Genomic DNA, 62,841 nt, shown 5'->3' with positions numbered 1-62,841 from the left:
AAACTCAGGAATCATGGGGAGAATTTACGATCAGAGAAGTTGTGGGATCAACACAGTAGTTGTTGTATTGAAAAAACGCCAGGTAGAGTGCACACGTGGTGCATGCATGCCAGGTATGTTACCCAAAAGCTTTTTACTCTTTTATCTTTTTAATATTTTATTTCAATTATTAACATTTAATATTTTATTTTATTTCAATTATTAATATTTAATATTTTATTTAAATAAATAAGTAAATATATTAAAAGATGTAAATTTATATTAATTTATCTAAGTTTACTCTATATGCAAGGTATAAAAATTATGGCCGACTTCAAAAATGTATTCATGGGTCAATTTTCTTGCAACCCAAACTCTTTCTCTTTTCATTTAAAGTTGCTTGTTTCGGCCATAGGTTGGGCTAACTAGCTTCCTATTTGGAATTTTTAGGTTCGAATTCCATCTTTTCCTAGCTACTTGCATGGTTACTGCATCTTTGAATTCACTCTAGATACCATGTTCTTGTGTTTAATACTCTCTTTGCTTTATTTATTTCAGGTCACTGAAAGGTTGTGACCAAGATTTAGTGTAGGGCTTATGCGATATTTTTCATGTCTTTTGGAATTATAATTTTCACTGTATAGTTTGTATTAGGTTTATAACGTGTTTAACATCTTTCCATATCCAATGAAGATTCAGCCTTCCCAATCAAGTTTCCCGTAGGCGTCTCCAGTTCCAATTGCCATTCTGCAATCAAGATTTTTTTATTAAAAGCAGGGTCATGTTGTTGAAATATGCAGAAAAATATGATTATTGGAAGTTTCATCTCCAGTTTCAATTGACATTCTGCAATCAAGGATTTTTTTATTAAAAGTAGGGCCATGTTGTTGAAATATGGACAAATTATGATTATCGGATGCTTCGTAGGTTTCAATGAACTAAATTTATAAGTCAATATTAATCGAGTCTTGATGTAGAGAAATTCAGAATATCTAGAGGGAAGTCTTGGTTAATGCTTGTTTAAAATAATGGTGAATGGAATTGAACGAGTTTCTGTTTGACTGGTGTTATCGCATGAGGCATTTCGTGAGTGAGATTGGAATTTTTTAAAATTATGTACCTATATTTCATACTTTTGGTTGATTTATGGTAGTGTTAAAAATTTATTTTAAGGTAACTTAAGATATGCCTTATAGCAGAGACAATGCAGAAACATAATGGACTACCTCTACAAACAGTTGGCACACAGTTCTTGCCAGGTTCTTTAGGAGTTTTCGAAGCACTGTCTGAATTTTCTTCAAAGTCTTCTGGAAAACTGAGACATTTGATTCTGATATATTGATCACTTTTCCAGGGAGGACTTTGGCTTCTTCGCAGATCAACACCTTACAAATCTTTGATTCCTTATGGATACCGGATACAAGTGGCACACATGCATGATGGAAGTTGACCGGAAGCTCACATGCAAAATGGAACCACAACTACGTGGAATGCATGCATAGTCTCTTATAGGCATGGACTTCGCTACGCAGTTGCCCTTGTTATAGTTTAGTTTTTAAATTCATGTTTAAAAAGTATTGAGAGACGTTGATATAATTTTTGTTAAATATGATAGCCATAATAATTTGGGAAGGTGGGTAAGAATTTGTTGATAAAGCTAATAGTTTTGGAGGGTGGATAAGATTTTATGTAAATATGAAATGATGTTTTTATAATATTTTTAAATTTGTTTAAAAAGACTATTTTTATTTTTAAATGTTTAATAATTAATTTTAAATTTATTATTTTTATGTAATATTTTTAAATTATATATAATTTGTAGTTTATTAAGTAATTTTTATTTAAATTTGAAATAATTAAAAAATCTTTTATTTATATCATATATATATATATATATATATATATATATATATATATATATATATAAGCTTGGTAGGACTACATCTTCATCATGTCCAATTTCTCTTCTCATCTTAATCAGGGAATCTAAGACTTCCGGTATGGTGAGGCTTCATTTCCAAGACGATTGTCAATTGAGCTACCGCAAGAGGACCCTTCTTTTGATATATTAAATATCTAATCATAAATATAATAATATCTTCTATTGAAAAAATTTCATTTTGTTCTATACCATTAAACATTTAATATATTTCTGAATTTAGACTTCTGTGATCCATAATGTTTAAAAAAAAACTTCTTTCAGAGAGATCACACCGAGTAATTACTCGGAGCCAATGTTTTGAACCCTCTACTATGGTTCATCATCAAGGCAAAGGTGGAGTATCTAATCTAACATCAACTATATATATATATATAGGAAACATAAGAAATAAACTAATAAATTAAATAAATAATAAATAATAAATTAAATAAAATTGGAAACATAAGAAATATGCAATGTCTAAAAAAACTAGGAGTGGAGAGCAGGGATTTGCTGCTAATTTTCCAGCCTCCATCCCTATTCAGATTGTTACCATGCTTCTCAATTTCTAATGCCTCCCTAAACTTCCTATGATGAAAGTGATCAATTTTGACTAAAACACGGGAGTCTTCAATACATATGTGGTGTTTATTTTAGATGCATGCTCTGCTAAGGCAGACAAATGGGATCTATTATGCCGGCATGCTCTTGGATCCTTTACTTGATGGAAGGACCCGTTTCTCCAATATAGGGTGTTCCCCATTAGCAAGGGACTAAGTAAAAACCTTTCATATCTTTGGGGTCAACATGATCCTTCACTGACTTAAGGGAGCTAGGGATGGTGCTGAGGAGTTTAAAGGAAGCATGCACCTTATTCTTGCTCACAATGCTTGAGATCTTGTCAGTGGTTCCTTGTATGAGATAAAGTTGCACACAAAGGGGTTTAAAGGAAGCATGCACCTTATTCTTACTCAGAATGCGTGCGATCTTGTCAGTGGTTCGTTGTATGAAAGGAAGTTGCAAGTAGCGTGCTATCTTGTCAATGGTTCCTTGTATGAAAGGAAGTTGCACGTAGTTAGCAAAACCAAGGGGATCCTTTTTTGGTTTAAGACCGAGGATAGCTTTTCTAAAAGCTTTGAGATCGAGGCATCTATTATAGCCATTTTCTTCAAAAACTTCAAGCATATGAGATTTTTCACTCTTAAAGTGACTCTCATAAGAAATCCTCAGAGCTCTAGTGAAAAGTGTTGAAAACACCGAATTTGTTTATAAAATTCATTTATTTTTATATTTATAAATGTTATTACCTTATATTTCATTTGATATATTAAAAATCTTCTCACACATAATAAATATTTGAATAAATTCACATTAACATGATCAAATATATAATTTAAATGAAATTATATATGTTTTGAATGAGAAAATTTTGATTTGTTTTTTTATTTTTTCCTTTTATATGCTTTTATTATAAAAAATAATCCAAATATATAGTTTAAATTTTAAAATAAATGAATTAATTTAAATAAATTGATTTATCATACATATAATTTGATTTTTCTTTTGTCTGGAGGATGACCCACATTAAATGGTTAGAAAAGTCAAAATCAGTATGGATCACAAAAGTCTAAAATCAAGTATTAATTTTTATTTCTTTTATTTTAGAAAATATTTCTCAAAACTAATTATTTATTGGTGAAAAATATGGCCTTCATAGTTAGAAAATAGAATATGTTTAAATGATGCAAATAATACATATTTAGATAGCTACAAGCATGTTTAAACTAGACAATTAAATTTGAATTAATTAAAAAAAACTTTTATTCATATCATTTTTCTTCTTTTAATATATATATAAAGCTTGGTAGGACTACATCTTCATCTTGTCCAATTTCTCACCTTGATCAGAGGGATAGCACAAGATTGAAACCGAAGACTTTTGATTTTGTAAGACTTCATTTCTACTACCATTGCCAATTTAGCTACCCCAAATGGATTTTGATATATTAAATATCTAATCATAATTATAATACTATTTTCTATTGAAAAAATTCATTTTGTTCTATAAAATTAAACATTTCATATATTATTTGAAATTTTAAAATTGTAAAATATAAAATGATTCATTGATAAAATATTTAGAAATGTTATTATCTTATATTTCATTTTCTTACTTTAACTCCACATTAAAATAAGTTTAATGAGATAATTAAATTAGAAGTTGCTAATAATATTATATATTTGAATAAATTCACATTAGCATGATCAAATATATAACTTAAATCTTTGAAATTATATATGTGTGAGGGAGAAAAAATAGATTTGTTTTTTTTTTTATAAAAAAAATTCATAAACATGATGAAATATATAGTCTAAATCTTTAAATAAAATGAATGAATATATATATATATATATATATATATATATATATATATATATAGTTTGGAGAATGAATCGCATTAGATGGTTAGAAACGTATAGATTATAAAAATTTATAATGAAGCATTGATTTTTTTTAATATTTCTCAAAAATAATTATTGGTGAAAAAATATGACCTTCATAATTAGAAAAAAAAATTATTTAAATGGTGTAAATAATACATATTTAAATGGCTACAAACATGTTTAAACAAGACAATTACATCAATCATAACATATTAATATTCCTCAAAACTAATTATTGGTAAAGAGATATAATCTTCATAATTAGAAAATAAAATAGGTTTAAATAGTGCAAACAATACATATTTAGATGGCTATAAGCATGTTTAAACAAGACAGTTACATGAATCATAATATATTTTTTATAAAATGTATTTTGATTTGACTAAAATAATGATTATGATGATGATGATGATGATGGTTAACCTTCGCTGAGACCAAACAATGGTCTATTGGACCTAAAGAAACAAATTATTTATTTTGATTTAAGATTTTATTCATATGCACAAAAAGCTTGGAGAGAAGCCTCCCCAGCTCACTATAATTTTGACATTGTAAAAGGCTAGGAAGGTCAGTGTTGTTACAAAGATTGTGAAACTGAGATCTAATATGGTTGTACACGGGACACTCTAAGAGGAAGTGGTTTTCATCCTCAATGTTTATATTTTCACATATATGTTTATATAAATAATTATATAAATCTATTTTAAAATTTTATATAAATATAAATATTATGATTTTTTTTTCAAAATTTATAAAAAATTAAAATATAATATATAAATAAAATTATAATTTAAAAAAAAAATAAGTATTATATTTATTAAAAAATCTAAAATTAAAAACGTGTTAAATAATTAGAATTAAATAACATGTTAAATAATTAAAATTAAATATTCACATTGGATTGATGTGGATTAGTGTATTGTTTAAAAAGACATTTCATATGAAAACGTTGTGGGCGTTTATAAAAAAAATAAAATATAATTAAATATTAAATATTCAATGTGATTGATGTGGATTAGTGTATTGTTTAAAAAAAAATTTATATGAAAATGTTGTGGGTGTTTATAAAAAATAAATTAAAAATAATAATTAAATAATTAAAAATATATATATATATATATATAGCGAAAGCCATATTTTCAAAATAATTGATCAACTTGTCCTGATGATGAACCACACTAGTTGGTTCAAAATGCGTCGACAAATTATATTCCATGTGATTTTCGCCGAAAAATCTCTTACAAACAATTGATCAACTCAACACAGCATTATTGACGGTGTACTTTTCATTTGACCGTCTGACTATCTGCTTTTCATGGCGAGTCAATGACTTCTTATGGTGGGGTTCCACTCAACGAGAAAACCTCTCTGATCTTCATCACATTCATTTTAATAGAAAAAAACAATTATTGAAAATTATTTTTAGATGATTTCACTCTCGGCTTCACTTGTGACCAGAACAACATATCAATCCATTATCTAATTTATTTTAAAAGTCTCTGCACGCGACTTAATTGCCTTTTGCTTTGCTTCCAAACCAAGCTTACTAACATCCAAATTCAAAACCTACAAGGGAAAGCAAGTACGCCTAGTGAAAGTTCAACAATATACTAACCCATTCCTGTATATGAATGAAATATCCAGCTAGATTTCCGTTTTCTAGTTGTTTCAACCTGTATCAATCCTCTTGATAAAAGAAAATAGCCCTACCTGTAGCAATGAAAATACATAATCATGCTGCAGGAAATGCAAATATACTAAAACCTTTCCTGTAGTGAAAATCGGTACACCATAGTATTGAGTTGTCAAGATAATCCTAAATAATATATATTTGTAATAAAAAATTCTATGTTAAATCAGACGTTTTTGTTCATTCAAACACCAATTTATGTGTTTTTACGTAGTTCTTTATGTCCTTTAAAATTTTCAAACTAACTTTATCTTTAAGTTTGATAATTTCCGCATCAAAAGTATTTTCACTGTAAAACATTCTTTGAAGTGCTTAGATCCAATTAACTTGGCAGAATTCCCATTGAACCTACCTCAAATCCCCATTGATTTCATTCCACCTCAATATTTCATTTATAAGTTCCTAAATGTCCCCCTGGAGCCGGGTGACTAACTCCAATTAAGAAGTATTAATCCGGGTGACAAACCCTAATTAAGTTCCTAAAGGTCCCTGTGGAGCCGGGTTTTCTCTGTGACCAAATTCTATAAAGCGTAGTTTTGTGCATACTTCAGTTCAAGGATTAACTTCTTCTGTATCCCTCTGAGTTTTTCATGGTTTTACTAGTTTAAACCTTGGTTAGAGTTGTAGATGCAATATAATTCTGTGTTTATTTATTTCCTTCTCTCAGCTTTGAATTTCTACCAAATATGAAGCAGCCTATTGCAAGTTTCGAGTTATAGTTTTCATGTGCAGGAAACTACCCCCTAATAATATAGAACTAGGCATCTTGAAACTATGATGCAAACGATCTGGATAAGCAAGCACACTAAGCAACCTTTACCATGAGTAGAACAAGCATAGACATGCGAAAAATTGAGATTGAAACCATGACGCAAAGGATTTGGATAAGCAAGCCCACCAAGAAACCTTTACCAGGAACAAAACAGGCATAGACATGTAAAAAATTGACACAAAGACAAACACAAAGTAACGAAAAATTGAGGCAATCGTAATTATAAATGGGTTTCGATTTGCAGTACCCAACCAATAAATGTAAGAGCTTACAGAAACTACCATTGAGCATCGTATGAGTCTTTGCCTTAGATGCTGCTTCCACTATGGAATAAACTACTTACTCTGTTATCGAAGAAGTGTTTGTTCTCGTGGGTAAATCTTTGCGACTAGATTATGAGTGTTCTGCATAATGTTGTTGTAGCAGAACAGGTGATTGATTTTGTAAGCCATACCTTTCGAAGGAGAGTAGGCTGAACAAGATCCATGCAACCTTTGCAGTAGTGTTTAACTTTTCTATGTAACATGGAACCTTCTTTCATGTTTTCAGCCTCCTGGTCTTCCATTTCATGGCCGAAATTGTTCATTAGCCGACTTGAATTGTTCTCGGCATCCATTTCTATGATTCCAGCCTCTTGGTCTTCCATTTCATACCCGGAAGAGTAAATTATTTGACTTGAATTGTTCCTAGCATCCATTTCTCCGAGATTATGAAAGGATGTACAAGTGAAAAACAAATTATATCATATTAGGTCAATCTCTGCATATAACAGTAGTACGAAATCATATAAAGCGACCATGAGAAACATATCAGACTCAGGAAAGTCCCTGAACATAAAACTCAGGAATCATGGGGAGAATTTACGATCAGAGAAGTTGTGGGATCAACACAACAGTTATTGTATTCAAAAAACGCCAAGTAGAGTGCACACGTGGTGCATGCATGCCAGCCATGCTACCCAAAAGCTTTTTACTCTTTTACCTTTGTAATATTTTATTTCAGTTATTAACATTTAATATTTTATTTTATTTCAATTATTGAGATTTAATATTTTATTTAAATAAATAAGTAAATATATTAAAAGATGTAAATTTATATTAATTTATCTGAGTTTACTCTATATGCAAGGTACAAAAATTATGGCCGACTTCAAAAATGTATTCACGGGTCAGCTTTCTTGCAACCCAAACTCTTTCTCTTTTCATTTAAAGTTGCTTGTTTCGGCCATAGGCTGGGCTAACCAGCTTCCTATTTGGAATTTTTAGGTTCGAATTCCATCTTTTCCTAGCTACTCTAGATACCATGTTCTTGTGTTTAATACTCTCTTTGCTTTATTTATTTTAGGTCACTGAAATGTTGTGACCAAGATTTAGTGTAAGGCTTATGCGATATTTTTCATGTCTTTTGGAATTATAATTTTCATTGTACTGTTTGTATTAGGTTTATAACGTGTTTAACATCTTTCCATATCCAATGAAGATTCAGCCTTCCCAATCAAGTGAATTCATTTCATTTGCTGCAAGTATACAACCTTTCTTGTAGGTGTCTCCAGTTCCAATTGCCATTCTGCAATCAAGATTTTTTTATTAGAAGCAGGGTCATGTTGAAATATGCAGAAAAATATGATTATTGGAAATTTCATCTCCAGTTTCAATTGATATTCTGCAATCAGGATTTTTCTATTAAAAGTAGGGCCATGTTATTGAAATATGGACAAATTATGATTATCAGATGCTTTCGTAGGTTTCAATGAACTAAATTTATAAGTCAATATTAATCGAGTCTTGATGTAGAGAAATTCAGAATATCTAGAGTGAAGTCTTGGTGAATGCTTGTTTAAAATAATGGTGAATGGAATTGAACGAGTTTCTGTTTGACTGGTGTTATCGCATGAGGAATTTCGAGTGAGATTGGAATTTTTTAAAATTATGTACCTATATTTCATACTTTTGGTTGATTTATGGTAGTGTTAAAAAATTGTTTTAAGGTAACTTAAGATATGCCTTATAGCAGAGACAATGCTGAAACATAATGGACTACCTCTCCAAATAGTTGGCACACATTTCTTGCCAGGTTCTTTACGAGTTTTCGAAGCACTGTCTGAATTTTCTTCGAAGTCTTCTGGAAAACTAAGACATTTTATTCTGATATATTGATCACTTTTCCAGGGAGGAATTTGGCTTCTTTGTAGATCAACACCTTACAAATCTCTGATTCCTTAAAATACCAGATACAAGTGGCACACATGCATGATGGAAGTTGACCGGAAGCTCACATGCAAAATGGAACGACAACTACGTGGAATGCATGCATAGTCTCTTATAGACATGGATTGTCGCTACGCAGTTGCCCTTGTTATAGTTTAGTTTTTAAATTCATGTTTAAAAAGTATTGAGAGAATTTATATAATATTTGTTAAATATGTTAGCCATAATAATTTGGGAAGGTGGGTAAGAATTTTTTGATAAAGCTAATAGTTTTGGAGGGTGGATAAGATTTTATGTAAATATGAAATGATGTTTTTATAATATTTTTAAATTTGTTTAAAAAGATTATTTTTATTTTTAAATATTTAAAAGTTAATTTAAAATTTATTATTTTTATGTAATATTTTTAAATTATATATAATTTGTAGTTTATTAAGTAATTTTTATTTAAATTTGAAATAAGCAAAAAATATTTTATTTATATTAGTTTTCATCATTTATATATATACATAGCTTGGTAGGACTACATCTTCATCATGTCCAATTTCTCTTCTCATCTCGATCAGGGAACCTAAGACTTCCGGTTTGGTGAGGCTTCATTTCCAGGACGATTGTCAATTGAGCTACGCCAAGAGGACTCTTCTTTTGATATATTAAATATCTAATCATAAATATAATAATATCTTCTATTAAAAAAAATCATTTTGTTCTATACCATTAAACATTTAATATATTTCATAGTTTAGACTTCTGTGATCCATAATGTTTAAAAACAAACTTCCTTCAGAGAGATCACACCGAGTAATTACTCAGAGCCAACGTTTCGAACCCTCTACTGTGGTTCATCATCAAGGCAAAGGTGGAGTATCTAATCTAACATCAACAATATATATATATATATATATATATATATATATATAGGAAACATAAGAAATAAAATAATAAATTAAATAAAATTGGAAACATAAGAAATATGCAATGTCTAAAAAAAACTAGGAGTGGAGAGCAGGATTTGCTGCTAATTTTCCAACCTTCATCCCTATTCAGATTTTTACCATGCTTCTCAATTTCTAATGCCTCCCTAAACTTCCTATGATGAAAGTGATCAATTTTGACTAAAACACGGGAGTCTTCAATACATATGTGGTGTTTATTATTAGATGCATGCTCTGCTAAGGCAGACAAATGGGATCTATTATGTCAGCATGCTCTTGGATCCTTTACTTGATGGAAGAACCCCTTTCTCCAATATAGGGTGTTCCCCATTAGCAAGGGACTAAGTAAACACCTTTCATATCTTTGGGGTCAACATGATCCTTCACTGACTTAAGGGAGCTAGGGATGGTGCTGAGGAATTTAAAGGAAGCATGCACCTTATTCTTGCTCAGAATGCTTGCGATATTGTCAGTGGTTCCTTATATGAAAGGAAGTTGCACGCAAAGGGGTTTAAAGGAAGCATGCACCTTATTATTACTCAAAATGCATGCGATCTTGTCAGTGGTTCCTTGTATGAAAGGAAGTTACACGTAGCGTGCTATCTTGTCAGTGGTTCCTTGTATGAAAGGAAGTTGCACGTAGTTAGCAAAACCAAGGGGATCCTTTTTTGGTTTAAGACCAAGGATAGCTTTTCTAAAAGCTTTGAGACTGAGGCATCTATTATATCCATTTTCTTCAAAAACTTCAGCCAGATGAGGTTTTTCACTCTCAAAGTGACTCTCGTCAGAAACCCTCAAAGCTCTAGTGAAAAGTGTTGAAAACACCGAATTTTAAAATTGTAAAATATAAAATAATTCATTTATAAATATTCATTTCTTGTTATATTTAGAAATGTTATTACCTTATATTTCATTTGATATATTAAAAATCTTCTCACACATAATAAATATTTGAATAAATTCACATTAACATGATCAAATATATAATTTAAATCTTGAAATTATATATGTTTTGAATGGGAAATTTTTGATTTTTTTTTTTTTCCTTTTATATGTTTTTATTATAAAAAATAATCCAAATATATAGTTTAAATTTTAAAATAAATGAATTAATTTAAATAAATTGATTTATCATACATATAATTTGATTTTTCTTCTGTGGAGGATGACCCACATTAAATGGTTAGAAAAGTCAAAATCAGTATGGATCACAAAAGTCTAAAATCAAGTATTGATTTTTATTTCTTTTATTTTAGAAAATATTTCTCAAAACTAATTATTTATTGGTGAAAAATATGGCTTTCATAGTTAGAAAATAGAATATGTTTAAATGATGCAAATAATACATATCTAGATAGCTACAAGCATGTTTAAACTAGACAATTCAATTTGAATTAATTAAAAAAAAAAATTATTCATATCATTTTTCTTCTTTTAATATATATATATATAAAGCTTGGTAGGACTACATCTTCATCTTGTCCAATTTCTCACCTTGATTACAGAGATAGCACATGATTTAAACCCAAGACTTGTAATTTTGTAAGACTTCATTTCACAACCATTGCCAATTTAGCTACCCCAAATGAATTTTGATATATTAAATATCTAATCATAATTATAATACTATTTTCTATTGAAAAAAATTCATTTTGTTCTATAAAATTAAACATTTAGTATTTGAAATTTTAAAATTATAAAATATAAAATGATTCATTGATAAAATATTTGGAAATGTTATTATCTTATATTTCATTTTCTTACTTTAACTCCTCATTAAAATAAGTTTAATGAGATAATTCAATTACAAGTTGTTAATAATATTACATATTTGAATAAATTCACGTTAACATAATCAAATATATAATTTAAATCTTTGAATCTATATTTGTGTGAGGGAGAAAAAATTGTTTTTTTTTTTTATAAATTCATAAACATGATGAAATATATAGTCTAAATCTTTAAATAAAATGAATATATATATATATATATATATATATAGCTTGGAGAGTGAATCATATTAGATGGTTAGAAACGTATAGATTACAAAAATTTATAATCAAGCATTTTTTTTTTAAATATTTCTCAAAAATAATTATTGGTGAAAAAATATGACCTTCATAATTAAAAAATAAAATATATTTAAACGGTGTAAATAATACATATTTAAATGACTACAAACATGTTTAAACAAGACAATTACATCAATCATAACATATTAATATTCCTCAAAACTAATTATTGGTAAATAGATATAATCTTCATAATTAAAAAATAAAATAGATTTAAATAGTGCAAACAATACATATTTAGATGGCTATAAGCATGTCTAAACAAGACAATTACATGAATCAAAATATATTTTTTATAAAATGTATTTTAATTTGAGTAAAATAATGATTATAAATAATTATATAAATCTCTTATAAATTTTTATATAAATATTAATATTTTGTTTTCCAAATTTATAAATTTTCAAAATTAAAATATAATATATAAATAAAATTATAATTTAAAAAATAAAAAATAAAAAATTAATATTATATTTATTAAAAAAACCAAAATTAAAAACGTGTTAAATAATTAGAATTAAATAACATGTTAAATAATTAAAACTAAATATTCGCATTGGATTGATGTGGATTAGTGTATTGTTTAAAAAGACATTTCATATGAAAACGTTGTCGGTGTTTATAAAAAAATAAAATCAGAATTAAATATTAAATATTCACTGTGGATTGATGTGGATTAGTGTATCGTTTAAAAAAACATTTTATAGGAAAATGTGGTGGGTGTTTATAAAAAATAAAATAAAAATAAGAATTAAATAATTAATATATATATATATATATATTTTTAGCGAAAGCCATATTTTCAAAACAATTGATCAACTCAACACAAAATTATAATATAAAAACGTTAAGCTAAGTAATAATAATAGTCGTGAGTCATGACCGTGTACTTTTCATTTGACGTCTAACTATTCGCTTTTCATGGCGAGTCGATGACTTCTTATGGTGGGGTCCCACTCAACGCGAAAACCTCTCTGATCTTCATCACATTCATTTTTATAGGAAAACAATAATTGAGAATTATTTTTAGATGATTTCACTCTCGGCTTCACTTGTGACCAGAACAGCATATCAATCCATTATCTAATTTATTTTAAAAGTCTCTGCACTTGACTTAATTGCTTTTGCTTTGCTTCCAAACCAAGCTTACTAACATCTAAATTCAAAATCTACATGTTGATAACGCTCAATTTCTCTAGAATTCAATGCACATATTATTTTATTCAAAATTATTTTTCGGTGTTTAATATGTTGTTATCAACATATTAAACACCTGATAATGCATCACCACAGTTGGTTCGCAAATTTTTTAGGTCTTATAAGCCTTCACAAAGGTATCCTCCTTCAAACTATATTTTGTTGATTGATGAAGGTGAACCTAATTGTTTTCAAGAAGCTTGTAAAGTTGAGCACAGTAAAGAATGGAAGAAAGCAATGGAAGAAGAAATGAACTCTTCGCATGAAAATAAAACTTGGGAGTTGGTAAACCTCCCAAAAGGTAGAAAGGCTCTACAAAACAAATGGGTTTACAAGATTAAGCATGAAGGTGACGAAAGGAAGGAGAGGTATAAAGAAAGACTAGAGGTGAAAGGTTTTGCCCAAAAAGAAGGTATTGACTTCACCAAAAAAATTTCGCATGTTGTTAAAATGTCATCCATTAGAGTCATTCTTAGTCTAGTTGCTGCTTTAGGTCTAGAATGTGAACAGTCATTCTTAGTCTAGTTGCTGCTTTAGGCTTAGAATGTGAGTAGCCAAAAGGCTTCATAGAAAAAGGCAAAGAAGGCGTTGTTTGTAGGTTAAAGAAGAGTCTCTATGGGTTGAAACAGGCACATCGACAATGGTACAAGAAATTTGATTCATTCATGGTGGAACATGGTTTTCAGAGGTTGGAAGCTGACCGTTGTGTCTATATCAAGAGGTATGATCAAGGAAAGTATATCATATTATTGTTATATGTGGATGACATGTTGATTGTTTGGCATATAAGAATAAGATCAATAGGTTGAAGAAATATTTGGGTAGCAAATTTGCAATGAAGGATTTGGGACCAGCATAACAGATATTGGTCATGCAGATTATGCGTGACAGAAAAAACAAAAGGTTGTGGTTGTCACAAGAAAAATATATCAAGAAGGTGCTTGATAGGTTTAATATGAAGGATGCCAAGCTAGTTAGTACACCCCTTGCAGCCCACTTCAAGCTGAGTACTGAATTATGTCCTAGTAATGACAAGGAGAAAGAAAAGATGAGAAAGATTCTTTATGCTTCAGCAGTTGGAAGTTTGATGTATGCCATGGTATGCACAAGACCAGACATTGCATATTCAGTGGGAGTAGTGAGCAGGTTCCTTGCCAATCCAGGCAAACAACATTGGCAAGCAGTGAAATGGATTTTGAGGTATCTCAAGGGTACTAGTCATTATTGTTTATGTTTTGGTCATGATGAGACTATGTTTGAAGGATTTACAGATGCGCATATGGTTGGAGATATGGATACCAGAAAGTCCACTACAAGTTATTTGTATACATTTGCAGGTGCAACAGTATCTTGGGTGTCAAGACTACAAAGCATAGTAGCCCTCTCTACAACAGAAGCAGAGTACATAGCTACAATAGAAGCTTGTAAAGAGATGTTGTGGATGCAGCGATTCCTATGAGAGATAGGAATAAAGCAGGACAAGTATGTGTTATATTTTCATAGTCAGAGTGCCATTCACTTGGCGAAAAACCCAGCATTTCATTCAAAAACCAAGCACATTGACTTAAGGTACCATTGGATCCGGCATGTGTTGGAGGAAGAACAGTTATCCTCGGCAAAGATCCATACAGATAGGAACCTTGCTGATATGCTCACTAAGATTCTACCACGAAATAGACATGAGTTATGTAGAGGCATGGTAGGACTCGGTGTGACTTGATCACTCATATTTGGCTTCAAGTGGGAGAATGTTAAGTGTGAAGCCAAATTCACGGAGGATTCTAGATCAGATCTTTCTAGATCTCCAGGATTCTAGATCTTTCTACACTGCTAGTGATTTCTAGAATCACATTTCAGATTCTAGATCCTCCTACACCGCCAGTGGTTTCTAGATCATTCCAGATATCCATCACATACAGGATTCTAGATCCTTCTTCTGCCTCTATAAATTTGTAATTTCTTTGGCCAAGGAAAGCAAGCCAAGGCCCAACCTTGTTATGTAATGCAAAGTGATTGATGTTCTCCAGTGATTGTTTTATCTATTCCGTCGTTTTTGACTAAGTAATCTTGTTGTTTCTCCATTTGTCTGTCTCTGTAATTATTATTTGCTATTGCCATCTAAGTCTCTGAGTATAAATCCGTTGTGTGTCATATGTTTGCTCTAAACTAACAATTCTCATTGTTTAACCAATAAAGGTGAGCAATAAAGCAATATTGGTCTGAGCATATCTTTGTATTTCTGTTTTTTATGCTCTTATGTTCAAATCTGTTTATAACTTTACAACACATATTTTTCCCCTTGTCTGTAGTATAGATATGACTTTAATATTATTGTACAAGACTATACTCGCAAAGAGAAATGATACAAGATTTTACTTTAAGAAACAAATATGGAACTCTTGAGATTCAAATTGAAGAGCGAGGTCTGAAGTCTACAGTCTACTGCCTGGATCAAATCTAAAATAAGTGTAAATTAGATGAGGATCTAGCTTTTGCTTCTTCTTTTTTTTCAGTCGAAGAAAACATCATCTTTCATTTAAAAAAAAATTGATTACAATTGCTTGTTTCACATATACATTCTTCACAAAAAACTTGTCACTTGATTGACACTTTACATTAATAAAAACTTAGTGCAAAATCTTACTAACCTGTCATATCCCTATTATCCTCTAAGATTTTGCTTTATAAATTTATTAGCAATTTTATATCTCTAATGCGAATCTGTCCCCCTTACAAGATTACAATAGTACTTTCATTTATTAGTGCCCCTGTTGGAAAGCATGAAAGTAAATCAAACATGTTTCTGCTACAATGCCCCTTTTTGATAACATGTCTGCAACCCCATTATGTTTCCCTTACACATGCCTATATATAATCTGTCTAAAGTTCTGCTCTAGATTTTGGATACGCCTCATCCATGCAAAAAGATTGATAGAATCGAGTTGAGTGAATCCCTGTAGCCATTCAATGACACTTTTTGAGTCCCCGAATATCTTTCTGGACTCAATACCCAACCATTTTTGACACAATGGTGTCCCCATAATGTTATGCTTTCTACTAGATTATTTGTACCATTTTCTCCTTCCCACGAAAAATGATAAAACTTACAAAATTCCATTACAATATATACTCCATCCACATTTCTTTGTAAGCACTCCAAGAAAAACCTACTGACATTTCACTTCAAATATCAATATACTTAAGATTACCTCCGTGAACTTTTCTAATACTTAGTCCAATCTCCCCATAGTATGTAACAATCTTGATAATAGTTGTCGTGATCTCTGGTAAAGCACGTTATATATGCAACTCCGACAACCTAACAACTTGGTGTTTGAGGAAAGGACTCGTGAAAACAACCCTCAAATCCATCTCAAGGTGCAACAGTGTTTGACCTCTCAGCCTCGGGCCCAGGCTGTTGATCGCCGCTCCATGATTTATTTCAGGGAGCCTATTCGAGTCGAAGTTCATGGCTCATTTCATGGAGGCTATTCTAGAGGAAGTTCATGACTCATTTCATGGAGGCTAATCAAGAAAACGTGTATAGAACTATATCAGAGGTTCGTTAGAGTCCCATAGATTCATTCCAAATCATCAAAATTTGATGGGTGTCATAACTAAGGTTAATCCCTTTTCTCAGGAGTTTTAAGCGATAACATGCAATTCAAGGTTAAACAAAAATTTTGTTAATTCTTTGTTTTATGATTAATGTACAAGCATGCAAATTTTGCTAATTATTTGTTTATTGATCAATGTACAGACATGCTAGTTTCTATATTGAACTACATACCAAATCACAATTTGGAATACATATCCACGTGAAGCCTGTATAAATAGTTGGAGAGTCTATTCTTGATTTTTCTCTTTTTCAAGTAATTCATCTACAAAAATGTTTAATTATTATTTGAATTTTCTGTGTAACGTTTCATCTCATATAATTTCGAAATATATATTTAAATATAGATTTTAATTTATATAAATTAAAAATTAATTTGCAATTTTAAATATTATTATATTTTTTAACATAATTCTAAGAGATTAATTTTTCATATTAAACTATAAAACACGTCTTATATAATAATATCAAATATAATTTATATTAATATAAATTTTCAATAATAAATTAATTAAATTACAATTTACAATGGATTATTATAATAATGTTTTCAATAATAAATATATTAAATTACAATCGATTATTATAATAACGATCACAAAAAATAATTAATTTTTATTGAAAAATTAAGTAAATAAAATTCTTCATTCAGATCATATTTCAATCTTGTTGCAATATTCTTTAGATTTATTTTAATTTCATCATTGTTTTAATCTCAAGTTATACGTGGGGAATTCCATACCACTTCACAGCCTACCGGGCCATCATAATTCCTGCAGCAATTCGACAACATACTCACAATCTCCTGTTGGCTAAAAATGCAATTCCATGGACATCCAATGTTACATAGAAAGAAAAACTTATATTAAAAACAGCGCCAACTCCTCACGTTTTGACGTCGACTTTATTTCTTTACCAGTACAACAATAAGTATCACATCACAAATGATACTCATCTTTATTTATTTCACCACCAACCTAAATACATATGTAATTTCACCACATTTGCAGTACTATCAATTCAATTGCCTGCACACCCGAGCGTTTTTCCAAATTCCTCCTGCCCTGCAGAAATACCCTTTCTCAGGAGCACAGTGTTTATCCTCTCTGCACTTGCACATCTTATCTAATGCGCACCCATCTCTCAACTGCTCTACTCCCTGCCCTCCAATCCCGAACAGCCCATCTGTCCACTCATTAGAAAACACTCCTTCCGGATCATATCTATTCTTTACTTGCAAAAATTTCTCCAAATTCACTGCCCGCTTGGCTAACCCTCCAAACAAGTAACCGCCATTCTTACCCCAGTGCAGGCTCCCGCCATGCTTCTCGATCACCATCTGCTCAATCTCTTCGTACACATCTTCGTTCCATTTGGGCGTCTTGGCTTCTCTCGGACGATAATATATCAATTCCAGTGTCACCAAATCCTCTGCTGGTCCCAAATATGCATCAGATTTCTTAATAGACCGAAAAACTACATAGATTTCACACATACTTGGAGGATTCAGATCTCTGAGCTTCTTTATATCATTAATTGTTTCTGGGAGGCGTGAAATGGGCACTCTCAGTTCCACGTCGAAACCGAAGGCAGTCGGAACCCGGCGGTCCCACGAACAAACGGTCTGATTTTTATCTAAAATCTTGTTGGTAGTGCAACCAGTCTGATTGTGGTTGTTGTAGGTGCCCTGGCATCCTCCGGAAGACTGCATGCGATGATTGAATCCGATGACCGGGTACCCTGTGAAGCCTTTAATTTCGTCGTTCCAAAACCCGCTGCCGTTAAACGCCAGTTGCTTAATTTCTTCTCCCATTAAATAGCACAATCGGGCAGAATCTTCTGTAGATTGGATTATGCCATCTGCGAGTATGCAATTCTTATAGTTAGAAAACTAATATAAATTGAATGTCAATATCACATTACCCAATATAACATGGTGATATAACATATAATTTAATTAATTAAGATGAGATAAATTAATTAAAAGTAAATTAATAATTATGGATAACTAAATTAAAACTATAATTTTTTTTTAATAATATTAATTAATTACTAATAACTAAATTAAAATCTTAAAAAACCTATAATAAAATAAAATAAACATGTGTATGTATATAATTACTCTTAAACAAACTCATAAGATAAAATAAACATGTTTATCCGCATCATTATTCTTAAATAAACACGTGAGATGTAAATTAGTTAATTAATTATTCTTAAACAAACTCAACCAGATGTAAATTTAGTTAATTTGAGCGAGGTTTAATTTCAAAGAGATCGCTTTCAAGAATTCAATCATAGTACAAAAATAAATAAAACTATAAAACAAACAAGTTGGAAATCTGTAAATACTTACTCAGATGATCAGAATATTCAAGGCTGGCTACGCTAGATGGAAAATGCCCAATTGCAACGTTGAGGCCGTCACCGGGAACTTGAACAGAAACTCGATCGAATGGTCTAAACAGCGCCTTTTGATGAAAGGGAAACCAGAATAAATCTGCGAAATCATGAGCCCTCAGGAAATGGGCCGCTTCGTTTTGAAGCTCCTTATCATCGCTTAGATTCGGCCTACTTAGAGAACGCTTGAACATGGGTTGCAGAGCGAAGGTGACTTGCGAGATTACTCCCAGCGTTCCCAGAGATAATCTCGCAGCGTTGAGCTCATCTTCATCTGTTTCGGTACTCAAGCTCAGGACTTTGCTGTACCCCTCTGATGGAGATGCAGGCACCACCAATCTCATACCCACCACATATTCATAAACACCGCTCCCTCTGCCCACCAGACCGCTGCCGTGGGCTCCCGTAGAAACAACGCCCGCCGCAGAGACTCCGTTCCAGTAAATCATGGCGGGAAGAGCCAGGCCTTCCTTCGCTGCTTCCTCCATAACGTCTCTCATCATGGCGCCGCCTTGGACTGTAATAGTCATGGCACCCTTGTTCACCCCAATGACGGATGCATAGTTTTCGGTTGAGATAATCAATCCATGGTCTCCAACACACACTAGCTTTGAGAGGCTATGAGCCAGAGTGCTTACCACTTTGATCTTCTGCTTCTTTTTCACAGCCCGGGCAACAGAATGCAGAATCTCGGCTTCTGTTTTGGGTGAGACAGCCTCTGCAGCTCTGCAAATGCTGCGATCCTCCCAAATGCCTTGATAATTAAAGATCTGGCATCCTCCTCCATTGTTTTTGCATTCGACTGAGGGAGGAGGCGGGCACAACGCCTGGAGGCATGATGGAAAAGCAAGGAGAAATAGAAGTAGGGCAAGTAATTTGTGGCCCATCGCTACACGGATTATTGGATTCATCTTCTTCTTCTCGTAGTTGTGTTGAATATGATGGTGAGTGCGAGTTTATATACAAAGCGCTGCCACAATGAAGACCAGGTTGCCGTGGCGAGATGCAGAGGATCAGATTGCTACATCCCAGAATTTTAATATATAAATTCCACGTGAAATAGAGATGCAGAGGATCAGATTGCTACTCCCCAGAATTTTAATATATAAATTCCACGTGAAATATATGAACAGCTGGGATTAGGTTGGGATTGCTACTCCCCAGAATTTTAATATATAAATTCCACGTGAAATATATGAACAGCTGGGATTAGGTTGGGTGTTTATCCGTCCGCTTTGGTCTCCGCAAGACTTGTTCAGTGTATATTCCCGTTATTCAAAGCAAAGCAAAGAAAAATTATATATATATATATATATCACCTCTTTGAAGGAACATATCCATCCCGAGAGAATGGTTAATTTAAACTTTGAAAAATGATGAAGAGAAGTTTTATATTATAATTTTTCTTAAATAGGATAAATCGGATTTCATGTGAGTGTGGGATATTTTAAAAGAGTGGTTTTCTTTTAAAGACTAAAAGAAAGATTTAGTTACTATACTTTATTTTTTAATTTTATGTTTAAAAATTATTGAGGGAAGTTTATATAAGTTTTATTAAATATGATAAAGATAATAAATTAGGAAGGTGGTTAAGATTTTATAGGATATTTTAATGTAGTGATTTTTTTAAATATTTTTATTTTTATAAAAGTAATGATTTTGGAAAGAGATAAAATATTATGTGAATATGAAATGGTTATAAATGAATGAGTTATTTAGCTAGTTGAATTTCAAAAAATATATCTAATATGAAATAACTTTTTAATTATATTTTTAAAGATTATTTAAAATGATTATATTTTTTTAAATATTTAATAATTAATTAATAATTTATAATTTTTATGTAATATTTTTAAATTATATATAATTTATATTTTATTAAGTAATTTAATTGACAATCATTGTGTTATGAAGTATTATGTAAATAATGAGATTCAAAGTTCAAATCCCTAAAATTAAATTAACATAAAATATATATAAATGATTTTTATTTAAAATTGAAATAATTAAAAAATATATATTATTTATATTATTTTTCCTTTTTTAATATATTAAATATCTAATCATAATTATAATACTATTTTTTTTTGAAAAATCCCATTTTGTTCTATAAAACTAAAATGATATAATATTTTGAATTTTAAAATTGTAAATTATAAAATGATTAATTCATAAATGGGGTAGTCTAACTTATATATAAAATATTTTTTTCACCAGAATTCACCAAAATAGGACAATACAATTTCAAGATTTTTTGCTATTTAAAATATATTTTTGAATACATAAATGGATTCAACACCCTTAAAAAAAATAAAAAATTGTCGTTTAAAATATATTTTTGAATGCGCAAATGGATTTAGCACCCTTGAAAACCCTTGGGGCACTAGAATTTATGCAGATTAAATAATTCAAACTCAAATTTTTAAAAATATTTATTAGATTTTGATTAACATTAACCAGAAAAAAATTGTTATGAAAAATGTCATTTTGTCTATAAATTAGACTAGATCTTTATAAAATATTCATCTATTGTTATATTTAGAAATGTAATTACCTTATATTTCATTTCCTTAATCTAATTCCATATTAAAAATAAGTTTAATGAGTTACTTCAATTGGAAGTGGTTAGTAATATTAAATATTATATTTCATTTTATTAATCTAATTCTATATTAAAAATAAGTTTAATGAGTTACGATCAATTGGAAATTGTTAGTAATAGTAAATATTTGACTAGAATAATATTAACATGATCAGATATATAGCTTAAATCTTCGAACGAATTAATTTATCAAAATGATAATTTACAATTAAATAAAAATAAATATCTATATATAAATAAATTTGATTTTTCTTTTTTTAAATAACCCTCAAACTAATTATTGGTGAAAAGTTACAGCCTTCATAATTGGAAAATAGAATAGGTTTAAATGGTACAACCAATAAATATTTGGATTGCTAGCAGCATGTTTAAGGGGAGAGACAATTACATGAATCATAAAATATTTTTTATAAAATGTATTTTGATTTGACTAGAGTAATGATATAAATAATTATATAAATCACTTTTAAATTTATTTATATAAAAGAATATTATTTTGTTTTCAAAATTTACAATTTTTAAAGTTATAATATTATATAAATTTTTAAAGTTATAATATTATATATAAAAAGAAAAAATAAAGTTAAAAATATGTTGAATAATTAGAATTAAATAATCTATAAAATTTTGAATCAATGGTGAAGGGGTTATTGTTTTAGAAAACACTAAGTGTGAAAAAATTGTGAGTGTATTTAAAAACATTAAACAAAAGTTGTATTTTCAAAACAATTGTAGTAAAATAATGAGTTTTTGAAATCAACTTAACATAAAATTTTAATAAAAAAACATTAACTGAAAGGATAATAATTAATGTTGTATGGTAGAAAATGGCCAATAATATATGTAATTATTGGGTCATTAATGAATGGACAATATATTCTGAGTGCTTTTGGCCAAAATTTTGAAGTAAAATCTTAATTTATCTTATTTAAACTGATTTTTTTTATTATATCTATATATATATATATATATATATATAAATTCAACACTCTGAAAAAACCGTAAACCACTTTAATAACACAAAAATTATCCATCAAAATTATAAAATCAAACCCCTAATGTCCGGCCCAATAATAACCCAATAACTACATATATTGTTAGCTACATAGCCATCAGAAAATTGGCAGCCAAATATACTCATGTCTAACGGTATTGGAATTGGAGAAACAAAATGCCTCGTGAGTCATGACTCATGACCGACGTTTTGCGTGTGTGTACTTGCATATTTGACATCTGACTATCGGATTGCATGGCGACTCGATGACTTATTATGGTGCGTCCGACTCAACGAGAAGATCTTTTTGATCTTCATCACATTCATTTTAATAAAAAAAAAAATTATTTTAAATGATTTCACTCATATCAATCCATTATCTAATTTATTTTCAAAGTCTCTGCACGTGACTTAATTGCCTTTTCCAAACCAAGCTTTACTACTTCCAAATTCAAAATCTACAGTTTAGTAGTGTAGTAAATTGTTTGTATAGGGATGTGTAGTTTACTGTAAATTTATTTGAGCGAAGTTTGGGAGACTGTAGTTCAAATCTCATTGAGTACACTGATCTGTTGTAATAGACGCTCAAAAAACAGATTCCCCACCCTACAATGTTATAATAACAACTACTAAGAAAATCGTACACAACTTATGTAATCTTTTAAATTAATTGATCACGTTGAATTTTTCTCTCATTCAATGCACATATTATTTTATTTTTTCTCTCATTCAATGCACATATTATTTTATTCAGAATTATTTTCCGTCGTTTAAGATGATGCAACTATTTTATATGGCTGAAATTTTCTCATATTTATTTCATCATTATTTTATTTGAAATTATAGACTGTCGATCGTTTGATATAATGTTATCAAAATGTTCACGTGGAAAACTAATTTATCGTCACGAACCAATGGAGTGGCAGGTGCAAAACCATTCAAACAGTGTGAACTTATGTGGACTATATCTTTAATTGCAAGTAATTTCTAAAGCTTTAATCAATATTCTGTACGACTAAATTAATGGTAATTGAATGAAACTTTCAATTGATTTATAAGGATTTTATGAGAAAGTTATATTGCATTAAGTTGATTATTTATTTTTATTTTGTGTATTATAGTATTAAGTGAAGTTATGTTAGTTATTATTATAATAATTTAATAAAATCAAGGTAATTAAATGTATTTTAATTGAGAAGAATAAATTTTAAAATCTAATTAAGTTTCAATGTTTTGCTAATCACCCTACCAATTTCATAGGGATAAGTGAGATAATGAAAATTGAGTTTGGTTGCTTAAATTTATTGTCTAATTCCTATTAATATATATATGTTACGGATTTACAAATATTTATAATTAGAAAACACACTTTTGAATATAGTTAAACAATAATAGTGCTTTATAAATTTCATCACTTGTGGAGTAAAATAACAAAAATATGGGCATATTTTAAAGTATACACCAATAGTCTAAACAGATGAGGCATGCTTTAAATATTATGATATATAACAACCAAAGAACAGTCCAAAAAATATAGACATATTTTAAAGTATACACCAATAGTCTAAATAAATTATGCATGCTTTAAATATTATGATATATGACAACCAAAGAACACTCTGTATTTAAAAACAATATTCTAAAATGCTAAAAAAAGATGTACTAAATATGATCAAATATGAATGTACAACCAATTGTTGTTTCAAATAAAGCCAAAAATGTTAAATATATATATACAAATGCAACTAAGTGCCATAAAAGAAACAAGATGTTTGGTTTGAACCCTTTTGATAATATCATCTCAACCAAAGCTCTTTAAAAAGTGCACTAATTAACAAAAAATAATTGTACCATCCCATCGAAAAATGCAAAATTAGAATTTTTTTTAGAATTTTTTTTTTAAACATTTTATTTTAAAAGTAATTATTTAAGTTTATTGATAAAGCCAATAAATTTGGAGATGTATAAAATTTTATGTGAATGTAGAAGATTTTAAAAGCCAACTTTTTTTTCATTATTTAATATTTATATAGGAAAAAATACATATGAATTTTTTATTTATTAATTCAACCCAAAGTTATTATCTTTTTATAATATTGTATTAAATTATATGTAATTTTTATTATAATTTAAAAATATTTTATTTTATTTTATTTGCTTTATTTGTTTTATAATAAATATTTAATGATAAATATTTGTGTTTGGAGTAGTTCAATTGGCAATGGCTGTAGAAATGTAGAAATGAAGTCTCACTGAAACCGAAGTCTTGGGTTTAAATCTTGTGCTATCCACTCGATCAAGGTGAGAAGTTGGATATGATGAAGCTGCAATTCTACTAAGATTACAAAAAAAAAAGATCATGATGAGAAGTTGGACATGATGAAGATATAGTTCTACCAAAATTACAAAAAAAATAAAAATTAATGATAAATATAATGATACTCTCTATTAAAAAACTTTATTTAAAAAATTAAAATAACATATTATTTTAAAAATATAAAAGAAAATCATATTATAATATCAAATTTTATCTTTCCATTCAATTTCATATTAATACAGTGTATGAGTTAAAACAAAATTAAAACAATATATTATTTTAAAATTATATTAAAAAATATTTATAAAATTTGCATATATTATTTTTTGAGATAATATAATTTTAAATTTTATTTTTATAATTCAATTTGATATATATATTTTTTGTAGCCCACAACTCTAGTCTCATATGTAATTACTATAAATTTTTGGGGGCTACTATATGTCTTCCTCCCCATAGTTACAACATATTTGAATTTAGGACAACTTAATTTGATATCATACCATGTATCAATTTTAAGAAATTATCTCAATTAGTTAGTGCTAATATTGTTAAGTATTTGATTAGATTAATGTTATCAAATATACAATTTAAATCTTTAAAATGTATTAATTTAAATAATTTATCTTAAGGAAGAGGTCAAAAGAGTAATTGTAAATATTTAAATAGTGCACTTAAACAAGCTTAATAATATTATAAGTTATACATTTATTTATTTTAATTAAGCTATACAGTATTATATGTTATACATTTATTTATTTTGATTAAGCTATACATGAAGTGGTAATGATGAAAATCATGTATTTCTCACATGTCAGGTAGTTAGGGTAGGTGGTTACCTATCCCTAACTACTTCCTTGAAGACTTATTCTCAAGGAAGAAGTCAAGAGAGTAATTGTAAATATTTAATGACACAGTTAAACAAATTGAATAATATTATAAGATACATTTATTTATTTTGATTAAACTATACACAAAGTGAATGCCCTAATGCTGACAATCATGTACTTCTCACATGTCAGGTAGTTAGGGTAGGTGGTTACCTATCCTAACTACTTCCTTGAAGAGTTATTCTCAAGGAAGAGGTCAAGAGACTAATTGTAAATATTTAATTACCATTGTTAAACAAACTGAATAATATCATAAGTTATACATTTATTTATTTTGATTAAGCTATACACGAAGTGAATGTCTTATTGATGACAATCATGTATGTCTCACATGTCACGTAGTTAGGGTAGGCGGTTACCTATCCCTAACTACTTCCTTGAAGATTTATTCTCAAGGAAGAGGTCAAAAGAGTAATTGTAAATATTTAATTACTGCAGTTAAACAAACTGAATAATATTATAAGTTATACATTTATTTATTTTGATTAAGCTATGTGAATGTCCTAATAGGTCGTTACCTATCCCTAACTACTTCCTTCAAGATTTATTATCAAGGAAGAGGTCAAGAGAGTAATTGTAAATATTTAATTACTACAATTAAATGAACTGAATAATATTATAAGTTATACATTTATTTATTTTGATGTAGTTCTCACATGTCAAGTAGTTAGGGTAGGTTGTCACCTATCCCTAACTACTTCCTTGAAGATTTATTCTCAAGGAAGAGGTCAAAAGAGAGATTGTAAATATTTAATTATTGCAGTTTAAACAAACTGAATAATATTATAAGCTATACATTTATTTATTTTGATTAAGCTATACACAAACTGAATGTCGTAATGTTGACAATCATGTATTTCTCACATGTCAAGTAGTTAGGTAGGTAAGTAGTTAGGTAGGCACTTACCTATCCCTAACTACTTCCTTGAAGATTTATTCTCAAGGAAGAGGCCAAGAGAGTAATTGAAAATATTTAATTATTGCAGTTAAACAAACTAACTAATATTATAAGTTATACATTTATTTATTTTGATTAAGTTATACACGAAGTGAATGTCGTAATGATGACAATCATGTGTTTCACAAATGTAGTTAGGGTAGGTGGTTACCTATCCTTAACTACTTCCTTAAAGATTTATTCTCAAGGAAGAGCTCAAGAGAGTAATTATAAATATTAAATTACTACACTTAAACAAATTGAATAATATTATAATTTATACATTTATTTATTTTGATTAAGCTATTCATGAAGTGAATCTCCTAATGATGACAATCATTTATTTCTCACATGTCAGGTAGTTAGGGTAGGCGGTTACCTATCCCTAACTACTTCCTTGAAGATTTATTCTCAAGGAAGATATCAAGAGAGTAATTGTAAATATTTCTCACATGCCAGGTAGTTAGGGTAGGTGGTTACCTATCCCTAACTACTTCCTTGAAGACTTATTCTCAACGAAGTGGTCAAGAGAGTAGTTGTAAATATTTAATTACTGCAGTTAAACAAACTCAATAATATTATAAGTTATACATTTATTTATTTTGATTATGCTATACATGAAGTGAATGTCGTAATGATGACAATCATGTATTTCTCACATGTAGGGTAGTTAGGGTAGGCGGTTATCTATCCCTAACTACTTCCTTGAAGATTTATTCTCAAGGAGGAGGTCAAGAGAGTAATTGTAAATATTTAATTACTGCAGTTAAAGAAACCGAATAATATTATAAGTTATATATTTATTTATTTTGATTAAGCTATACACGAAGTGAATGTCATAATGATGACAATCATGTATTTCTCACATGTCAGGTAGTTAGGGTAGGCGGTTACCTATCCCTAACTACTTCCTTGAAGACTTATTCTCAACGAAGTGGTCAAGAGAGTAGTTGTAAATATTTAATTACTGCAGTTAAACAAACTCAATAATATTATAAGTTATACATTTATTTATTTTGATTATGCTATACATGAAGTGAATGTCGTAATGATGACAATCATGTATTTCTCACATGTAGGGTAGTTAGGGTAGGCAGTTATCTATCCCTAACTACTTCCTTGAAGATTTATTCTCAAGGAGGAGGTCAAGAGAGTAATTGTAAATATTTAATTATTGCAGTTAAAGAAACTGAATAATATTATAAGTTATATATTTATTTATTTTGATTAAGCTATACACGAAGTGAATGTCATAATGATGACAATCATGTATTTCTCACATGTCAGGTAGTTAGGGTAGGCGGTTACCTATCCCTAACTACTTCCTTGAAGATTTATTCTCAAGGAAGAGGTCAAGAGAATAATTGTAAATATTTAATTACTGCAGTTAAACAAACTGGATAATATTATAAGGTATACATTTATTTATTTTGATTAAGCTATACACGAAGTGAATGTTGTAATGATGACAATCATGTATTTCTCACATGTCAAATAGTTAGGGTAGGCGGTTACCTATCCCTAACTACTTCCTTGAAGATTTATTCTCAAGGAAGAATTCAAGAGGGTATGTGTACCTGAGATCAAGAAAAGAAAGGATGAATTGAGAATGAGAATATCATGCTGATATGTCGGACGGGTTCATGAAGCTAAGTCTGGTTAGGACCAGATAGCTATGGCATGTTAAGATTAATAGTCTTAAAGAAAATATCCTGTGTGTGAGGAACAAATCGGGGGGAGACTTAGGATGTAGTAGCTACTCTCATGGTTGGGAGAAAAATTGGCAAATTATAGTCAAGCCGGGACTAAGCAACCGACAGTAATTGTTACAGAATTCAGATAAGAATCACTTCTTCCTGAAAGTTAAACGTTCTGTTGAATAAAAGACATGTATTCTGCCTGAAGAAGTTAAATGTACTATTGTATGCGAGACATGTATTATGACCGAAGATATTAAATGTGTTAGTTTTGTAAAGGCCTAGCTTCTTTCATTATAAGTACATGAGTATTATGCTAATAGCTTAATTGAGGAAATTTCATAAAAAAATAATAACCATAAACAGAAAAATAGTCAACATTTAGGAAGGTCTATTGCTAAAACTGCATAGTTGGTATAATCTTTTAAAGAAGTTATAAACACGTAAGTAAGATTGAATTAGTTCATAAAAGAAACTGAAATAAAGACCTCTGTGTAGAAATGGGTTACTATTCTAGAAAGTCAAAAGAATAATATACCAAACAACTGCTTATAGACAAATCCAAGTCCAAGAAAACAAACCTTCTCATTCGTAGTTCTACAACACATATAATGCTATGAATTGAAGAATTAGATAATTGAAAAGACCCAAATGATGCACATCAGGGTAAAATCACTAAAAGAAACCCAAGGCTACATAATTATTCAAAACTAGAATCATACAAGGTAATATTTGCCTCTTAAAAGAAAAATAGAACTGGAAATTGACAGTAGGAAGAAGTGTAAAGATTTCTTTCAACATCAAATGATAACTATTCAATAATCATTAAACTTGAACTAGAGAAGCAACTGTAATTTCCCTTAATCATAAATAATAAATAATAAATAATATAATATAATATTAAATAAATAATAATCAATAAATAAAACAATAGTAATAGTAAATAAATAATAAATAGTAATAAAATAATTTAATTACATGCTCTAAATAAATATAAATAAGAATAAACAGAAAAATAGTAAAAATAAGTAAAGCTATCAAAAAGTAAAAACAAAAGAAATAAAACAAGAATGCAGTAAAAATCAATAAAGCTATCAAAAAGTAAAAACAAAAGAATAAAACAAGAAAGCACTAAAGTTGCATGTTGACACATGGAGTGTGTGCATGTGGTTCCCCTTCCAATGTTTGCTCTATTTAATAGATGGGGAGGAAGATGAGAGGCATTCCATCATTCCATGATTCCCTCATCCATTCTCTTAGGAGAATAGTGTTGTGAGACAAAGGATTCCTTGGCAGTAGTACGTTGATTGAGGGCTCGGGGGTGGCCAGTTGTAGCAAGATTTTGTGCAATTGAGCCTACGGTTGGGTGGAGAGTTGTCCCCAAGACTTTTTCGTAGTTAGCAGAATTAAACTAGCGTTGAACTAGCATTCCATAGGTAAGTTGTCTCTCCTCACATTTTTTTTGAATTTAATGTTAACTAGTTGATAAATTGCGTGTTGATTATAAACCACTTGATTAATCTAATTAATTACGTGTTGTTATTTTGAGGTTATTACACAAAGCCCCAAACAGATGTGGGTCGCCTAGATATAAAGCAGACATCTGAGTAGCACTCTATGGGAAAATCCTGTTACGGAACTTATATAAACCAGAGAGTCAAAACTGAGTGATTACGACCTTCAATGGCATAAACCCAAAACAAGAAAATTACTGTGTAATTACGAGCTGATTTTAGACTCAACATTTCACAAAATGGGACGACGAATTTTAGATTATAATTTATAGCTTCATAGTTCTAATTACAAAATAAATCGAAATAAATAGTATCAGCCATTAATACATTATACACTTCGAATGTAAATCATATTGAAGACAATTTAAGAAAATAGCAAGATAAAATGTCTCTCCCTTCGAATCACAATCCCAAGTCTTTCATAGTGCAAGCTTTCCGCATTACCTGATGGCTAGATGGAGATACAAGTCTGCAACTTCCTATAATGGGGCATGGACTCATTCTCTTGCGAGGCATTCTAGTCCAGAGGGAGGATGGAACCCTCTAGCATAACCTAAGCAAGAAGAACGCATTCATTAAAACAGAATGAAAAATTAACACACAGTTTAACATTATACCAAGCAAGAGGAAAGGAAGAAACACAAATCACTTGAGCTGGATCGATGGGTTTAGTTGACTCCTTCGGGGTAGTAAGTTCCATTTTGACCCCAACAGACCTAATAGCCGGGAAAATTGTCATGACGAAACTATGGAAGTAACAGAGAGGACCTTAGCATTAGTAGAGAAAGGAAAAGTAACCACCTGCATGAAACCCTGAATCCGAAGAATGGAGTTGGAAACTTCTGACGAATGTAAAGAAAAATGACAAAGATGTTCTGCAAAGAATTACCATAAGGGTTAAGGCCTCAATCTCCATCGTTCGATGATGGCACCTTATGGAGAACCGTGGATGTATATCCCTTCCTGAGGAGGTGGCCAACAATTGTGATACACTCAGAAAAGCCCAAAACGTAGGTCCTGCCAATTCTAGGGAGGGTCAGGTTCATATAATTAGAGTAAGGTAAAATCATAAACCATTAAATCCGAATGTGCCAGATAAAGGGACTACTATAAAGACAAGAGAAGGGTGTTGGCTAAGGTCAGCAATTTCCCTTTAAAGCTATTAGGTCAACTTATTATGGTAGACTTGAATGTCTTACCTTTAGGATCATATGATGTCCTAATAGGTATGGACTGGATGGAGAAATGTTAGTCCCTCATTAACTGTAAAGACAAAACTATTAACTACATGGATGAAGAAGGAATAAGGTAGGAAATTCAAGGTATAAAAAGACCACTGAAATTAAGACCAGTAACAGCTTCTCAATTAGAAAAATGTATTAGAAAAGGATGTCAAATTTATGCAATATAGGTAGGGTATACTAATTCCAATGAAAAATCTATTTCTTTGGAAAATATACTTGTACAAAACTTTTTTCGGACATATTTCCTTGCACCAAGTTTGTTTCTTTGTTTCTTTGGTATCAAGGCATAGAAGGTGGAACCAAAGACCCTAAGCTGCTTTACCGAAGGAATGTGGCCATACCACATTTCATAAGGAGTCATGTTTATAATTGCATTATATGGAAATCTATTCTTTACATATATAGCACATAGAACTACATCATCCCAAAACAACAATTTTACATTCTTGAAAAACATCATGGAACGTACCATATTTAAGATTTTCTTGTTGATTCTTTCAGCTACTCCATTATTTTTGGGATTATAAGGTACAGTAGTTTGATTTTTGATCCCATGTTGGCGAAGATAGTTTTCAAATTCATTTGAAGTGGATTCTTTTCCATTATCAGTGCAAAGAGAGCCAATATGAGATTGTGCATCATTTTCAATCCATGTATGAAAGAAGTTCTTGAATGTTTGAAAAACATCAGATTTGTTATTCAATAAATAAACCCAACACATTCTGGTGCAGTCATCAATAAATGCCATCATATATTTATTTCCATTTGAAGAAGGAACATGAACTGGACTACATAAATACGAATGAATGAGTTCAAGTTTTCTATGTGCTCTGGAATGTGAATAATGAAAATAATGTTTTCTATGCTTTCCTAGAATACAAGCATCACATTGCTTAAGTTTCCTAGGAATTGTAGGCAAACTAGTAACACCAATTTTCTTCAACAAGTGAAGGATGTCATAGTTCAAGTGTCAAAATCTAGCATGCCATAAAGGACTTGATGGAAATGTACCTTCATCATAATTAAAATAATATGATAAGTTTTGTGCACGAACATAGGTACCTTGTAGCTTCACAAGCCTTTCTTCTTCTATCCCTGTCATGACAAGTGAGTGATCTAATGCTTTTATGACCTCAACCTTGTCATCAAACATATGAATGGAGTGTCCTTACTAGCGGATGTGGGCCAACAAAAACAAGTTTCTCCTCAGCTCCGGGAGATATAAAACATCATGTAGAAGAAAGTTTGGAAGACTAGGCAATTTGAGCATGATTGTATCAAGCTTTGATAGATTGAGTTTTGATTTGTCCGCAAAGTATACTGCTCCATCAACATTGTCAGTAAATTCTTCAAAAGAATCTCTTCTAAAGGTCATGTGGCAAGTTCTGTTGAAAAGTGTGCAACAAGAAAATTATGTTTTTGCATTAAGATTGTTCATAGATATATATAAGTACAGAGACTCTTGGGCTTCATCTCTGAAGTTTTCTTCATATTCCTATTCTCCATTATTTACATATATGTGTCGATCCCAATAATTAAATGTTAACATTTTTAATATAAATAATTTTATTTTTTTATTATATAATTTTTAAAAAATACCAATTCAAGAAAATGAGAGTAAGGATTACATTAAACGATCATTATGCAACTGTCATTGAGTAGCATAGATGAACAAAATAGTGATGATTGCTTGTATACGTGGGGTATGCTATCGTGTTTGTTGCATTAAATAACGATTCGTGTTTGGACCAATATAGATGAACCATATATAGAGCTTTGTATCGACGTGATTTACTAGTTCTGAGAGTTAACCGATATAGATAAAGAACGACGTTATATTTGTATGTACGGATCTTTCTACCTTGGTCTTTTATTGATTCTCATTGTTTAACCAATGAAAGTGAGCGATAAAGCAATATTGGTCTGAGCATATCTTTGTTTTTCTGTGATTTATCTCTCATGTTCAAATCTTTTTATAACTTTACTGTGCATATTTTTTTCCCCTTGTCTATAGCATAGCTGTGATTTTAAGATTACTGTACAAGATTATATTCATAGAGAGAAATGATACAAGATTTTACTTCAAGAAACAAATATGGAACTCTTGAGATTCGAATTGAAGAGCTAGGACTGAAGTCTACAGTCTACTGCCTCGATCAAATCTAAAATAAATATAAAGTCCAGAGTCTACGACTGGGATCAAATCTAAAATAAATATAAAGTCTACAGTTTACTGCCTCGATCAAATCTAAAATAAATATAAATCAGATGAGGATCAAGTTAAGTTTTGTTTTTTTGTTTGTTTTTTTTTTTCATTCCAAAAAATATTATCTTTCATTTAAAAAAAGGCGTGATTACAACAGTTTGTTTCAGATATGATTGATATTTTACATTAATAAAAACTTAGTGCAAAATCATACTAATCTATTATATCCCTATTATCCTCTATAATTCTACTTTATAAATTTATTAGCAAACTCTAATGACCCCAGGAAAAATGTAAATATGGAATGTTACTGTGGTAAGAAACTAATGTGAGTTGTTAATTATTGTTTACTAAATGACATTATCTTATTTATGAAATTGAGTATATTGGAATATATATCTTTGAAATGCTGGCAGCCTCTTGGTGGAGGATTTTTAAAGAAAAGGAATCAGTTATGAAACTGAAAAACTACCCTTTCACACAGGAAAAGTCCTGGGAAGGAAAACCCCGGGCTGTTGGGACAGACAGGGGGAAAAAATTCCAAGGAAGGAAAAAAAAAGAAAAGAAGAAAGGGTTAAGTCTGGTAAGGACCAGATAACCCAAGCACGGAGGTGCATGAGTCTTGTTGAGGGCTGCAGGGCTGCAAGATAGCTCGGTGGGAGAATCCAACGTGATGATGGATCTCAAGGTTGGGTGGATAAGAGCAAGCATGAAATGCAGGTGAACTTCTGGAGCGCTAACTCCTGTAACTGGTAGACCAGGTACGAGTTATTTACAGAAATTAGACAACAGTAACAGTATACTGAGTATATAGATAGAAAATACAGTTGAATCTGAGTCTCTTTTAACAGCTAAATGTAAAGAGAAATATAACTGCGGGATATCTGTAAAATAGAAACAGTATGTACAGTTCAAATGAATATCTGGAAAGTAGATGTTTAAGACAGTAAACGAGAGAAACTATCTGCTGTAAACGATTCACGTTATCTACATATAATAGTACGAAAACCTAAATGCGATCCTGAAAGACCATAGTAGTTGTGCAGAATATTTATGTAAACAGTATAAATAAATAGCGATTACACGGCATGGTGCCCAGCTACGGCATGGCGCCCAGCCAGAATGGAAAGAACAGTAGAAAGATACATTTGAAATACCAGAACAGTAGAAAGATACATTTGAAATACCAGTGCTGTGAATATTAAATAACGAAGTAGTAATGAAAACTAAAACAGACCCCTGTACCGAGGGTTCAGACATTCCATTACATTTTGTATCATGTATGGCAGCAAATAACCGTGTTTATCGTGCTACGCTACGCCAGGACTCATCCGACTAAGCACACAAGTAAAACAATACAAATAATCACCGAAAATCGAACATTATATCATCTCAGAACAGAACCCAGCCGTGGGTAAACGGCCCCGTACCCTACTGTGGTACAACTACTTATAAAGAATCAAATGTATACGATTGCTATAATAAAACCCTATAGCAGTTTAGCTCAACCATGTTAAACAATGGAAATAACAATAAATCTTATCATTAAAGCGAGCTTAAGGCATACTACCTTAAGAAAGATTAATGGCGTATAAGACAAAGACGGCCATTGATACAAACTCAACCGAATGTAGAAATATAAATATCGTATTCACAGAAGAAGAAAGGAAGCATATTAACATTAAGCTATATGAATAACCCTTGATGGGTACAGCGAAACAATGTATATTAAATGTCCAGAGAACCGATGAATACCATATAGTTCTTCACAAATAAAGATGACGATCTGAGTGTTTCTATTAAACATTTTTAAAGCATGAGAAACAAAAGGGGTGAGTATTCAGACTTCAGATTAAATCAGTTCAGGCATGGAAGCCGTGAACCCTTAAATCAAATGTACATACAACAATTAGGCACATATGCCAGAAACCGCATTTAACATAGCCTAATAAATCAAACGAGACACAGGTTTCGGCATGGAATGGCCGACTGCAAATCATAACCCAGGGTTTGGATCGATTGCAGAAACCCTGAGACAAATAAAACAGAGAGCGCCATGAGGAACTCCTATGGCCAAGAAATCGACGTTAAACAAATCTCATATGTATAAACCCTTTACCAATCAGGGTAAATCTCAGCCCTGCATCCAGTCAAGATATGAGTACATACCTGAGAGCGCATTGAGGCAGCATAGTCATTCCGCAAGCGGTAGGAGGTTCGTGGATGCAACCCGCCTGTACACTGGAAAATATACTTGGACTTAGCTCATGAGCAGAACAATCTAAACTAATAAATTCTGAGAAAATAAACACACTGTATATATATCTGAACAGCCGAAGAGTAGACTAGTAAGCATGGCGGGCATCAGTTGTTATTATACCTGAAACAACGATGCAGAACCTGGCAATCGGTGTAGAGGAGGAACTCGCCGAGCTGGGGAGTATTCGGCCTCACCAGACATATGCAAATGAGCCAAATCAAGTGACTCGGTGGTATATGAATCACCCTCCAAACCCTTGGGCGAGTCTGAGCCCTTAGATGTAAGTAGTGAATCCCCATCGTTCATTCAAGCGGGAGTCTGGGCGCAAAAATCCACAGCGTGTCAACCGAGGAGTCACATGGCTTCACGAAGGTGCTAGGCCACCTGGCAAGGGTTGGTGAAGCCATTTAAATTTCTGTCAAGCACCTGGCGCCGGAGTTGGTCAGGGCAACAATCCGGTGGATGAACTGACCTTGACTTAAACATTAACTCCCAAAGGTCACCAAGTGTAAACCATATAGTATTATGACAAGGGTGAGACATACGTGTTGTTAAGGTTTGCATATATAGCAGAGCGTATAATACTTAAGAACGATACCTTTACATATGTGTTTCTATGTTCGAATAGATGGGTGGAGTAAGGTTTAATAAGCCATGTAAATTTTTTATTTTTTATTTTTACATATTTATTGTTGGGATCGTGACAATGTGGTATCAGAGCGGAGGTTTCAATACTGTGGCCTCTGGAGCAGTAAGATCCAGCTGCATGGAAGATTATCTTATATATATATATATATATATATATGAAGAATTAATTCAGCTAACTGATTCTCTTGTTTTATTAATTAGGAGGTAAATACAGAAACGATAATCAGCTAACAGTCAACAATAAAAGTAGAGGAAATGCAGGGAGCTGACAGCATTCTTCGGGAAAATCCAGAGCTGTGGGTACAGCTTGGTGAAGAGACACGCAGTACCAATCTAGCGATACTAGAAACTGTTCAAGAACTGAAAAATGAGATGGCACGTCTCCGAGAAGACAATGCGCGATTGACGGTGGAGTAGGAAAGAATACTGAAGAGTTTGTCGGACAGACAAAATCCACCGTTAGCCAATCCCAGTGCAGAACAGCAAAGGGCAACTGAAGAACGAAATTACCCAACTGCACTTGAAATTTCAGAAGAAAAGGAGGACCATTCCGATAACGTACTAGAACAACATACCTCAAAGCGACAGAAGATGGAATTACAGGGGGAATTCCGAAAAATTAAACCTCCACATTTCGATGGAGAACAAGAAGAAGCGGCGGAGGCATGGTTAATTAACATGAACAAGTATTTCCAGTTGTATGAGTATGATCAGAATCTGAAGGCACGACTGGCCATCTTCCAGCTACAAGGCAAAGCAACCCTGTGGTCGGAAGAAACCAAGATTGTAAAAGGAGTGAGTGAGCAGAACATAACATGGGAAAAGTTTCAGAAATACTTCAAGGAGAGATATCTAACCGAGCATTTCTATGATGAGAAGGCACGGGAATTCCATGGTTTACGACTAGGGCAGCAGTCTATGGACGAGTTCATTAACCGCTTCACTTCCCTGCTTCGCTATGTGCCATATATTAAGGAGGAGAAGGCCAAGGTGCAGAGATTTGTGAGCAGCCTACCTGCCTATATAAGAGAACGAATTGAGTTTGACAATCCCAGAACAATGGATGAGGCGATTCGTAAGGCAAGAATCTGTTACCAACAGAACAAACAAAAAGGAGACATTTCAAATAAAAGATGGAATGAAAGAAAGGGTAACAGAATTGCTGGTAATAATAAAGGGAGTCGTGGTAATGGCAGCAAGGGTGCTGGTAAGGGACAGGTTAGCAGAAATGTAACAAAGAGTACTTTCCGGACTAAGCCAAGTGAGAGCAGGATCAGTGAACCACCTGCCAGGTCGGATATTGAAGGGATGACCAGACCTCCAGTCCAATGTTGGGGTTGTGGAGGACCGCACTATGTTAAGAACTGCCCGCAGCGTAAAGGAGTGGACCAGATATCTCAGATCCACGAAGCATCGACCGTTGGGGAAGTGGCGCGCAGCGTACCAAGGATTAACGCAGCCTTGGATGATCGTCAAGCGGAATACCAGCCGACCATGGTGGAGTTTGAAGGTAAAATTTCAAATCTTTCTATAGCTGTTCTTATTGACCCAGGAGCTACTTTAAGTTATGTTAGCCCAAAAATAGTAGAACAGTGTAAGTTACCATCTGAAAGGTTCAGGAATCCATGGCTGGTACAGCTAGCTACGGGAGCTAAGAGACGAGTCTTGGCCAAAATTAGTAATTGCTCTTTAAGCATAGCTGGACAGCCAATAACAGCAGATCTGAATGTACTTCCATTGGGTTCCTACGACGTCCTGATTGGTATGGATTGGCTGGAAAAACACTGGTCATTGGTAAACTGCAAGACCAAAACCATCTACTATAAGGATGACTTGGGAAAGCAGCAGGAGTTGCAGGGGATTAAACACCCTGTACAGATCCGACCTATTACTGCATCCCAGCTAGCTAAATGTCTCAGAAAGAAATGTCAAATTTATGCTATTCAAGTTGGTTATGCAAACCAGAAAGACAAAACATCTGCACTGGACAATATTCCGGTGGTACAGGAATTTGCGGATGTTTTTCCTGAGGAGGTACCAGGACTGCCCCCCAAAAGGGATATAGATTTTACTATAGAGCTAACACCAGGAGCAGCACCGGTGTCACGGGCACCATACCGAATGAGCATACCAGAATTAACAGAATTAAAAATGCAACTGCAAGAGCTGTTGGATAAGAATTATATCCACCCCAGCGTATCACCATGGGGAGCTCCAGTATTATTTGTCAAAAAGAAAGATGGAACTCTCCGTATGTGCATAGACTATCGTCAGCTGAATAAGCTCACGATAAAAAATAAATACCCCTTGCCTCGGATTGATGAACTCTTTGATCAAGTGAAGGGGGCAAAGGTATTCTCCAAGATCGATTTGCGATCTGGTTATCATCAGATCAGGATTAAAGAAGAGGACATTGCCAAAACCGCCTTCAGAACACGCTACGGCCACTACGAATTTGTGGTGTTGCCTTTTGGTTTCACCAATGCACCTGCCACCTTTATGTGTTTGATGAACAACGTGTTTCACAGGTTTTTGGACAAATTCGTGCTGATATTTATCGATGATATTCTGATATATTCTCGTTCCCAGGAGGAACATGAAGAGCACCTTAGGGTGGTGTTGCAAACTCTTCAAGAACACCAGCTATACGCTAAGTTTAGTAAGTGTGACTTTTTCAAGGAGGAAATCCAATATTTAGGCCATGTGATTACCAAAGAAGGAATTGCAGTGGATCCTGAGAAGATAAAGAATATTATGGAATGGCCCATACCCAAGGATGTAGCTAATATTAGATCCTTTATGGGACTAGCTGGCTATTACAGAATATTTGTGGAAGGTTTCTCGAGGATAGCATACCCTATCACTTCCTTACAGAAAAAGGGGAAGGTATTTAAGTGGACACCGGAGTGTCAGCAGAGCTTTGATCGGTTGAAGCATTTACTCACCACCGCACCCATCTTGAGTATAGCTGATCCTAATAAGGATTACGTGGTGTGTACCGATGCAAGTAAGGAGGGTGTGGGAGGAGTATTAATGCAGGAAGGGAAAGTAATTGCGTATGAATCGAGAAAACTAAAAGATCATGAGCAGAAATACTCTGCTTACGATCTAGAGTTAACAACTGTTATTCATGCGCTGAAAATGTGGCGACATTACCTCCTGGGGAGGAAATTTCTGTTGTTAACAGATCACCACAGCTTGACAAATTACTTCAGTCAACCTACCCTGAATGCAAGACAAGGTCGTTGGGCAGATTTCCTAAGTGGATTCGATTTCGAGATTAAGCACTTAAAAGGCAAAGAGAACTGGGTGGCTGATGCATTAAGTCGAAAGGTGCAGTGTTTGTGTGAACTTTCAGTCAGCAAGTGGCGGAACTCTCTGTTTGAGCAAATAAAAACAGCAACAAATCAAGATGCTGAATACCAACAAATAAAACAGTAGGTACAACAATCAGTTAATGGAAGATTACAGCAAGGATATACACTAGATGGTGCTGGAATGCTGTATTTTAATAAAAGGTTGTATGTACCTGACTCGAATGATCTTAAGAATCTGATTTTGGACAAGTTCCATATCAGCCACTACACTAGCCACCCAGGATACCAAAAGATGGTCACTGCACTTAGGAAGGAATATTATTGCCCAGGAATGAAGAAGCAGGTAGTTGAATATTTGGCGCGGTGTTTGGAGTGCCAACAGATTATGGCAGAACATCTGCATCCGGCCGGGCTGTTACAACCTTTGCCTATTCCGGAGTGGAAATGGGAAACCATTTCCATGGATTTTATAACCGGTTTGCCACGAACGAAGAAACACAATGATTCCATCATGGTGGTGGTTGATAAGTTGAGTAAAGCGGCACACTTCATACCCGTGAAGTCCACTTATAAGGCGGTGCAAATTGCTCACCATTTTATGCAGAATGTGTTCAGACTGCATGGACTGCCGAAAGTAATCATATCAGACCGTGATGTAAAGTTCACATCCACTTTTTGGAGGACGTTGTTCACTGAGTTAGGAACACAGTTGAACTTTAGCACAGCCTATCACCCGCAGACCGATGGTCAAACCGAACGAGTGAATCAGGTGTTGGAAGATATGTTGAGGGCATATGTGATGCTGAAACCAACCCAATGGGAAGAGTATTTACACTTGGTTGAATTCGCATATAATAATGGATATCATACGTCGACACAGCTAAGTCCCTTTGAGGTCCTGTATGGGCGAAAATGCCGCACACCCTCAAGCTGGGGTGGACCTGAGGATAAGCTGAGTTTGGGTCCGGAAATGCTTAAAGAAATGGAAGACATGGTGAAAAGGGTGCGTGCCAATTTGAAGGTTGCGGAGGACAGACAGAAAAGTTTTGCGGATAGGAAAAGAAGATTCAAAGAATATCAGGTTTGTGACCATGTGTTTGTGAGGATCCAAGCCAGAAGAAGCACACTGCAATGGAGCGGATGCGCTAAGCTGGCTCCTCGGTACTTTGGACCTTTTCAGATCTTGGCTAGAGTGGGGCCGGTGGCTTACCAACTCGCTTTACCAAGTCATATTAAGATTCACAATGTTTTCCACGTTTCTGTTCTAAAGAATTATGTATACGACCCTAAACATGTGATCAGATGGCAAGATGTTCGGGTCGAACCGGAAGGTGAGGTTCTAGTTGAACCACAGAGCATTCTCGACCGGAGAGAAGTGCGGTTGCGGAAACGAGTTATTACCCAAGTTAAAGTGCTGTGGCAGCACTACGGGCCTGAGGAGGCTACTTGGGAAGATGAGGAACTTATTAGAAAAGTTTACCCAGACTTATTTAAGGGGAATAGACATCGGGACGATGTCCAATCCCAGGGGGGGAGATGTGATGACCCCGAGAAAAATGTAAATATGGAATGTTACTGTGGTAAGAAACTAATGTGAGTTGTTAATTATTGTTTACTAAATGACATTATCTTATTTATGAAATTGAATATATTGGAATATATATCTTTGAAATGCTGGCAGCCTCTTGGTGGAGGATTTTTAAAGAAAAGGAATCAGTTATGAAACTGAAAAACTACCCTTTCACACAGGAAAAGTCCTGGGAAGGAAAACCCCGGGGCTGTTGGGACAGACAGGGGGAAAAAGTTCCAAGGAAGGAAAAAAAAAAGAAAAGAAGAAAGGGTTAAGTCTGGTAAGGACCAGATAACCCAAGCACGGAGGTGCATGAGTCTTGTTGAGGGCTGCAGGCCTGCAAGATAGCTCGGGGGGAGAATCCAACGTGATGATGGATCTCAAGGTTGGGTGGATAAGAGCAAGCATGAAATGCAGGTGAACTTCTGGAGCGCTAACTCCTGTAACTGGTAGACCAGGTACGAGTTATTTACAGAAATTAGACAACAGTAACAGTATACTGAGTATATAGATAGAAAATACAGTTGAATCTGAGTCTCTTTTAATAGCTAAATGTAAAAAGAAATATAACTGTGGGATATCTGTAAAATAGAAACAGTATGTACAGTTCAAATGAATATCTGGAAAGTAGATGTTTAAGACAGTAAACGAGAGAAACTATCTGCTGTAAACGATTCACGCTATCTATATATAACAGTACGAAAACCCAAATGCGATCCTAAAAGACCATAGTAGTTGTGCAGAATATTTATGTAAATAGTATAAATAAATAGCGATTACACAGCATGGTGCCCAGCTACGGCATGGCGCCCAGCCAGAATGGAAAGAACAGTAGAAAGATACATTTGAAATACTAGTGCTGTGAATATTAAATAACGAAGTAGTAATGAAAACTAAAATAGACCCATGTACCGAGGGTTTAGACATTCCATTACATTTTGTATCATGTATGGCAGCAAATAACTGTGTTTATCGTGCTACGCTACGCCAGGACTCATCCGGCTAAGCGCACAAGTAAACCAATACAAATAATCACCGAAAATTGAACATTATATCATCTCAGAACAGAACCCAGCCGTGGGTAAACGGCCGCGTACCCTGCTGTGGTACAGCTACTTATAAAGAATCAAATGTATACGATTGCTATAATAAAACCATATAGCAGTTTAGCTCAACCCTGTTAAACAATGGAAATAACAATAAATCTTATCATTAAAGAGAGCTTAAGGCATACTACCTTAAGCAAGATTAATGGCATATAAGGCAAAGACGGCCATTGATACAAACTCGACCGAATGTAGAAATATAAATATTGTATTCACATAAGAAGAAAGGAAGCATATTAACATTAAGCTATATGAATAACCCTTGATGGGTACAGCGAAACAATGTATATTAAATGTCCAGAGAACCGATGAATACCATATAGTTCTTCACAAATAAAGATGATGATCTGAGAGTTTCTATTAAACATTTTTATAGCATGAGAAACAAAAGGGGCGAGTATTCAGACTTCAGATTAAATCAATTCAGGCATGGAGGCCGTGAACCCTTAAATCAAATGTACATACAACAATTAGGCATATATGCTAGAAACCGCATTTAACATAGCCTAATAAATCGAACGAGACACAGGTTCCGGCATGGAATGGCCGACCGCAAATCATAACCCAGGGTTTGGATCGATTGCAGAAACCCTAAGACAAATAAAACCGAGAGCGCCATGAGGAACTCCTCTGGCCAAGAGATCGACGTTAAACAAATCTCATATGTATAAACCCTTTACGAATCAGGGTAAATCTCAGCCCCACATCCAGTCAAGATATGAGTACATACCTGAGAGCACATTGAGGCAGCATAGTCATTCCACGAGCGGTAGGAGGGCCGTGGATGCAACCCGCCTGTACACTGTCAAATATACTCGGAGTTAGCTCATGAGCAGAACAATCTAAACTAATAAATTCTGAGAAAATAAACGCATTGTATATATATCTGAACAACCGAAGAGTAGACTAGTAAGCATGGCAGGCATCAATTGTTATTATACCTGAAACAGCGATGCAGAACCTGGCAATCGGTGCAGAGGAGGAACCCGCCGAGCTGGGGAGTATTCGGCCTCACCAGACATACGCAAATGAGCCAAATCAAGTGACTCGGTGGTATATGAATCACCCTCCAAACCCTTGGGCGAGTCTGAGCCCTTAGATGTAAGTAGTGAATCCCCATCGTTCATTCAAGCGGGAGTCTGGGCGCGAAAATCCACAGCGTGTCAACCGAGGAGTCACATGGCTTCACGACAGTGCTAGGCCACCTGGCAAAGGTTGGTGAAGCCATTTAAATTTCCATCAAGCACTGGAACCGGAGTTGGTCAGGGCAACAATCCGGTGGATGAACTGACCTTGACTTAAACATTAACTCCCAAAGGTCACCAAGTGTAAACCATATAGTATTATGACAAGGGTGAGACATACGTGTCGTTAAGGTTTGCATATATAGCAGAGCGTATAATACTTAAGAACGATACCTTTACATATGTGTTTCTATGTTCGAATAGATGGGTGGAGTAAGGTTTAATAAGCCATGTAATTTTTTTATTATTTATTTTTACATATTTATTGTTGGGATCGTGACACAAACTTCTATCTCTGATGTGACGTTGTCCCGCTTACAACATCAAAATAGTACCTTCATTTATTAATGTCGGCTGCTAGAAAGAATGAAAGTAAATCAAACGTGCAATGACTTTTTTTTTGATAACATATCTGCAACCCCCATTCTGCTCCCGGTACACATGCCTATATGTAATCTGTCAAGGTTTTGTTGAAAAATTTTATAGGGGCAAAGAAGAGGAGTTTCACTCATTGGGACAAGCAAATTTTAAGTTGCTGCAAGCAAATCGCAAATGTAAATACATTTACATGATAAATTGGAGGTTGCGGCTCCAAGTAAAAACACAAAAATCTTGTTTTACGCGGGTTTTGGACTAACTGTCTGTAAAACTTGTTTTCACACCCCACCACAAATTGCTCCATGATTTTCTCTTCACTACCTCACAGACTTTCACCCCCTCTTTCTCAACCTTGCAATTGACTTTTACATTCATATTTATCCAAACATAAATTTTTTACATTAATATTGCTCCATGATTTTCTCTTCACACCCGCACCAGAAATTGCTCCATGATTTTCTCTTCACTACCTCACATACTTTCACTCCTCTCTCTCTCTCAACTTTGCAATTGACTTTTACATTCATATTTATCCAAACATACATTTTTTACATTAATATTGCTCCATGATTTTCTCTTTACTACGTCAGACTTTCAGCCCCTCTCTCTCAACCTTGCAATTGACTTTCACATTCATATTTATCCAAACATACATTTTTTGCATTAATACATGACAGAGAAAATCATTAAGACACAAGATGGGCGAATGTTCATATCTATGTTGTTGAATACATATTTCACTGGGGGAGTAAATATTTGACATGATTAACTATCAACCGTACATTAAATTCACATTCATTCTGAAATGTTTGATGTGTGTTGTAGAATGGTCTGATGTGTTGCGGAATGGAGAACTACTTCTGATCAGATCTTCTGTCCTTCAGCCTGCAAACAGAGCATGTAAACAGATTTTGCAACCTGCAAAATTCATCTAACAAGTATGGTTATTGTAAGTGCGTTGGGATTAATTTTCCAACAAGTTATGTTCCAGATTCGCCTCACTCATGTAGAAAGATAGATTAAATTGAATTGAGTGAATCCCTGTAACCATTCAATGACACTTTTTGAGTCCCCGAATATCTTTATGGACTGAATACCCAACCATTTTACACATAGAAGGGTCCCCCACAATGCTACGATTTATTCAAAAGTGTTCTACCACTTCCTCCTTCCCACCAAAAGTGATAAAACTTACCAAGTTCCATTATAATATATGTCCCACATCCACATTTTATTTGTAAGCAAGCCTCATTAAAGAAACTCAGTGCATTTCACTCCAAATATCAATATACACTTGAGATTACCTCTGTAAACGTTTTTAATACTTCGTCCAATTTCCCCGTACTATGCACAGTCTTAATAATAATTGTCCTCATATCTGATTAAAAAAACGTTATATATGCAACTCCAACAACCTAACAACTTGGTGTTTGACGAAATGACTCGTGAAAAAGAACCCTCGTCTTAATAATATTTGTCCCGATATATGGTAAAAGACGTTATATACGCAAGTCCGGCAACCTAACAACTTGCTGTTTGACGAAAGGAGTCATGGAAAAGAATCCTCAAATCCATCTCAAGGTGCAACAGTGTTCGACGGCCTCTCAGCCTCGGGCCCAGGCCGTTGCTCGCCACCCCATGGCTCATTTCAGGGAGCCTATTCCAGTAAATGTTCATGGCTAATTTCATGGAGGCTATTGTAGAAGTTCATGACTCATTTCATGGAGTCTAATCAAGAAAACGTGCATAGAACTATATCAGAGGTTCCTCAAACAGAACACCAAAGGACACTGCTCACAAACAGATCACAGATCAATACACCAATATTTTGACGTGGTTAAAACCCTCAAAGAGGGAAACAGTCCACGACTTGAGCCAACGCGGCCACTTCGGGCAATTTATTAATAAAAGAATGAAAATTTACATATGCTTCTCTCATAGACGGATTACCCTACAAATGACCCTCCATGCTCTTTAAATAGAGATCATGGACCAATCGAGTGTTAAGCCACGGATCAAGTGTCGGTAATACCGAGGAGAGAATGAACCATCGGATCACTACATATCTTGACCGTCGGATTGTAAGTTACAAAATGTACATAGTAAAGAAACACACTTTACCTAAATCTATACCTAACTCTATACTAGACCAAGTTGTACTTAACTATTTCCTATGTGTCGGAATATCCTAACATCCCCCCTTAAGAACAACTTGGGTTAGGATTGAAGGATTTACAAATATGACACAATAGGAGAAGGAAGGAGGCACTAGAGCCTATCCCCCCTTAGTGACAACTTCCTGAACTCCAACCATAAATCGAAGTTTAGTGAACTTCGCCTCTGTGAGAGCCTTTGTAAAGATGTCTGCAACTTGATCATCTGTTGAACAATATTGCACTTCAAGAACATGGTCGTGAATGAGCTTTCTGATGAAGTGCATGTGCAGTTCAATGTGTTTGATGCGCTGATGTTGGACTGGATCTTTGCATAGCTGAATGACACTTTGATTATCACACCAAAGTGTAGTCGGATGCTGCTGCTGAAACCCAAACTCTGACAGGATCTGACGAAGCCACAAGGCTTCCTTACTAGCTTCTACGGCACCACGATACTCTGCTTCTGCTGAAGAATGAGAAATGGCACCTTGTTTCTTGCAAGCCCATGTAATCGGTCCTGAACCAAGAGTGAACACATAACCTGCAGTTGACTTCCGATCATCAGGGTCACCAGCCCAATCGGAATCAGTAAAACTAACCAATAGAGGAGATGCTTCAGCACTGTAATGAATCCCAAACTGAATTGTACCTCGAACATAACGAAGTATTCTTTTAGCTGCTTTCCAATGACTTTCACGTGGGTTTTGCATAAACCGAGCAACAAGGCCAACAGCAAAGGAAAGGTCAAGACGAGTATGGGTTAGATACAAAAGTTTTCCTACAAGTTGACGGTATAAGGTAGCATCAACTTCAGGAGAAGTACAAGTGACTGAAAGTTTGACTCCAGACTGAAAGGGAGAAGGGGCTGGCTTACAGTCTTCCATGTGAAAATGGCGTAGAATATCACAGGCATACTTGGACTGAGAAAGGGAAATACCTTCCTTGGATAGCAAGACTTGAAGACCGAGAAAATAATGTAAGTTTCCTAAGTCTGTCATTTCAAACTTCCTTTTAAGGCTAGAATTCACATGGTTTATAAGGTTGGGATCACTACCAGTCAAGATAAGATCATCAACATAAAGAACAAGAATGATAAGAGACTTGCCCACTTTCTTGGTGTAGACAGTATTGTGAGAATGACACCTAGAAAAGCCATTTTCTAAAAGAAAGTTACCCATTTTTGCATACCAAGCTCGAGGAGCTTGCTTGAGACCATAAAGGGATTTCTTAAGCCGACATACAAGGCTGGAGTCTGTTTGTATAAAGCCAATAGGTTGTTCCATATAGATTTCTTCATGCAAGTCCCCATGCAAGAAGGTGGATTTAACATCCATTTGATGGACTTCCCATTTGAAAGAGGCAGCAAGGGAAAGAACAAGGCGGATAGAGTTCATTTTTGCAACAGGGGAGAAGGTTTCAGTATAGTCAATGCCTTCAACTTGTGAAAAACCCTTAGCAACAAGACGAGCTTTATGTTTATCAACTTTCCCATCTGGTCCATACTTGGTTCTGTAAACCCATTTGCATATAATAAGTTTTCATCCCTTTGGTAGAGGAACAAGATCCCATGTATCATTTGACAATAATGAATGATATTATTCATTCATAGCTGCTTCCCAATCACGATGGCCTGAAGCTTCTGCAAAGGTGTTAGGATCATAATTCACTGAAGCTTGAGCCAGTAAAGAAGCGGCTCTCTCGAATTGAGAACGTGTACGTCGCTGATCTATAGGATCACCTGCTGCATCCCGAGTAGCACAGACCCATTTTGGAAGCTGAGGAGCTGAAGGAGGATCCTGAGAAGGTGGGGGAGGACTTTCATCCTCGCTTTCATCATCTGAAGAAGAAATATTTTCAAAACTAGAAGAGATAGGGAGAGGTGGCACATCCGCCGAACTAGGTTCGCAGGCTGATATATTTTCAGCAAACTTTACATCTCTTCTAATGATAACATTTTTAGACTTAAGTGGAATAAGTCTATATACTTTGACATCTTCAGAATATCCAACAAAAATACATTTTTCACTCTTAGGTTCTAAAGCTTTATGTTTCTCATCTGGAATATGGGCCCATGCTTCACTTCCAAAAACACGAAAGTGACTTACATCTAGTTTGATTGAGGTCCATGCTTCTTATGGAGTGATATTCTTTAAAACCTTAGTAGGAGTGCGATTTATTATGTAATTTGCACAGTTAATTGCTTCTACCCAATAATTAAGACTAAGTCCTTTAGATTGAAGCATACAATTAGCCATTTCCTTTAAGGTGCGATTCTTCCTTTTAGCTACACCATTTTGTTGTGGAGTATATGGAACAGTATGTTGCATTTGAATTCCATTCTCATTGCAAAAGTTGATGAATGTGTTTTTAACATATTCTCTGCCATTATCAGATCTTAGCTTAAGAATTTGATGTCCAGATTGTTTTTCAACAAAGGCCTTAAAGGCCAAGAACATGTTAAATACTTCACTCTTGAGTTTTAAGAAGTATACCCAAGTGCGTCTGGAGAAATCATCAATGAAAGTTAAGAAATACTTGTAGCCAGAGAATGAAGCAACTGGAAGTGGACCACATAAATCACTATGCACGAGCTGTAAAGGGGCTGAGGCATGCCAAGAGGCACGTTTTTCAAAACTGTCCCGATGATTTTTTCCAAGTACACATCCGGAACAAATACCATCTCTGCAAGATACCATTGGAAGACCTGTCACCATATTTTCTTTACATAGATTCTGAAGAGAGCGATAGTTTAAGTGACGAAATCACTCATGCCAAAGTTTTCTCACTTCATCATTATGAGCAACAAATACTGAGGGAAGATTTGATGACCCAAATTTGTGAAACTTATACAACCTTGTAGAATCATCAGCAATGCAAGTAGCTAAAATCTGTCTAGGATATCTTAGGTCCTTAATTACAACATCGTGAGGTGAAAATTCAACGATTTTACCTTCACCTGAATGGGTTATCTGATATACAGATAGAAGGTTGCAGGATAAGGTTGGAACACATAATACATCATTAAACTGACCATTGTCTAGATGAACAGTTCCAGTCCCTACAACACTAAGAGATCTATCATCACCAACATATATATTTTTGGTGTTACAATCATTTAAAGAAGAAAACATGGCTTTGTTTTTGGCCATGTGATAAGAAGCTCCAAAATCAATGAGCCACTCATGAGAATGAGAAGAAGAAGATACATTTAGTGCATAGCCAAACCGAGATGCTTGACAACCACATGCAGAAAGTGCCATTCTTGAAGATGAAGTTGAAGTTGAAGAGTGCTCCAAATGGATGTTATGCTTCTTCATTGCTGCTTCCAAGGCTTCCATCTTCTTAAAGCATTTGGATTCTAAGTGGCCATCTCGATTACAAAAGTTGCAATGTCTATCAGTCTTCTTCGCTTTGTTTTTATTTGTTGAAATGATTTTTCATTTTGAGGCTGAAATTGCTTAGGACCCTTGTTTGGTTTAGGACCATTATTTTTAGGATACAACTTCTTAGGATTCTTTGGATTTGGTTGTTGCTGGGCGGCTAACGCTTTCTTAGAAGACTTTCCAAGATGAAGAAGACCAAGGTGTAAGAGTTTTTCTTGTTCTCTTATTAAAGAATCACAAAAGGAATCAAAGGAAGGGGACTTGTAGGTTTGTCCTTGAGAAATGAAGGCTTCTCTTGTAGAATGGAAGGTGGAAACAAACACAGAATAGGCTAGTCCCAACTTAGTAAGAATGGAGTAGATAAGGCTACTATCTTCTTTCTTAACCTTAACACCTTCCAAAAGAAGTCTAAGGGTCTTGAACTTGGACAAAAAATCTTCAATGCAAGAAAAATTATTGGGGTCCAATGTAAGCAATTCATTTTCAAGTTGATGGGCTTTAAGTTCATTTTTAATTCCAAAGACTTTAGTAATCTGTTTCATTGCTTCATCAGGATTATCAAGTTCTGCAATATGGAATCTAAGATCCGGAGAAATAGACATCCCTATCAACCCACGTGCTTGGTCTTGTCTATTTTCCCATTTAGCTGCCTTGTCTTCATCTTTCGGTTTGGTCTCTTGGCCTATGGATATTCTGTAAAGACCTTTACTTCTAAGTAAATCCACAATGTAGGACCACCATTGGAAGTAGTTGGTGCTGTCAAGAATAACTTGGCATGGACTTTCCAATTTAAAAAAAAACTGAAGCTATAGATGCTGAAACTAAGTGTTTCAATGGAAATATCTCGAAAAATTATGCTGTTTAAAAAAAACGGTTCTGAAAATGGCTTCGGGATGAAGAAGTTATGGCTTTTTGAAGAAAATTTGATGAAGTCGCCCACTAAGTGCGGGAATGTGCGGAAATGAAAAATCTGCCCCCACAAAATGGAGACTTGAACCCAAGACCTCTACTCTCATAAATTAGCTTTGCACCAAGTGAGCTATACAAAAAGTTTGAGAGAGAGAGAGGGGGGGGGGGGGGGGGGGGGGGTTGATGCTTTGGGTTGCGTGCTTGCTTTGAGAAAGCTCTTTTTCCCTACAAAACAAAAAACACAAAACCCAACAGGGACATACAAAAAAAAACGAACCTTGCAGCTCAAAGTTAGCTTTAGCCGAAAGCTAAATATTTTCAAAAACGAACCTTGCAGCTCGAAGTTAGCTTTAGCCAGAAATTAAATATTTTCCTCAATGTTTTTGATTTTTCGAGATCACACTAAGGCGCAGCGGAAAAGAGCATACGCATGAGAAAAATCATTCCTTTCTGTTTCTGATTTGCCCAGATCGCACAGATTCGTAGGGCAAAGAACATACGTAGAAATGAAAGGTATAGATCCGGTAATAAAAAAGGCTAAATAAACCGAAAACCGAAATAAACAGAGAGAAAATAACTGTAAACTGCAAATAAACATTGTATACCTCCAGATCTTAAAAATGACACAGCTAGGGCTACCGGAAACATTTTCGCGTGAAACAAAAGGGGTTCCTCACTGGAATAGATGCTCCCAACACAACAGAGCAGTCCTCTCGCCCGAAAGCAGTCAGAAACAGTAGATCTAGGAAACGATTGTCGGATGCTGTTCTACCGGCTTCAGATTTGGATCACCAACGGACGCGACCCTCAAATAGCTCTGATACCATGTAGGAATTTACAGGTTAAGTTCCTAAGACAGAACACCAAAGGACACCGTTCACAAACAGATCACAGATCAATACACCAGTATTTTGACGTGGTTAAAACCCTCAAAGAGGGAAAAAGTCCACGGCCTGAGCCAACGCGGCCACTTCAGGAAATTTATTAATAAAAGAATGAAAATTTACATATGCTTCTCTCATAGACGGATTACCCTACAAATGACCCTCCATGCTCTTTAAATAGAGATCATGGACCAATCGGGTGTTAAGCCACGGATCAAGTGTCGGTAATACCGAGGAGAGAATGAACCGTTGGATCACTACATATCGTGATCGTCGGATTGTAAGTTACAAAATGTACATAGTAAAGAAACACACTTTACCTAACTCTATAACTAACTTTATACTAGACCAAGTTGTACTTAACTATTTCCTATGTGTCGGAATATCCTAAGGTTGAAATGGTACAAACAATAAATATTTGGATTGCTACCAGCGTGTTTAAGGGGAGAGAAAATTACATGAATCATAATATATTTTTTATAAAATGTATTTTGATTTGACTAGAGTAATGATGATAAATAATTATATAAATCAATTTTAAATTTATTTATATAAAAGTTAATATTATTTTGTTTTCAAAATTTACAATTTTTAAAGTTATAATATTATATTTAAAAAGAAAAAATAAAGTTAAAAATATGTTGAATAATTAGAATTAAATAATCTATAAAATTTTGGATCAATGGTGAAGGGGCTATTGCTTTAGAAAACACTAAGTGTGAAAAAATTGTGAGTGTATTTTCTACATTAAACAAAAGTTGTATTTTCAAAACAATTGTAGTAAAATAATAAGTTTTTGAAATCAACTTAGCATAAAATTTTAATAAAAAAAACATTAACTTAAAGGATAATAATTAATGTTGTATGGTAGAAAATGGCCAACAATATATATGTAATTATTGGGTCATTAATGAATGGGGCAATATATGCCACTTATTTTTAGACTTCTGAGTGCTTTTGGCGAAACTTTTGAGGTGAAATCTTGATTTATCTTACTTAAACTGGTTTTTTTTATTATATATATAAATTCAACACCCTGAAAAAACCCTAAACCACTTTAATAATACAAAAATTACCCATCAAAATTATAAAATCAAACCACTAATATATCCTGTCCGGCCCAATAATAACCCAATAACTACATATATTGTTAGCTACGTAGCCATCAGAAAATTGGCAGCCAAATATACTCATGTCTAATGGTATTGGAGAAGGTTACGTGTTGGAGTGTTGTTTTTCAAGAAGGAGCAACATATTGCTACAGGCCCGGAGCGGAGCGGCCGGAGCATGGGAGAGCGAGCGTTCTCAGAGAGAACTTGACAGGCACACACAGGATTTGGACACTCGTCAAAGCTACATCCGGCGGGAGATCCTAATCTATTATAGTTGTTTGGCTCGTAAGGCATTTTTAGTTTATTTATAAGATTCGCCACCTTGGGTCTTCGATGTAGTTTTCTACAGGTTCTCCCTGGTTTTAGCCACTCGTTTAAGTAGAACACTGACAATCTTTTCGGGCGACTAAATCCCATGCAGCTATTTATTTTCTTTTGTTTTTAGGCAGGTGTAATCACTCAAGTGCCTCCCTCGGACATCTGGCTTTAGTTTCCTACAGTCTTCGCCATCCTGTGTACAGCTATATGGTTCCTTCTGTTTTTAGGCAGGTGTCATCACTCAAGCGCCCCCTCAGACATCTGGCTTTAGTTTTCCCACAGTTTCCGCCACCCTGCGTTCAGATGTAGGCTTTTGCATGCTCTCTCTTTTTCCCACTGGACACGTTGCCAATTCTAGTTTCCGTGCAGGGACGCCTGAAGTGGGAATGGTGTTTTCTGCTGACTCCTTGAGCTTATAAATATCCCCACGAAACGCTTTCTTGTGTTTTCCCTTCCTCAATCCGGGGCCTTTGGCCTTGGGTTTCTCTGCAAATTTTCGCTGTGAGGGAGGTCTTTGTTATTCCTTTGAAGCTCAATCAGTTCTTATTGGGCCTCAGTTCCTTGGGGTTATCTTCTTCCCTGCATGGACGTTCTGGAACAGATTTGGACGCTCTCTCCCGTCGCTCTGGTCAAAGCTCAATAAGGTTAGTATGCTTTTCTCATCATCTGTCATTTGATATCAGGGACTCGAAGATGGTGTCTGTTTTCTTAATCAGGGTCTATAGTAAATTGTTTTAACAATTTTATGGAATCGATATTGGCCAATTAGTGGTATTGATATAAAAATGTTGAAATCAATTTTTACTAAGATAAAGAACTCCATAGTTTTTTACAGTCCCTGTACTGATTTCCGCATTAGAATTGGGAAATGGTGGTGTGTTTTCCATCTTTTTTGCTGTTGTATCGACTGCCAAGATTACCCTTCTGCATAGTGCTTCAATTTCCATCTTGGTTCACTAGCAGTTTTAAAATGGCTGCCGGAATACCAGATAAGTTTTAAGGCCTTTTCAATCTTCCCGGTGACCTGAAATTTTCAAAATTTCCCGGATAAGTCATCAGTCTCTCTCTATCTGCATTGGTTGGTACCTCCGTCATGGCATAGTATACCTAATCTTCCTCTTCCATTTATAGTCTTCTGACTGGAGGAATGGTGTTTGTCCTGTTATGTCTTATCATTAGTAGCATTCTCTAGATTGTCAGCTGATCCGCCTCCATTTTATCCTTCTGGAGTCTTTTATCTCGAGCTTTCCGAATCCACATCCTGCAGGAGCTCTTAATATGTCCTTATCAAGTTGCGTCCTCTTGTCAGGATCGGATCTACAGACTGGATCCTTCCTGATTTGTTTTATATAATTCCTTATTCTCTAGGTATTACTCCACCTGGGGATTTTGCTCAGAAATATCTACGGGTTGGATTGTTTGTACTAGTGTTGTGGTGATAGTTTCCAAAACGTCTATTTTTGGACTGTTTGTGTCCTATCTTCCATTAAGATGACGGATGAGTCTGACTCATCTGCCACAAGGGCGTTTGTTCAGGCTGCCATACAAGCTGAGGAGGCGCGGGAAAAAGTATCTAACCTTACAGGCTGGCAAGCTACGGTGGAGGACATGATAATTAACCCAGCCTGTAAAGTGTCTCATAGGTCTAAAAAGGAATTATCCAGAAAAGACGGGTCTCCTTCTCTGTTTTTCAACAAATCAAAGAATCCTGTGAAGACAGTCCCTCCCCCTAAAGCTATTTCTTTGGATGGTGCCACCCTTTCAGATCGTATTGACAGTCTGAAGAATTTAGCACTAGTTGGGAAATGGCAATTCCCTGAAATGTATGATTCGGACATGAGGAAGTGGTTGTCGGACAAATGGTCTCCTCTGTTAGGATATACTGCCATCATCTCTCGACTCATGAAGGAATGGTACTCATTCCATTTCCTTAAAGTATCTGATTTAGAGATGGTTCTAAATAATCCCTGGGTTCTTGGAAGAAGTTTCCTGGCACTTTCTCGTTGGTATATAGGTTTTGACGCATTAAAGAACACCCCATCGAACAGTCTGATATGGGTGAAACTACCGAACTTGCCATTGGAACTATGGTCAGAAGAAACTCTCACAAAAATTGGCAATTCGATTGGTAAGTTTGTGTATGTAGATCCCTGGTGCAGAGGAGAAAAAGACAAGCGCATATCTTGGATCCTTATAGAGAAGCCATACAAAGGTGGATATCCCGATCATTTGGAGATTGCATGGGGAAACTCAAAAATCCATCAAAGACTTGACTTTTGGGGCATACCTTTCAGGTGTTCCTGGTGTCACAAAACTGGACACTTGATTAAAAATTGCAGTAATCGGCACTCCAGAAGACTAAAAAAATCTAACTTCAAGCTAGATAGAAAGTCTCAGTCCGAGCACTCCCTGGACTCCTTCAATGTTCGGGAGATCTCTCTACAGGGGAAACAAAATCCCTTAGTACATGCGCAAAAGAAGGTCCATATTTTCCCTATTCATGATCTACAATCTGATCCAGATCCATGTTGTTCCCTTCAAGACTCTCTTGGACGTTTTGGAACAATTTCCTCGCCTCCTATATACACTCCAATTCCGGATCCCAGAGAGGATATCCCGGTCCCTTCCCCCCCTATTATGAATCAAGGGGATATTGTTGTTGGCTCTCTTCCTATTCAGATATCCTCCTCTTCTCCGACTCCTGTTAAATCTCGTCCTGCTGCCTCAAAAGGAAAGGATCCAATCCAAACACAAGGAAAAGATCCTGGTCCCTTACTCTCCCCGGATAATTCGTTGTCTGAATCCCCTGTCAACAATCTTGATAGCGACATTGATTATCTTCTCAATAGGACATCTCTGGAACTTGAACCATTGACCATACATAAACCGATCAGCCCGCCCAACCCACACATAAGTCCAAATTCGGCAAAAAATATAACGGTCAAGAAGAAATCCAAAGGCGGTAGTCGTCATTTTAGAGGAAGATCTGTAGTCACAGAGCAGGGTGTGAGGAATATATCACTAGTGGAAGTTCGTGTTCTCGAATCATTGGAGTTTCAGCCTCTTAGAGCATGTATGGCTGGCGAATCATCAAAATGACCTTTCTTGTTTCTATGAATATCAGGGGCTTAGTTGCAGCCCCAAAGTATAATGCGCTAAAAGATGTTTTCTTCAGGGCTCATCCAAAGGTCATTTTTATTCAAGAAACCATGCATCCTAGCTATGTGTCTATTGCTTATTTCATAAGAATGTTTCCGAAGTGGTATATGGTCGCCACTGAGGCAAATGGTCAGTCAAGCGGCCTCGTAGTATTGTGGGACCCAGTATGGATAAGGGAAAAAGCTTATAAATGCAGTGCAGGAATTTTAATAACGACATCTATCAGGGGTCAAGCTTTTTTTCTCAATCTGCTAAATGTCTATGCTCCATATAAAAATAAACTTTCTTTTTGGGAAAGGCTTTTCGAATCCCGAATTCTTGAGATCGATTCTCTGTTGATGGCTGGTGATTTTAATTTGATTCTCAGTTCTGATGAATGTTGGGGTAATTGCAGGAAAATTGACCCAATGGCTGACAGATTAAGGAAGGAATTACTAAATAGGGATTTGGTGGACATTGCCCCTGACAAAATGAGGCCAACATGGGACAACAGTAGGACCGGGCAGGCCTACATTGCAAAGAGAATTGATAGAATCATTATGCATGCTAGCATCATTCGCAAAATGGGAATGCCAGTTCTATCCATCGGGAATGAACACACCTCGGACCACAGACCCATACTCTTAGAATGGCGAGAAAATGCTATCAGACTTGGTTATCCTTTTAAATTCAATAGGATTCATTTAGCAGACCCATCCTTTAATGAAATTATCTCCAGTAAATGGAAGAGCCTCCTTGAATCCGATCTGGCGCCTTATATGCCTTTCCGTGTAAAGATGGAGCATTTGCGGGCCGTGACGAAGAAATGGAAAAATCAAAAAAGGAGGTCGGATAAACAAGAGCTGGAAAATACTCGAAAGGAACTGGACTCCCTATTACAGTCAGCTGATCCCAACAGTCTTTCTATAGAACTGAAAAGCATGATAAGGATTTTGGAGAAAAGGAAACAATTGCTCTTGCAAAAGGAGGAGGCTACATGGCGTCTCAAGAGCAGAGCCATTTGGCTCAAGGAGGGAGACAGAAATACGAGATTCTTCCATAAGTACGCAAATGCAAGGAGAGAAAGGAACTCTATCTGGAGCATAAAAGATGAAAAGGGGAATGTCCTCATATCTCAGCAGGAGATCATGACGGAGGCCGTGAGTTTTTTCCAAAACCAATATAAAAGAAGGGAGGTTCTCTTTCAAGATGCTATGTGGGGCATAGAGCTGGTTCCGGAAATGTTCGATGATGCTACAAATGAAGAGTTCTTTAAGCCAATTTCGGAAGATGAACTTCTTAGTGCTATCAAATCTTTTAAAAAGGATAAAAGTCTGGGGCCGGATGGATGGCCAATCGAATTTTTCTCCCATTTCTTTGACCTTCTTAAAGCAGACTTGTTGCGGATGGTTGACGCATCTCGGATGTCTAGAAGCATTCATTGGGCCACCTCTTCTACTTTTATTGTTCTAATTCCAAAAAAGCACAGGCCTGAGTGTTTCCACGACTTTAGGCCTATTTTGCTTTGCAACATCATGTTCAAATTATCCTCAAAAATCATCGCGGAAAGAATGAAACCTATTCTAAATTCCTTTATTTCTGGGGACCAACATGCCTTCTTAAAGGGTCGTTTTATCTTGGATGTGGTGGCCATGACTCAGGAAAGTCTGTTCACAATGCTGTCAAAGAATATGGATGCGGCCATTCTCAAGATCGACTTAAAAAAAGCATATGATTGTGTGGATTGGGGTTTTTTAAGAATACTGTTGGCAAAAATTGGACTGAAGTCTCAAAGTGTCAATTGGGTCATGTGCTGTGTTGAGAATGTCAGATATTCAGTGATTGTTAATGGATCTCCTTCGCCTTTCTTCCAAGCGGAGAGGGGTCTCCGACAGGGATGTCCCCTTTCCCCTCTGCTCTTCATTCTGGCAATGAACTCTCTCAGTTTGCAGATAAATAAAGCAGTTGAAGAAAAGAAATGTCGGCCGGTAAAGATTTGTAAGGACGTCTCCCTCTCTCATAATCTCTTTGTGGACGATGTCCTTATCTTTGCTATGCTTTGTAAGACCTCATGGATATGCATAAACGATATTCTTTCTAAATTTCAGAAAGCTACAGGTCTAGTTATCAATAAGGAAAAATCCTCGTTGTTTCACAATGATTCAAATATGGAAATTGTTCTCTGGATATCTGAACTGATGAGTATTGCTCCTTTTTCAATTAAGCAAGGTTTAAAATACCTGGGTTTCACCTTAAAGGCAAAAGGAAACTCAAATAGGGATTGGCAATGGCTTCTGGAGCGGTTTTATAAAAATATTTTAGGATGGGAGTTTAAATTCCTTTCACTTGCTGGCAGATTCATCCTTGTATAGGCCGTCCTCTCTCAACTTTCAGTCTATTGGGCTCATATTTTTTATCTCCTAGCTAGCACTATAAACCATATGAACAGATTGATCGCAAATTTCCTTTGGGGAGGATTTGCATTTCAGAACAAAATTCATCTTGTCAAGTTGGCTTCTGTATCAAAACCAAAAAGTGCTGGTGGATGGGGCCTTTTAGATTTGTGCACTTTTGGGAATGCCCTCCTCTGTAAATCTCTCCATCGAGGTCTTTTTGGTGATGGACCATGGAGTAAGATCATTAAGGCAAAATATCTAAGAGGCAAGAGTATTGAATATTGGTACAGGAGGCAGTCCATTGGTATCAGGAGTGGATCGTCAATCTGGCAAAGTCTCAGGAAAGTTCATCATGTCTTCATACAGTATTTTCGCTGGAACCTTTGCTCGGGTTCCTACATGCTCATTGGTTACGATCATATTTATTTCACCCGGGAGTTCTCTTTTCCTTTGCCGTTGGTCCTCTTTTTACACAGGCAGGGATGCTTCAAATGGGATAAGCTGATAAAAGAATGGTCTGGTTCCTCCCCGGTCTGGAAAGAAGGAGAGGATTTGCATCTGCCCTATTCGATGTTCTCTCTCTGGAATTCGGTAAAAGCGAGCCTTTGTAACATGGGAATCGTTCAATCGGGTACAAAATATCTCCTATTTTGGGCTCTCAAAAGATCCAATCTCTCTGTGAGCGTAAAGCTTATTTATGCTGATATGATCTCTGTTATTGGAAGGAGTCCTCAACCGCTGTTTCCTCCCCATCTCTGGAAGGCTGCATGTCCTCTCAAAATTATTATTTTCTCCTAGCTATTATTCTGGAACAAAAACCTTACATGGGAGGTCCTTCAAAGGAAGAAATGGCAGGGCCCGAGCAAATGCGCCATGTGCCTCAATGAAGTGGAATCAAATCTGCACATGTTGTTCCAATGTGCCTCATCCCTTAATATCTGGTATGATTTGTCCTTACATTTTAGTTTTCCTTACATCATCTTTTCTTCTGTTCAGGATGCTTTTATATGGTGGAGTACGCAATCCTCATCTTGGAGGTCGTTGTTTATCATCTCCTGTTGGTTCTTGTGTATCTAGCGAAATGCACAAATTTTCCAGGGTTCAAAGGAACCCCTTCATGCCATTCTTCAGCGAATCCTGGCTTGTCATGAATTTCTTCATCAAAACGCCTCTTCGCCAAATGTCCTTGCTATATGATTTTGGGTTTATTTGTTCTGCTCCAGCAAGATGGTACCAGTCCTTTGGATCTCTGTTTCAAGGCAAAGCAATCTGCTCCTTTTTTTCCTGTTGTTATCTGTTATGTAATCATAGAAGGGCTGTTCCTTCTAGTTTTTGTATAATCTGTGGTTTTTTTTGGACAAGCGGGCTATGCTGATGTGATGTATAGGTTTATCTTGTTTCAGATATGGATGATTCAGACTATCTGTATCATTTTCTGCAATCTTGTGGGGCTTTTCTTCAGCTCAATATACAGCCATATGTATTTGAAGACTTTTATATTTTCTTAATATAAATCTATGTCGGTTTTTTTCTCTCTGAAAAAAAACGGTATTGGAGAAACAAAATGCCTCGTGAGTCATGACTCATGACCGACGTTGTGCAAATGTACTTTTTGGGTGTGTGCACTTGCATATTTGACGTCTGACTATCGGATTTCATGGCGACTCGATGACTTATTATGGTGGGTCCGACTGAACGATAAGATCTTTTTGATCTTCATCACATTCATTTTAATAAAAAAAAATTATTTTAAATCATTTCACTCATATCAATCCATTATCTAATTTATTTTCAAAGTCTCTGCACGTGACTTAATTTCATTTTCCAAACCAAGCTTTACTACCCTCCAAATTCAAAATCTACAGTTTCGTAGGATAGTGAATTGATTGTATAGTGATGTGTAGTTTACGGTAAATTTATTTGGGCGAAGCCTAGGAGACCGTAGTTCAAATCTCATTGAGTACACTAACCTGCTGTAGTGGATGCTGGAGACGCAGATTCCCCACCCCACAATGTTATAATAGCAGCTAAAAAAAATCGTACACAACTTATGCAATCTTTTAAATTAATTGATAACGTTGAATTTTTCTCTCATTCAATGCACGTATTATTTTATTCAGAATTATTTTCCGTCGTTTAAGATGATGTAACTATTTTATATGGCTGAAATTTTCTCACATTTATTCCATCATTATTTTATTTGAAATCATAGACTGTCGATGGTTTGATATAATGTTATCAAAATGTTCACGTGGAAAACTAATTTATCGTCACTAACCAATGGACTGGCAGCTGCAAAACCATTCAAACAGTGTGAACTTATGTGGACTATATCTTGAATTCCAAGTAATTTCTAAACTTTAATCAATATTCTGTAGGACTAAATTAATGGTAATTAAATGAAACTTTCAATTGATTTATAAGGATTTTATGAGAAAGTTATATTGCATTAAGTTGATTATTTATTTTTATTTTGTGTATTATAGTATTAAGTGAAGTTATGTTAGTTATTATTATAATAATTTAATAAAATCAAGGTAACTAAATGTACTTTAATTGAGAAGAATAAATTTTAAAATCTAATTAAGTTTCAATGTTTTGCTAACCACGCTACGAATTTCATAGGGATAAGTGAGATAATGAAAATTGAGTTTGGTTGCTTAAATTTATTGTCTAATTCCTATTAATATATATGTTACCAATTTACAAATATTTATAATTAGAAAACACACTTTTGAATATAGTTAAACAATAATAGTGCTTTATAAATTTCATCACTTGTGGAGTAAAATAACAAAAAATATAGGCATATTTTAAAGTATACACCAATAGTCTAAACAGATGAGGCATGCTTTAAATATTATGATATATAACAACCAAAGAACAATCCAAAAAATATAGACATATTTTAAAGTATACACCAATAGTCTAAATAGATTATGCATGCTTTAAATATTATGATATATGACAACCAAAGAACACTCAGCATTTAAAAACAATATTCTAAAATGCTAAAGAAAGATGTACTAAATATAAATATGATCAAATATGAATGTACAACCAATTGTTGTTTCAAATAAAGCCAAAAATGTTAAATATATATACAAATGCAACTAAGTGCCATAAAAGAAACAAGATGTTTGGTTTGAACCCTTTTGATAATATCATCTCAAACAAAGCTTTTTAAAAAGTGCACTAATAAACAAAAATTAATTGTACCATCCCATCGAAAAATGCAAAATTAGAATTTTTTTTAGATTTTTTTTTTTAACATTTCATTTTAAAAGTAATTATTTAAGTTTATTGATAAAGTCAATAAATTTGGAGATGTATAAAATTTTATGTGAATGTGGAAGATTTTAAAAGCCAACTTTTTTTTCATTATTTAATATTTATATAGGAAAAAATACATATGAATTTTTTATTTATTAATTCAACCAAAAGTTATTATCTTTTTATAATATTGTATTAAATTATATGTAACTTTTATTATAATTTAAAAATATTTTATTTTATTTTATTTGCTTTATTTGTTTTATAATAAATATTTAATGATAAATATTTCTGTTTGGAGTAGTTCAATTGGCAATGGTTGTAGAAATGAAGTCTCACTGAAACCGAAGTCTTGGGTTTAAATCTTGTGCTATCCACTCGATCAAGGTGAGAAGTTGGATATGATGAAGATGTAGTTCTACTAAGATTACAAAAAAAAAAAGATCATAATGAGAAGTTAGACATGATGAAGATATAGTTCTACCAAAATTACAAAAAAAATAAAAATTAATGATAAATATAATGATACTCTCTATTAAAAAACTTTATTTAAAAAATTAAAATAACACATTATTTTAAAAATATAAAAGAAAATCATGTTATAATATCAAATTTTATCTTTAAATTCAATTTCATATTAATACAATGTATGAGTTAAAACAAAATTAAAACAATATATTATTTTAAAATTATATTAAAAAATATTTATAAAATTTGCATATATTATTTTTTGAGATAATATAATTTTAAATTTTATTTTTATAATTCAATTTGATATATATATTTTTTTTAACCCACAACTCTAGTCTTATATGTAATTACTATAAATTTTTGGGGGCTACTATATGTCTTCCTCCCCATCGCAGCGTTTACAACATATTTGAATTTAGGACAACTTAATTTGATATCATACCATGTATCAATTTTAAGAAATTATCTCAATTAGTTAGTGCTAATATTATTAAATATTTGATTAAATTAATGTTATCAAATATACAATTTAAATCTTTAAAATGTATTAATTTAAATAATTTATCTTAAGGAGGAGGTCAAAAGAGTAATTGTAAATATTTAAATAGTGCACTTAAACAAACTTAATAATATTATAAGTTAT

The 62,841-nt window shown here is 34.0% G+C and overlaps 1 protein-coding gene across 1 annotated transcript; it reads right to left on the bottom strand.

Annotated features, from left to right (window-relative positions):
- Nucleotides 1–17,849: 17,849 nt before the first annotated feature.
- On the bottom strand, nt 17,850–20,140 carry LOC149197846 (L-gulonolactone oxidase 5-like). Its single transcript, XM_089404004.1, has 2 exons — nt 19,191–20,140; nt 17,850–18,694 (listed from the first exon to the last, which is right to left on the bottom strand). The coding sequence occupies exons 1-2, from the start codon at nt 20,119–20,121 to the stop codon at nt 17,850–17,852; spliced, it is 1,776 nt and encodes a 591-aa protein (XP_089260130.1). The 5' UTR covers nt 20,122–20,140.
- Between the last annotated feature and the right edge of the window lie 42,701 nt (nt 20,141–62,841).

This window comes from Pinus tabuliformis, chromosome 2_2, assembly GCF_031772625.1.
Source record: "Pinus tabuliformis cultivar Carrire ecotype Pingquan chromosome 2_2, CPIR1, whole genome shotgun sequence".
In the NCBI taxonomy this organism is placed as follows: Eukaryota; Viridiplantae; Streptophyta; class Pinopsida; order Pinales; family Pinaceae; genus Pinus; species Pinus tabuliformis.
This window is presented reverse-complemented; position numbering and strand designations above follow the sequence as displayed.

Bases quoted from the DNA above. Each gene is read 5' to 3' on its own strand.
- LOC149197846 (XM_089404004.1), bottom strand. From the start codon at position 20,121: ATGGGCCACAAATTACTTGCCCTACTTCTATTTCTCCTTGCTTTTCCA. The intron at 18,695-19,190 runs GTAAGTATTTAC...GCATACTCGCAG, and splicing joins TGAATATTCTGATCATCTGA to ATGGCATAATCCAATCTACA.